We start from the raw sequence: 72,089 nt of genomic DNA on the forward strand, positions 1-72,089 counted from the left end.
AGACAAAAGTAAGAAAAAGACCAAAAATAAAATTACAATTTGAGTGAGTGCCAATAATTTAGAATCAGTCCCTACTTCTCAAGATATTTTTAGCCAAAAAAAAAAAATAATAAAGCTATCGTGGGCATTTAATTAATAAAGTTTATGAAACAAAGGAGCAGGTGATACGAATTTTTTCAAAGCATTTGCTTAGTAGGCCTCAGACGTGGGCATTTAATTAATAAAGTTTATGAAACAAAGGAGCAGGTGATACGAATATTTTCAAACCATTTGCTTAGTAGGCCTCAAACAATTACAACTAGTTTAATATTAGTCTGGTGGACGGGTTATGTTGACGTATTATAGTAACAATATGAATGATCTATGAACAATAAAGCTAATCTATATTAAGTGTACACAAAATTAAATTAAATACAGTCCATTCCCATATATCTGAGTTTGCGCAGAGACATACACTTGTTGGAGAAGCGAAAGACATGAGTCCCAAACTAGAGAGTTAAATAACACTATGTTTAAAAATATTTTAGTTTTTTAAAATTAGTATATGATAAAATGAAAACTGAATGAACAGTATCATTCAATGATTTTTTTAATTCTTTATTTATTATGTGATTTTTTTTAATGAAAACTGAACGAACAGTATCATTCAATGATTTTTTTTAATTCTTTATTTATTATGTGATTTTTTTATATTGAGCAATACCTTATATTCATTTATTAGTCTATGAGGTATGGGGCGAGGGTTGGGGCGTGGTCTGGGTACAAATGCCCAAGTCACCACCCCGGGTGGGTTTGGGTTTCTGCGTGGCCCCTTGGACGGGAGTTTCAGCCCGAGCGTTGGGCATGCCTAGCGGTCCTCCGTGGCCGGCTCTCATTAGCTGGGTTGGCTAGGCCATAGCGGCTAGGTTTAAATTTTAAAAAATAACTGTTTGGCCAAGCCAAACGGTTCACCCAAGTCACTATAAAACCCCCCAACCCCACCGCCTGTCCACATCGCTACCCCAACCCTTCACTCCACTTACCCGAACCCGCTACCCACACTTGATACCGGCACAACGCGATGAAGGGCCGCCAACCCGGTGAGACCCGTTACTGGCTGGAAGCTTTTGCTAGCTACCGGCACAACGTGGGGAACGACCGGCACAATTTAAATGTGTGCCAACACAAGTGGCGCGAGCTACGATCGAAGCTCGACCGTTTTAAAGCCTACTACGATAGCGTCCCGGGTGGTGATATAAGTCACGAAAACCGGGTGGCGGTGGCCAACAACGAGTTCCGGGGCAAGGAGCGGAAGCTGTTTGACAAGCTCGCCCTGTTCGAAATCTACCTAATGCTTTAGGCTTTTTTTTCTTAACCGACCCAACACGTCACTCACCAGCGGGGAGGCTCGAAGTCCACGTGTCAACCCATGCCCCAAACATAAATCCTGTAATTTTTACAGTGATTAAGTGGTGAAACAAGAGTTAGGGTCTACTTTCAGTCTTTGCAAGAAGTGAAACAGTTAAAAGAAGAGTTGCAGGATGATGTCGGTCGAAAACACCAATGCCTTTCGCGCAACGCGCGTCATTGAAAAACACTAGTTTATATAAAGGAACAAAATGTTTGGTCTAGTATACCAGTGTGTGTAACCCGACCGTTTCAACCCGCCATTCAACCCAACCATTGTCGCTCATTTCCATATAATAAACATAGTTGTAATTATTATTTAGTTGTTTGATAATTTTTTTAAACAACCCATTTCGACTGTCCAATTTGACAAACCCGTTCTTGCACAAACCAAAATGATCATTTTTTTAAACGACCCACCCTGACCAGTACCCATTTTGACCAACCATGACCCGTACCCATACTAATTTTGACCTGAACCTACAAAGGTACTACGAGTTGCTTTGAAAGAAATAAGAAACACCTGGCACATGTGCTCACAAGAGCATAATTGTATGCATAACTTAGTAGGGATGAGTACGGTACCCGTTCGGTACGGAACCGGTACCGAAAGTACCAGTACTGAAACTGAAATACGGTGAAAATTGGTACCGGTGTTCGGTACCGGTACCGGTACGTACCGGTATTTACCGGTGTTTTACCGGTAAATACCATACCGGTACCGAAAAACAGGAAAATGGGAACCGGTATCGTTCTGTGTTTTACACATGAAGGCTAAAGTTATGTTTTTAGGAGATTAGTGATGTCTTTGTAGGAATCCGTTCGTGTAATATAAATAAAATTCTTTATTAACTTGAAATTTCAACTGGAAAGGAAAGCAGAAATTACAATACAGATTACAACTACAACTGAAATAAAAGAAACAAGAACAAAAAATCTGAACAGAAACATTGTTCACAGTTGAGGATCGTGTTGAACACGGTCCCCTTAAAACAAATTTCGTGTCTCCCAGGAGAACACGCTTGTTTCCAGGATACAACAGCTTAAGCAGTTGCACTGCCGGTCTTGACTCCAACCCGAAGATGTACCTGAAGCAGGATAGAAGAAAGATTGCTTGTAGGGAGAGATTGAAGAGATGTGTATTTCGGTATATCGAATTTGGTGAAAGGAGCCTCCTATTTATACACCAGTTCTGAACTCGAAACTGAAAAATGAATTAAATTGGAGAATTAAACTGCATTAGACGTCTTTAATGCACTTTAATTCGTCACTTAATTTTCAGTCAAACGCATTAACTTTGTCAGTTTCGAATGCTGAAACGTAACTGCATAGCATTAACTGCTGTTGGAAGCTTCTGCGCGAGAAAGTCTGCACGCCTCTGCGCGCATGCGCCACGTCACCTGTGAGCCTCTACGAGCACGCCACACAGTCCCTCCGTTTTGGCTCACTTTGGTGCGTCGCGCACGTCACTTCAGCGCCCATTCTCCATGCGCGAGTGCGCGCCACCATGCCATGTGTACTCGCGCGCGTACGCACATGACTGCCACGTTATGCGCCCCTGCGCGCGGACCCACCAGGGTCATGCGCCTGCATGCTACATCACCAACCACCTGGTCCTTACAACCCTTGTGCTCACCACACGCACGCGGTCAAAAATACAAAGGCGGCTCTCAAGCGGCTCGCGGCGATGCGAGCGTACGAAGTGCAAAGTGTGCCATCAAAGCGCCATCAAAGCGCCACATTGCGCCTCATCGCCCACGCCACGCACGCGCGCGTGTGCGAGTGCGAGTTAGGGTGCTCCGCACCCTTGGCTAAACAATAAGGATGGAGAGTTCCCACTTTCCTAGGAATGGCAATGGGCCGGGCTTGGGCCGGGTATTGGTAATCCCAGGCCCGTACCCGGCTGTAATTCTTTGTCCCATACCCGGCCCGTTACCCGTCGGGTATTTTTCGGGTAATTACCCGTCGGGTATCGGGCATACCCGCGGGTATCGGGTATACCCGTTAATTTCTTAAAAATACCCGTTGGGACTAATGTGCAATTTTTAATTTATTGTTTATATAATTTACTATTTTAATGACTATAACAAATGAAAATATGATTAACAACTTACATATCATATTCAGACCACATACACTAAACTAAATTAAAACGATCACATAATTAAGTAATTGTATCAGGACCACCTAATTGCATAAAACATCCACATAATAAAGGGAGATAGCTTTTGATATCCAATATACATGCTCAAAAATAAGTTATATGTTCACTAAACACTTGTCATATACATATCCACATATGACTATAGAGAAGGTAATACGTACATGTACTAAGTTTTTATATATGAAAATCTATAATATGATACTTTCGGGTATTATTCGGGTAAACGGGTCGGGTATCGGGCGGGTATCACTAAATCCCATACCCGTACCCATACCCGAATTTTTTCTATTTTTAAGCCCGTACCCGGCCCATACCCATTGGGCTTCGGGTATACCCGGCCCGTATGTTTCGGGTTTCGGGTATACCCGTCGGGCTTGGGGTTTTTTGCCATCCCTACACTTTCCCATATTTTCAGCATTCAAGTTTCAAACACCAAACTTTGAGCATTGATATCTCATTCATCTTAGCTCCGTTTTGGACATGGTTTAGTTCGTTGCGAAGCTCTTCCAAATAGAACACCAACCTATAAATAAATGTATAAAACCCGCTCATTTTATTATATTTATTTCTAGTCCAAAATAGGAAAAAATCAATTTCCTATATTTGTGAAAAATGCTATTTCCACAAATTTCCAACAATCCCCCACATGAATAGAAATCGATCTATCAAGTTTCAACGATACACGTTTAACAGTTGTGTATTGCAAGATAGGTAGGTGTAACCTTTGAACCTTCTTTTGTGAAGCATACTTAGCCTCCTAGGGTCTTGTAGACGCGGTGTCTTAGAACAATCTCCCATTTATGTAGGCGACAATATACATTCATACAATACTCTCCCTAGTCGAGTCAAGTCCTCATGGTTGTGTCCGTTTATGGTCATGGAACACGTTCCTGGTTCTGCGAGAGCTCTAGGATTTACGCTTCCCCACAAATCCATTCGAAGCGACCCCACTTCTCTCTAAGATAGGTGATTCCTCTGAATCATTAAAAGCATCATGGTTAATTTTGGATTTCCTCAAAATCCTTAACCTCAACATGCTTAACCTTTCCTTCATGTCACTGATTGGAATGGACTAGGAAGTATACAACTCCCTTTATTAATTTTGGGGCACCCCCCACAGTGACTCCCTTTGGGTTTATGATTAAGTTTGCCTATTGAACCTAGATCTTGTGATCTCCAGTCAACTAGGTTAGGTTTCTCTCATATTCCCTTCATCTATGGGCTTTAGTCCCATTCCTCTTGACAACTTATACACCTTATCTTTGCTTAAGCCTTTCGTTAACGGGTCCGCAATGTTCACCTTTGACCTAACATAGTCAACTGAGATAACACCCGTTGAGATAAGTTGCCGTACCGTGTTGTGTCTACGTCGAATGTGCCTTGATCTGCCATTGTACATTGCGCTTTGTGCTCTAACAAGCGCTGATTGATTGTCACAATGTATGCAGATCGCCGTCAACGGCTTTGGCCATCTTGGAATATCTTCCAGAAATTGACGTAGCCACTCCGCCTCTTCCCCGCTTTTTTCTAAAGCGACGAATTCGGATTCCATCATGGATCTAGCTATAACAGTTTGCTTGGAAGACTTCCAAGCTATAGCTGCTCCTGCAAGTGTAAACACATATCCACTTGTCGATGTATGATCTTTTATATCCGATATCCAGTTCGCGTCAATGTATCCTTCGATCACTGCTGGATCACGGGTATAATTCAATCCATAGTCTCTTGTGTATCTAATGTATCTAAGCAACCTCGTGATAGCTTTCCAATGTTCCGCGCACGGATTACTGGTGTATCTACTTAACCTGCTCACAGCATATGCTAAGTCGGGTCTAGTACATGTCATTAGATACATGAGACTACCAATGATCCTTGAGTACTCTAACTGAGCAACACTCTCGCCTCTATTCTTCCTTAGGCGTTGGGTGTTATCAATTGGAGTTCGAGCTATACTCGTATCATCCGAATTGAATTTCCCAAGGATCTTGTCCACGTAGTGATATTGACTCAACACAAGACCATTTTGGGTTCTAGGGATTTTTACTCCAAGAATCACATCCGCGAGACCCATGTCTTTCATGTCAAACCTCGCTTTCGATATGTCTTTTGTTGAGTTGATCATGTTATCATCACTCCCAATGATAAGCATATCATCTACATAAAGACATAAGATTACATAACCTCTTGGTGTGTCTTTATAATAAACACACTTGTCGCACTCATTTATTTTGAAACCATTGTCAATCATGACATGATCAAACTTTTGGTGCCATTGTTTTGGAGCTTGCTTCAAGCCATACAAAGACTTGACCAATTTACATACTTTGCCCTCGTTTCCTGGGGCGGAAAACCCTCAGGTTGTTCCATGTAAATTTTTTCTTCTAAATCGCCATTTAGAAATGCGGTCTTTACATCCATTTGGTGAACTTCCAAATTTCTTAGAGCCGCAATTGCAAGAACCAACCGTATAGAGTTTATTCGCGTCACAGGCGAGTAAGTATCAAAGTAGTCTAGACCCTCCTTTTGTCTAAATCCTTTGATTACTAACCTTGCTTTGTATTTATCAATACTTCTATCGGCTTTCATCTTCTTTTTGAATATCCAACGATATCCAAGTGGTTTACAACCAGGTGGAAGATTCTACTAACTCCCAAGTATGATTTTGCAATATAGAATCAATTTCATTCTTAATTGCTTCTTGCCATTGAGGTCCTTCTGCGGAGGTAACCGCCTCGCGGTAGGTATTGGGCTCACCCTCAACCATGTAGCTCATGAAGTCTGGACCAAAGGATTTTTCAACCCTTTGTCGCTTACTTCGTCTAAGCTCACCCTCCTCGACCTCAGGTCATTCATGAGTTTCATCTAACCTCGTAGATAAACTTGACCTGCTTCATCTACCCATGTAGATGAACTTGGACCTGCTTCATCAGGCGTTGTTGATGAAGTCGCATGTGTTTGTCCTAACATAGGAAACACATTTTCAAAATATGAGACGACGTTAGGATTTGCCTCCATGATAGTGTGTTTGTGTATATCGGGATTCTTGGACTCATGTACAAGAAAACGATGCACACTACTTTGATGTGCATATCCTATGAAAATGCAATCAACAGTTTTGGGTCCTATCCTAAGAGCCTTAGGAGGTGGTACAATCACCTTAGTTAGGCACCCCCACACTTTCAAGTATTTGTATGAAGGATTCCTTGTTCTCCATAACTCATATGGAGTTCCGTCCCTATTTTTCAAAGGTATCTTGTTCAAAAGATAGTTTGCTGAGAGAATGGAGTCCCCCCACATTTCTCGGTTCACTCCCGAGCTTATCAACATGGCGTTCATCATCTCTTTTAATGTATGGTTCTTTCGTTCCGCCACGCCATTTGATTGTGGAGAATAAGGAGGTGTACACTCACGTACAATGCCACTTTTTGCGCATAAATCCGCAAAAGGTGCAACGTATTCACCTCCTCGATCGCTTCTCAAAGCTTTTATCTTCTTCTTAAGTTGATTCTCAACTTCGTTTTTGTACAAGATAAACTTCTCTATTGCTTCGTCTTTACTTTTAAGTAAATACACATAGCTAAATTTAGTACAATCATCAATAAATGTGATGAAGTACTTATTTCCTCCACGCGTGGGAACCGCTTTTAAATCACACACATCGGTATTAATTAAATCAAGGGGTTCGGTTATTCGTTCAACCGATTTAAACGATGATCTCGCAAGTTTGGATTCGACACATGTCTCGCATTAATTTGTGATCGGAGTCGATATGGAATGTTGGTATCAAATTTAATTTAATTAAATGGCGTAAAGAATTAAAATTTACATGTCCTAGTCTACCATGCCAAACATTTGAAGACTCAATCATGTAAGTAGAAATAGAATTTTCATTCATATTTTTGTTATCGTTTACAGCCGTAACACTCATTTTAAACATTCCATTAAGGGCATAGCCCTTTCCGATAAAAGTTCCACGTCTAGACAAGACAAAATTGTCCGATTCAAACAGTAGACGAAATCCAAACTTGTTGAGCATCCATCCCGATACGAGATTCTTCCGTATCTCTGGAATATAAAGCACTTTGGTCAAGGTAAGCTCCTTGCCAGAAGTCATCTTCAGGATGACAGTACCTTCCCCTTTGATGCTAGCGGTAGCCTTATTTCCCATATAAAGCTTTTCTTCACCCAACGCTTCCTTAAATGTAGAGAAAAGAACCATGTCTCCACAAACATGGTGGGTGGCACCCGTGTCAACGAACCATCCTTTTGGGTTTTCACTCATCGTGTTGACTTCTTCAATCGTAGCCGCTTCCTCAGTTATCATTGCAATCAGAGGCATACCATCCTCATCAACCATATGCGCCCGCTCACGCTTAGGTTTCTTGCATTGGTTAGCACGGTGCCCCGTCTCGTTACAGTTGTAACAAGTACCTTGGAAAGGCGCAGACTTCTTTTTCACAGCCCCCTTTTTTAAGTCCAAGGTTGTTAACCTTTGCTTTCCCTTTGTTGTCCTTTTACCCTTACCTTTCTTGCCCTTTGAGGACTCCCCAACTTCCATCATGTTTGCCTCTTCTATATGAAGACGGACGACAAGTTCCTCAATCGTCATTTCCTTTCACTTGTGTTTAAGATAAGTCTTAAAATCCAACCAAGCAAGAGGTAATTTCTCAATCATGGCTGCCACTTGAAATGTCTCGCTAAGTACCATTCCCTCAACATGGATGTCATGAAGTATAATTTTCAACTCTTGGACTTGGTTCATAAGAGTCTTGTTATCAACCATTTTGAAGTCCAAGAAACGGGCGACAACAAATTTCATTGTTCCCGCATCCTCCGTTTTGTACTTTTTATCCAAGGACTCCCATAATTCTTTGGAAGTCTTGATATTATAGTACACATTATACAAAGCATCCGAGAGACCGTTGAGTACATAGCCTCGACATATGAAATCCGAGTGCTTCCAAGCCTCTACCGCGCTTAGAGCCTGAGCGTTGGTCTCCCCTTCCGCAGGTTGAGGAGCGGTTTCAGTCAAGAACCTCGCAAGGTTCATGGTGGTCAAGTAGAAGAACATCTTCTGTTGCCACCTTTTGAAGTGGAGACCCGAGAACTTCTCGGGTCGTTCAGCATGATTTGCCACTGTGGACGCTCCCACAGTGTTGGCAGGGGTTCCAATGACAACATTAGTGTTGCTGGTATTCACGTTTTCAATCGACAATCTGAAAAGTTCCAAGAAAACAAGTTAATAAACTGTTTTCAAAATAATAAATACGCTAATTTATTATTTTTATGAGTGCGAAAAAAACCAGCCGTGTAGCTTCTAAGTCCAACTTTGAAGGCTACAACAGTAGGATTTTTAGAACTCAGCGACAGAAAGGAGTAGAAGCAGATTTCTGTTTTGACAAAATCGCTACTTTGAACCAAAACAGAGGAAAAAATAAACCTGTTTTTTTTTCAAAACACAACTGTATGAATTCAAAACTAGTTCGAATTCACAGCAGAATATGTTTGTGATTCAACACGAACGGTGTTTTAAAAAAAAATTGTTTTAAGATTGTAGGAATCCGTTCGTGTAATATAAATAAAATTCTTAATTAACTTGAAATTTCAATCGGAAAGGAAAGCAGAAATTACAATACAGATTACAACTGAAATAAAAAAAACAAGAACAAAAAATCTGAACAGAAACACTGTTCACAGCTGAGGATCGTGTTGAACACGGGTCCCTTAAAACAAATTTCGTGTCTCCCAGGAGAACACGTTTGTTTCCAGGATACAATAGCTAAAGTAGTTGTACTGCCGGTCTTGACTCCAACCCGAAGATGTACCTGAAGCAGGATAGAAGAAAGATTGCTTGTAGGGAGAGATTGAAGAGATGTGTATTTCGGTGTATCGAATTTGGTGAAAGGAGCCTCCTATTTATACACCAGGTCTGAACTCGAAACTGAAAAATGAATTAAATTGGAGAATTAAACTGCATTAGACATCTTTAATGCACTTTAATTCGTCACTTAATTCTCAGTCAAACGCATTAACTTTGTCAGTTTCGAATGCTGAAACGTAACTGCACAGCATTAACTGCTGCTGGAAGCTTTTGCGCTCACAAGTCTACACACCTCTGCGCATGCGCCACGTCACCTGTGAGCCTCTATGAGCGCGCCACACAGTCGCGCCGTTTTGGCTCACTTTGGTGCGCCATGCACGTCACTTCAGCGCCCATGCTCCATGCGCGAGTGCGCGCCACCATGCCTTGTGTACTCGCGCGCGTACGCACATGACTGCCACGTCATGCGCCCCTGCGCGTGGACCCACCAGGGTCATGCGCCTGCATGCTACATCACCAACCACCTGGTCCTTACAACCCCTATGCTCACCACGCGCACGCGGTCAAGAATACAAAGGCGGCTCTCAAGCGGCTCGTGGTGATGCGAGCGTGCGAAGTGCAAAGTGCGCCATCAAAGCGCCACATTGCGCCTCATCGCCCACGCCACGCGCGCGCGTGTGCGAGTGCGAGTGCGAGTTAGGGTGCTCTGCACCCTTCGCGAATACACTTAATGAGTGCTTCTATTAAAACAATAAGGATGGAGAGTTCCCACTTTCCCATATTTTCAGCATTCAAGTTTCAAACACCAAAATTTGAGCATCGATATCTCATTCATCTTAGCTCTGTTTTGGACGTGGTTTAGTTCGTTGCGAAGCTCTTCCAACATAGAACACAAACCCATAAATTAATATATAAAACCCGCTCATTTTATTATATTTATTTCTAGTCCAAAATAAGAAAAAAAAATTATGTAGGACCGATTTGACGATCTAGTGAGTCAATCAAAGTCAATATACCACTGTTTGAGTGGCGGAAAGAAACAAATAGTGTTGAATCAGAGAGAATTGAGTAGAAAACAGAAGAATATCACTTTTAACACTTGTTTCTCATTAAAATTCACTTGGAAATCCGGCAGCAGTTTGGTTACAACTTCGTGATTCCGTGCCAAAATGAGAAACAACAACAACTATATATAGGACTCTAATTCCGCTTGAAATGACACGTTGTCATTTCGAGCGGAATCACTATCTACTGGTTTCGCTTGAAATGACATGTCATTTCAAGCGGAATCACATGTCAAAACACATAATTTTACATTCTGAGCCCTGCACTATACATAATTGACATATTAGACCCCTAGACCTTATACAAGCATGACCTAGACTAAGACGTAGGCTTTAGACATCGTGCACTAACAAATCATTTTCCTATATTTGTGAAAAATGCTATTTCCACAAATTTCCAACAGTCTTCACAAAGTTGATTTGCAACCTTTAGTAGTGTTTTTGAGAATTTCTCCAAAATAATAATTCATAAGCTTCCCTATACTATATACTTCTAAACTTATAATTTCAAGACTGTTATCATCATAGCATTTAATACAAGGACATGTTCAAAAATCTGGCATACTTAATTATCGATTTCGATTAGACTGCTCTTAAAAATTCTAAATTGCCTGTTTCAACCTTTTTATCTAGGAATATGTGATTTAGTGGTTTGTTTTCGTATGTGTGATGTTGCAAATAGTTAATTTAAAGAATACACATTGTTATATATAAGTACCTTCATATATATTGAAAAAAACAAAACGTAGTCCATATATCACACGAGCCTTAACATGCCCTGACACTTGCATGATGTGACAAGAGTCAAAAGCCTAAACAAATGTTACATAAATTATTATGTAATACAATGTATAATACACTAGAACATAGTGTTAATGTTACATGTAGAGGGTTTTGTATGGTAACCTTTGTAAAGGGATAACTATAAGTGGTTCTTTTTTCTTTAGCATAAAGTTAAACATACCTGAGAGATCATGCTCTTTGCCAAATGGTAAACTCCAGTCAAACGAGTGCAACATCGAAGCCAACAAATATGCCGACATTCTCTCACCCATGGGGACTCCTGGACAAATTCTTCTCCCCGACCCAAATGGCATAAAGTTGGAATTGTATCCTCTATAATCGAATTTAGTTGTACCATCAAGACTCATGAACCTATTTGGATTAAATTCCAAAGGATTATCCCAATATCGAGGATCCATATGTATGGGCGAGATGTTTATAAAGACGTTCGCACCCTTCGGGACAATGTATCCACCAAGCTTGCATGATTCATTTGGAGATCGTGGTATCAAAAGAGGAATTGGAGGGTGTAACCGAAATGTTTCCTTAATCACCACATCTAGATATTGTAATTTTGGGAGATGGTATTCTTCAACAATGTTGTTTAGACCTACGACTTCTTGTAACTCATCTTGTACGATCTTCATGTCCTTCGGATTTTGCAAAAGCTCTGCCATTGTCCATTCCACTAGTGTTGATGTTGTATCTGTTCCTGCCGTAACAGTGTCCTAATTCATCAAAATAAAAGGATTAATGGGGGCCAATCTTTTCTTACATGGGTGCACTTAAATCAATTAAGGAGTCTGCATGTGCACTTGAATCTATGGAGGATGTCAAATTCTTATATGTTAGAAAAAGATCAATGGGGGCTAATCTTTTACAAGTTAGGATCGTTGGAGGAAATTTTTAAAGTTGAGATTATTATCGGCTAATAGGTGAAACTTAGGATTATTAAAATCCAATAACCCTTATTTAAAATAATCATTTTTGTGTTAGATTCCAATTATTATTATTAATATGTATGAAAATATTATTATTTTTTATGGTCGGTTGGAACCATTTTTATTTCTTAAAAACGTATTTGTTTTAGAATTAAATATAAAAATAAAAGATTTTGTTTTTTAGACTAAAAGAGTAAAATACACTTTCTGTCCTTTAGCTTTATACCAAACTCTAGAAATTGTCCTTAAACAAAGGAACTATCATCAGTTATCCTTTACGTTTTAAAATGTTTGCAACTTTCATCCTTTTCACTAACGGGAGTCACATTTGTTCGTTAATTCCAGTTATGTGACTTGTATGTGAGGGTATTTTGAACTTTAGTTCCTTTTCATGAAAATTCAAAATTATAATTACTCACCCAACCCTACTCTTTGTTCTCCATCTCCTCTCTCTCTTTCTCCCTCTCTCTTTCTCCCTTATATGTCTTTCTCTATACCCTATTGTACTCCCCCTCTCTTTCTGATGAAACCAAGAACACTGGCCACTCTCCCTAATAGCCGAGGACTCCCTCAAACATCAATGACCATCGACCAAATTCCACAACCACAACCACGACTCTCACCTAAAACTGCCATCACAACCACCAAACACAGTGTCACTACCCATTAGATCCCACCCCTAATGTTTAACCAGACTACATTTGCATGTGTAGATCCCAACTAACTTCTTCGCCGATTTAACATCGAGATGCTTGGAGTGGTTCTTTGCAGATCTGAGCCACCACATTCCCTTTTGCAAAAGACTATCCATATTCATGACGAAAAAACAAGGAGGGGGAGGGATTGTGGCGCATATGTATAACTTGTGTTTTGTATTTTAAATTAAAATAGGTAATAGTTGTTTGGTCATTTCACAAGAACATGATGTATTATGGAATTTGCACACAAACTTAATCCCCATTAGTGAAAAGAACAAAATGTGAAAAATTAAAACATAAAAGATAATTGCTGATATTTCTTTTAGTTTAAGCATAAATTAAGGAAATTTGGTTTAAACCTAAAAGACAAAAATGTATTTTACTAAAAAAAAGTATATCACAGTAGATATACTATATACTTCTAAACTTCTAATTTCAAGATTGTTATCATCATAACATTTAATAAAAGGACATGTTCCAAAATCTTGGCATACTTAATTATAAGCTTGCCTATACTATATACTTCTAAACTTCTAATTTCGAGATTGTTATCATCATAACATTTAATACAAGGACATGTTCCAAAATCTTGGCATACTTAATTATCGATTTCGATTAGACTGCTCTTAAGAAATCTAAATTGCATGTTTCAACCTTTTTATTTAGGAATATGTGATTTAGTGGTTTGTTTTCGTATGTGTAATGTTGCAAATAGTTAATTTAAAGAATACACATTGTTATATATAAGTACCTTCATATATATTAACAAAAACAAAACGTAGTCCATATATCACACGAGCCTTAACATGCCTTGACACTTGCACGATGCGACAAGAGTCAAAAGCCTAAACAAATGTTACACAAATTATTATGTAAGACAATTTATAATACACTAGAACATAGTGTTAATGTTACATGTAGAGGGTTTTGTATGGTAACCTTTGTAAAGGGATAGCTATAAGTGGTTCTCTTTTCTTTAGTAGCAAGCTAAACTTACCTGAGAGATCATGCTCTTTGCTAAATGGTAAACTCCAATCAAACGAGTGCAACATCGAAGCCAACAAATATACCAACATTCTCTCACCCATGGGGACTCCTGGACACATTCTTCTCCCCGACCCAAATGGCATAAAGTTCCAATTGTATCCTTTATAATCGAACTTAGTTGTACCATCAAGACTCATGAACCTCTTTGGATTAAATTCCAAAGGATTATCCCAATATCGAGGATCCCTATGTATGGACAAGATGTTTATAAAGACGTTTGCACCCTTCGGGACAATGTATCCACCAACCTTGCATGATTCATTTGGAGATCGTGGCATCAAAAGAGGAAGTGCAGGGTGTAACCGCAATGTTTCCTTAATCACTGCATCTAGATATTGTAATTTTGGGAGATGGTATTCTTCGACAATGTTGTTTAGACCAACAACTTCTTGTAACTCATCTTGTACGATCTTCATGTCCTTTGGATTTTGCAAAAGCTCTGCCATTATCCATTCCACTAGTGTTGATGTTGTATCTGTTCCTCCCGTAACAATGTCCTATTCATCAAAATAAAAGGGATTAATAGTATTTAAAATAATCATTTTTGTGTTAGATTCCAATTATTATTATTAATATGTATGAAAATATAATTATTTTTTATGGTAAGTTGGAACCATTTTTATTTATTAAAAATGTATTTTTTTAGAATTAAAATATAAAAACAAAAAATTTTGTTTCTTAGATTAAAAGAGTAAAGTACACTTTCCGTCCTTTAGCTTTATACCAAACTCTAGAAATTGTCCTTAAACAAAGGAACTATCAGCAATTATCCTTTACATTTTAAAATGTTTGCAACTTTCATCCTTTTCAATAACGGGAGTCATATTTGTCCATTAATTCCAGTCATATGACTTGCATGTGAGAGTATTTTGAACATTGGTTTCTTTTAATGAAAATTCAAAATTATAATTACTCACCCAACCCCACTCTTTGTTCTCCATCTCCTCTCTCTCTCTCTCTCCCTTATATGTCTTTCTCTATACCCTCATTGTACTCCCCCTCTCTTTCTAATGACACCAAGAACACTAGCCACTCTCACTTATAGCCGAGCACACCCTCAAACATCAATGACCATCGACCAAATTCCACAACCACGACTCTAGCCTAAAACTGCAATCACGACCACCAATTACAGTGTCGCTACCCATTAGATCCCACCCTTAATGTTTAACCAGACTATATTTGCATGTGTAGATCCCAACTAACTTCTTCGTCGATTTAACATCAAGATGTTTGGAGTGGTTCTTTGCAAATCTGAGCCACCACCTTCCCTTTTGCCAAAGACTGTCCACCGCTGGAAATCGTTCATTTATTAAATGGCCTGAATTCAGATAAGGAAACTACCGCTCAGATATTGAAACCACCACTCAGATCTGTATCCCGACACCCTGCAAATCGTTCCTTTATCATTGCTGATGGAAACCGTCGCCACCTGACCCCCCCTGTTATCTCCCTCAGGAAAACCTAGATTTGAAAATGGCCCCGCAACAGTGGGTTTATAATAGATTTGGCAAAAAAAACCCGATTCGGGAGCCGAAACTAGTAACCTAATCCAGTACCCAAACCGGTTTCACCTCAAACTGGTAGCCACCAAAACCGGTTTGAAAATCAATGAAAACCAGTTTTTGGCCAACTCTATTTCATAATCCCACCCAAATCGATAGCATAAATGGGCTACTAGAACAATGGGTTCATAAACCCACCCATCTCACTCGTTAGGCAACAACTATCCCATTTCCGAGACCAACGTCGCTTTTCCTAGCGATCTTCTCCATGTCTGGACAAATTCGAATGTGGTGGTGGTCGTGCACCGATCATAGGTGGAAGTGCACAAGTTGGAGGCAACGGCAAAACGTAACCAAATTCATGACAAAAAAACAAGGAGGGGAGAGGGATTGTAGTGCATATGTATAACTTGTGTTTTGTATTTTAAATTATAATAGGTAATTGTTGTTGGGTCATTTCACAAGAACATGATGTATATTAGCACACAAATTTAATCCCCGTTAGTGAAAAGAACGAAACGTGAAAAATTAAAACATAAAGACTAAACTGTCATTTTGGTCCCTGAGGTTTGGTCACTTTTGCCACTTTAGTCCAAAACTCAAACCTTTTGCATCTGGGTCCCTGTGGTTTCAGTTTTATTGCCATTTTGGTCCAAAAATGAAATCAGGTCATACTTGTCTTATAAAATCCTGTAATTTTGTCATTTTCCTCAGGGGCAAATAAGGTCATATTTGTCTTATAAAATATGGTATTTATTTATAAAAAAGAAATGATCATTTTGCCCCTGCGGAAAATGACAAAATAGCAGGATTTTATAAGACAAATATGACCTGATTTTATTTTTGTAACAAAATGGCAATAAAATTGAAACCACAGGGACTCAGATGCAAAAAGTTTGAGTTTTGGACTAAAGTGGCAAAAGTGACAAAACCACAGGGACTAAAATGACAGTTTTGGAATTTGGTTTAGACCTAAAAGACAAAAATGTGTTTTACTAAAAAAAAAAAAGTATATCACAGTAGATATAGAAGTATACTATACTGGAGTATATATAGTGCTACATATATATTGCATACATCTAATATGATATACTATAATTGTTGACATTTCTATACAAAAGTTAACAATATTTGTATAAATCATTAAGCTAAATTTGAAATATATTTATCAAAAAAACTTGCCACTATGAGAAAGCTAAAAAAACCTTATACTACATATATAATGTATATCATAGTAGATATAGTGGTATACTGGAGTATATATAATGTTACAATATAATCTAATATGATATACTTATATTTTATCAAAAATATGATATACTTATATATGTAGGGGAGAGAATCATGAGAAAACTACATATAAATAAGAAAACTAAAAAAGCCTACAAAACATGTCAATTTTTTTTACAACTTTTTTATAAAATTTCTCTACTTTTTATGTATAAAAAAACTTAAAAAAAAAAAACTTGTACTGCACATATGCATTATATGTTTAAAGTTAATTTTTGATTTTAATTTAGATTTTAGGGTTATGTTTTTTGTAGGATTAGGATTTGCTTTTTTTTGAGGGGGGGGGGGGGGATGTGGGTGGGAGGGTTTAGGTTTTTTGGGGTTAATGTTTAGGGTTTAATTTTAGTTTTTTTTTTTTGGAAAAGGGGGGGGGGGTTAGGCTTTTGGTGGGAGGGTGAATTTAGATTTTTGGGGGGTGTCAGTGGGGGTGGGTTAGGTGGTTTATGCTTTTCCGTATTATTGTACATGTACAGTACAATTTATTTATTTTAAAAAAAAAATTATACATAAAAAGTAGCAAAATTTTATAAAAAATTGTAAAAAGAAATTTGTATGTTTTTAGACTTTTTTTAGTTGATTTTTTAGTTTTCTCATTTAAATTAGTTTTTTTTCATGATCCATCATCTAGATATTTATAAGGTCTTTTTTATATAGTTTCCTCACAAATGCATATATTCTCATGATACTACATTTCAGTTTTTTGATTTCCTCACGAATAATAAGTTTTCCCATAAAGATCCCTATATGAGCATAAACATTATGTATTTTCTTTTTCATTTATACGCTTTGCATACTAGTGTAATAACTAATTTTAATTCATTTATTAATAGAATACATAATTTTCCCTACGATATACATATTTAAGAAAAAGTTAATCAACCTTTCTCGAAAACCTTTTTGCAAAACAAACCATTTTTATTTATCAAAAAAATAAAAACGTTAAAAAGAGCTTTCAATAAAATATAAAACGAAACTTTAAACAAAATAGAAAAAGACGCTTCATAGACAATTCTCTAAAATAACTTAAAAACATTTTAAACTTAATTAGAAAAATTATTCAATCTGTAAAGCAGATTTAAAAAATGCTTTATTATTTTAAAACTATAATTAATTTTTAAATAATTTAGTTAATAATAATAATAATAATAATAATAATAATAATAATAATAATAATAATAATAATAATTACAAGACAACAAAAAGATAAGATAAATAATAAAACAAAAAAGTATTATGATGTAACAATTTATGAGGTACAATTAGTAAATAAAATAAGGATAGGGACAACTTTATCACAACATTACATTAAATTAAAGAGACATACAAACTCTACAAGTTGGCAAGATCGACGATGGTTTTTTTTTGGTAATTACTCTTAGGGTGCACTGGGCGTACCGGGGAAGGCCAAGCGGTGACCTTTCACCGGGCGGGAATACCGTCGCCAACCCCGGTATCCACACGATAAACCCTATTGAGCGGGGAGTGTTCACCGGTAAAGGAAAAGAAGGGATAGATGATTAATGGTGAGCCTCACTCTCTTCCACCCTCACATCTTTTTATCTTTATTCTTTTTAACAAAAAATTATTTATGTTGTTTGAGTGTAAAATGAGGAGTGAAGATAGGAATTGACATGACAGATTAGGATTGGATAGGGTGGAGAGGGGACTAGTCCACCCGTGTAAAGCGTCCCTCACTCTTAGAGGATTCATATCCCTTCTACCAAATTTTGTTAGAGTGGGTTTTATGTTATAAAAAGTGGTTATAAGTGGATGGGAAAGAAACGGGTATATATTTAAGTGAATATTATTCGCCCTCTATAATTTTATAATATATTTTGAAAGTGGTTCTGAGTAAAGGTGAGAAAAAAGAAAAAAATAAAGATATAAAATATATTAAGTAGTTTCGAGTGGAGAACAGAGAAAAGATAAAAATAAAGGTATAAAAATATTAATTAATTGAAATGAGAGAGAAAATATAATTATTTTTAGTGTAATTATAGGATAGAAATGATGGAAGAAATATGAATGTTCTTGGCTTCGAGCATTCATAATCCGTCCCTCAAATTTTGTGAGAGGGCTTTTCGTATTATGAAAGTGTTTGTAAGCGGTTGGAAATGTTTTTAAGTAGAGGAGAAAGAAAAAGTTATTATTCATATGTAAATTTGAGGGTACATTGTTCATTTTTTATAATTTTTTAAATATATTTTGAAAGTGGTTGTAAGTAGTAAAAAAAAATAATGATAAAAGTATAAAAAATATTATTTAAGTTAGAGAAAAGATAAAATATAATTGTTTTTAATAAAATTATAGGGTAAAAATATAGAATGGACGTGAATGCTTTTATATATATTTTATTTATATATCAAAGAAAGGAGATTTCCATGGTTCACGTATGTGATTTGTTGTTTGTGGTGTTACTCAATAGTAGCTTGCCACGTGGTACGAGCTGCTTTAATTTTTTTTTCTTTGTATGTAGCTTCTTTTTTTTTTTTTTTTTTTGGAAAAATGGATTTTAATAATCCAAACTTTCAACCATTGGTCGGCAACAAACCCAACTTCAAAAATAACCGGTGGTGCTCCCAACTTTTCGTATATTGTAAACCAATGAACTTTTACTAATAAAAACCTTAATTTCTTTTTGTCTCCTTATCCTTTTCGGCAACTTTTTCGTATAATGTAAACCAATGTACCTTTACTAAACCGAAAAGGATATGGAGACAAAAAGAAATTAAGGTTTTTTTTAGTAAAAGTCCATTGGTTTACAATATACGAAAAGTTGGGACCACCACCGGTTATTTTTGAAGTTGGGTCTGTTGCCGGCCAATGGATGAAAGTTTGGATTATTAAAATCCATTATTCCTTTTTTTTTTCTTTGTATGTAGCCTTTTTTTTTTCTGAGTTATATATTTTTGAGTGAGGTAATAAACGCAAAAGTTGATCAATATATTTTTTGAATGTGGTAATAGACACAAAAGTTGATCAATTCGAGCGGTTAGCATACTATGCTTTAAAGGTGAGGTTTTGGGCTAGCTTATAGCCTTATATGGTGTATGATAAGACCATGTGTAATGGGGCGTTTTTTTTAAAAAATTTTCAAAAATAACGCCCGAAAACGCCCACCCCTCCATTACAGGGGGCGTTATTTTGTAAAATTTTTGAAAAAATTTTGTTCCAGCGTTTTCTTTAAAACGCCAAATGAAACTAACTTGCATGAGACCATGTGAGTGTTGACCAATGGGAAGAGACCATGTGGGATAGTTCAGCTTTTTTAAAAAGGTTTTTTTTTTTTTTTTTTTTAATAATTGTAAGGGGCATTATGGGGCATTATACCCACTACACCACTTTTGCTATAATGCCCCCTTGCTGACTAGGACGCCACATGGCGCAAAACGCCCCATGGTGGGGGCATTATAACCTTCTACCACTACGCATGGTCTAAAAGCCTTAAGAGTTTCATCATATCACACAACATTAGTGTTACATAGGTGATACATGAGCAATGGACTTTATCATTAACTGTCATAAGGTGGGATAAATCCTCATAAAGCCCCTTTCATCATTGTTCATTCATTATTTTTTTAATATTATTTATTTTAAATTTAGAAACATTATAAACTTAAAATAAAATACATAAATAAAAAATAATTAAAATAAAACTTAAGAAATTACCATTAAACTAGAATTAAAATAAAATTATAAAACTAGAATTATAAACTCATCCAATTTATAAGTCAAATATGGGAGAACACCTCTCGAAGGGATTCGAACTTGAGGTGAGGGGTTTAAACAGCATATACTGATCCTTTGGAGTAAACTGGAAAATCCAGTTGATCTACCGTTCAAAAAAAAACTTATGTAATCCAAGTTACTTATCCAATTTATAAACCGACAACCTATTTTAAGTGACTCATTTTATTAGCCCATCGTATAGTGTGACCTAGTTGATAAAAGTTTTAAACCTATCCACACACAACCACAACAACTTTCTCCTTTCTTCATCTTTTTCTCCGGCCATTTTTCTGTCTAACGAAGGTGGTGGTGATGACGGTGGTTGGAAAGGGGGTGATGATGGTGGATGAAGGTGATGTTGGTTATGGTTGTGGGTAAATGGATATATACTGGGTGGGTCCCCCCCGCCCCCTTCAGTTCTCGCGCCCATGAAAGGCTTGGCGGACTCAATCATGGCGCCCCTGTAACGGTGTTGGAGACGCTATGGGTCTTACTTGGCGGAGGGCACGGTTCCACACCGCTCAACCTTATAGCGACTGCATAGAAGTCGACGGAGTTTTTACCCCCTGGAACACCTGAGTCTAATCCTAATATTTATATTAACAAAATCAAAATTTTTAGAACGCTTAAATAGTTATATTGGTATTTACGAGGTATATTATATAGTTTATATTAGTTATAATTCGAGAGAGTGTATTAGTTTAGATTTATACACAGATAATATTTATTGTAATCATAATAATTATAACTGTAGTTAGGACTCTTAGTTTTTTTACTAAATTTGAATAACTAGGTTTAATGGAGTTTTGTACACGTAATATTCAAGTGCCAACAACATAACAAATTAATACCAATCGAACCGTTGAGCCCCCACAGAAACGTGTGACCTATCCTGACACTAAATGCTTAACTACGACCCTAGTTAAAATAATGAGTAAAAATAATTATGGGACACTTAAGTTATTCTTATAAAAATTGTGTTTAAATAAAAGACATATTTTATTTAATTCATTCGAAAACTAGAATGACAGTTTAGTCGTTCAAATTTCCTACATTTTTTCCGTTGTAAAATTCTTTATATTTTGTGGTTGCTGTCCTATTAAATATGGAAAATGTAACCATGTTTTATATTTTATAGTTACGATATTTATAATATATTTCTTGTCTGTAATAACATATGAGAACCCAACTGTAAAAAAAAAAAAAAAAATTCCAAGAGAATAGTATAAACTGATAAACATACCAAGAGAAGGCCTTTGATCTGGGTAATATCCAGTGACGTAGTAGCATTTTGTTCTTTGAGCTCTAGTAAAATCTCCAAGAAATCTTTTCTTCCATGTTGGTCTTCTGTTTTACTTGCAATTTTCTCCTCAATTTTTCTTTCTAAAATCTCATCGATCTTCTTCCATGCAACCGTCATCCTTTGCTCCACGCCTTGTAAATCCATTCGCGACAACACCGGGAAGAAGTCCGACATATTCGCTGCGCCTAGAAGCCCCACTGCCTCCGTAACCACTTCCCTAAACTCAATCCCAACATTTCTGCCTTTTTCATCTTCAACCAAACTGTTCCCCCATAAAACGTTCGTGACGACCCTCAGGGACGTCAAGAACGCCATCCCACCCACGTCAACCTCCGTCCCCACTTTTTCATACAGTTGCTTCACGGTTTTCCTCACTTCGGTTCGCCTGAAAGTGCTAGAAGCTTCCAGGTTTTTGTTGCTCATGATCTCGTGTATGAACAGTTTACGCAGGTTTCGTAGGTGTGAGTTATTGTCAGACCAGCCTGTTATAAGATAAAATATATTAGTTATGAGTTTATTCTATTTATCAGATGAAACATACTAGTTACAGTTTATTGTAATTAATTTTACTATAACTAATATATATAGTTACAGTTTTTTGTAATTATTTTTACTATAACTAATATATTCTATCTAATACCTATATTTCTGCGACCGTAGGATACGATTTTGGCGGCCACCGGAGGGTCTCGGTTAGCAAATATCTCGTCTTGCTCACGGACGACAGCTTTAGCGAGGTCTGGCGAGCTGATGACGATGTACGTTTTGGTTCCGAGCTTGAGCTTGAAAATGGGGCCATAACGTTGTGCCATTTTGGTGAATTCATGGAGCAGGTCAGGGCCTAGAAATGGAAGGTACCCCACCACTGGCAGCCCGCGAGGTCCAGGTGGCATGGGCGACGTGGGCTTACCAGATTGGTACCAGAAAATAGCGAGTGTGATGGCTAATATAGTGAGAAGTGCGATTGCGAGGTCGGGTCTGTTGATGGCAACTTCCGGCCATGATGACCACTGCCTATCTGGTATCATGTTGGGATTTTATGGAGCTATCTGACGAAGGAACTTGCAAAGATTTTAGGAAATATATATGGTATACATATATCCCTGGATGTCTAATTAACTATTTCCTAAACTTTTATTTCAAAGCGGACTTTTGACTTTTGTTTCCTCTATATGTCACTAATACTAGTAGCGTTACAAAGCGGACTTTTGACTTTTATTTCCTATATGTCAATGTCATTAATAGTACGAGTTAATAATATGCCGGCCCAAATAGTATATAATATATTTTGTTGATCTTTCAAAAAAAAAAAAAAGTACGAGTTAATAATTACACATTTGGTCTCAACGTTTATAACTTTTGTACTCGTGTGGTCCTTATTATTAACCTAGATTAAGCTATCCAGTTTAGTTTATATTAAATTACCAAAGTACCCTTACTTATTAAGAAAAACAATAAATAGAAAATAGTTTAATTAAAACAAATATTTATGTGTGTCTCACCCCCACTTCTTCCCCAAATCACCATCATCACTACCACCCCCTGTATCTCTCTCGATCGACCCAGATCTTTCTCTCTCTCTCTCTCTCTCTTCTCAAACAAACACCACCACTGAACACCTACCTCCACCACCTCACCTCCACCACTAAACACCCACTACCACCACTACAAGCACCACAGTCTCTCTCTCTCTCTCTCTCTCTCTCTCTCTCTCTCTCTCTCTCTCTCTCCAGCTTCTGAATCAACAGTGAAAGGCACTGGCGCCGGTGAAGGTTTCAGGTCGGAGGGAGAGGTTAGGTGTGATTTCGATTAAGCGAGAGAAGTTCGACGATTCTGTTATTCATGAACATGCAATCGTTGCCACTTTGCTTTTCCAGCAGCAGAATGGCGGTGTGTTGTCGTTTGATCGATCGAGTTCTCTATGTCATGTGCCGAACTCCAAACGTCATCAGCCACTGCCAAGGAGTTCGAGTACTTGGGCTCGGTCGCTTACAGATCCTCTACTTCCTCCTCAGCGCAATTGCTTAATCAGGTCTGGTTGATTTTGATTAGTAAATTGGACGAAATTGATCGCTATTTTGATTCATGTCTAAAAGTAGATGTTTCGATTGTTATTGTGGAGAATTAGGGAAGTTTCGGGGAAAAAATATGCAGATAGATCATTGATATCAATAGTTTGTTTAAATTTTTTATTCAGGTGATTTTAAAAGTATATTGATAGGTGATAAGAGATTTGAGATGATATCTGGTTGTTTCGGATCTCGATTAAGCGAATTTTGTAGTTTATAACATTTAGTTGTTCGTACTGATCCTCTGTTTCATCCAGAGTAACTCCTTAAGCAGGTCTGATTGTTATTTGATTAATATGTAAATTTTTTTTGTTGATGATAGGGGTTAGGGGTGTACGGTGGTTGGTTACAGGTCGGAGGGAGGTGGTTGCTAGTGGTTTAGGGGTGTATGGTGGACCGAAAAACAGATAGTGTACTAATTATGTTGGGCCAAGCCCTGCAACATAAGTTAATCTAAAGTCTTAAACATGCAGAACTGTTATCCTTAAACATTGCATCTTTACATGAATATTTATGATGCGTGTGTGGTGTGATATATTTTTAAGTATATTTTTAGCCCTTTTTAACACATTAGTCAATTTTTAAATTTATAAAACACGATTTACTAACACCAAACACACATATGGGCAAGTGCACCCATCGTAAGCGTAGTATAGTGTTGGTAAGATACCGAGGTCGTCCAAGGACACAAGAGCTTTTAATACCGGTTTATGCTCAACGTCTAATCAAATCAAAAATTTAGAAAAAGGTTTTAAACTAGAAAACGAAGACTAAAATGCTGAAAATAAAAATAAAAATAAAAACAGATAGACAACATGAATCATTTGGATCCGAGTAGCCTTTAGTGTAACCTTTGATTATTTCCACACTTTTGCACTTTCTAAAAGATTATCTTAGTTATAGTAGTAGGCCCCCTCTTTTGAAGGTGACGTTACCCTCAACCCAGTAGTTTGAGTCAGCAAGGATACAATCCTAAAGGGTTGGATTATTGAAAAATAATTAATTAAGTTATTAATACGTAATGTGGTAGGCCTCTCTTTTGAAGGTGACGTTACCCTCGGCTAAGTAGTTTGAGTCAGCAGGGATACAATCCTAAGTAGCTGGGTTAATGTTTTAATAGTAGCTTACATATGAGGGGATCAAGAATTTCGAACCCCCGCCATCCAATACCAGTGGGTATTGAAGGAGGTCCTACTAAGCTTGACCTAGGTCCTTGCAGGATCTATACACTGAACAAGGCAAGACTCTTACCAAACCATTCCCTTAACCCCCGACCAGGTAGCCAACATATCTCCATATAGACCGTGGAGATATGATTGGTGTAAATCTTTTATTTTATATAGACAGTAATATAACGCCAAGACATCACGGAGAAATGATAAGGAAGATTCACCTACAACATAAGAAACTAGTTATTAAAGTCATTAATATATAACCAAATAAAAAGTGCGAAAAGATTAAAAATAAAAAGTATTACGTTAAATGCTTGTCTTCACCAAGTGATGTAAGAGACTTAGGCAAACAAAGCCTTTGATTGTCAAGAACTCTTACTATCAATCTTGGATCCTGAGACTACTACACACACTCTATGATGGATGATGGATGATGGTGGTGGATGTGGGTTGTGATGGTGGTGGTGGGTGGTTTAAGTGTGAGAGAGATGGTTTGCCAAGGGATGATTTGCAAGTGAGCCAAGCACCCCTATTTATAGCCTGCACAGAAGCCCGGATCCGGCACCATGTCCACCCATCTTCTCTTTCTTCATTAAATGCAGTTTGTCTGCATTAGTTGACCACGCTCCCGTGTCCGCTGGGCACGACCCTGTGTGAAGAAGCGTATCTGTACTATCAAGATTTGCCTAGATTCTACGAATCTTAGAGTTGACCATGGCCCCGTGTCCGTTGGGCACGCCCCCGTGGGTGGGTGATAGAAGCTTCTACAACTTTATCTTTTCTGCAGACACTTGGGCACGCCCCCGTGCTTAGTGAGCACGGGGCGTGTTCAGCCTTCTGTTCTCTTGTTTTTGTTTGGGAGGATGCTGTCGAGGGGTCGGGCATGCCACGTTTATTCCTTTTCTTGTATTTATGTTAGATTTAGCTGCCTTAGTGATGGCAAAAATACCCGAGCCCGACGGGTATACCCGAAACCCGACCCAAATGGGACGGGTATACCCGATACCCGACGGGTATTGTGCCGGGCATGGGATTAGTTTTAAAAATTTTCGCGGGTATGGGTCGGGTATGGGATTAGGTGATACCCGACCCGATTACCCGAAACCACATACCCGTTTACCCGAACTATATACCCGATTTTTTTTTAATTTATAATTTTATTTTCCACTAACCCTTGTCTATTAGTGATTTATTTTAGTATGTTCATAATATGAAAAAAAAAAATTCTTTTATTATATGCATTTGATAATAGTATTTATATTTTGTATGTTGTGAAGTATATGCATCTGAGTGTATAAGTATTATAAAATTATTATTAATTTATGATAAAACTTATATGTATGTAATGTATATCTTTAATTTATAATAGTTGTTGTATAAATAAAATAATATAATAATTACAATAGTAAAAAAATGTATTTAGAAATCCCAATGTACATCTTTTAACAAACTAATGGGTAAACCCGATACCCGCGGGTATACCCGATACCCGATGGGTAATTACCCGATAAATACCCGACGGGTATTGGGTCGGGTATGGGACGCGATTTTATAACCGGGTACGGGTATGAGATTACCAATACCCGACCCGAACCCGACCTATTGCCATCCCTAAGCTGCCTTTTTGCTTCATTTGTTCATTTGAGCTCATTTAATCCTGAAAATACAAAAGCAAGACAAAAGCACATTTTTCCAACATTAGTACTAAAAAAAGGGTTAGTTTTATGCCACATTTGATGTAATTTATATGTTGCATTTTATACACATCAAATACCCCACACTTGAATCTTTGCTTGTCCTCAAGCAAAACTCTTTATAATGTGGCTTACACTCCCAAATGGAATGGGTAGAAGAGAAGGTTTTTGGGCTTGTCATAGAGTGTCGGGATTCCAAGATTTTTATTAGGTTTTATTTTTATGCTATTTACAATCCTATTCGTCATGCTTTATTTAGAACATTACATAAGATAAATTACTTATTTGGGCATAACATGCCTCTTTAAAATTCCATTTATATATAAGTTCACATACCTCACGGGAGATCACTCAACACTCGGCCAAAGATGTATTTTTGTGAAACACTCGAGAGCGGTATGGAACTTACTTCTACCATATGCTTGCCAAGCAATTAATCCTCCTTCTTTTTAACTATACACCTTTGTCAATATCAAGAGGACTTTGGGGAAGGGTTAGGCTTGGGTTAAAGGTAGGTGGTTGGGTTAGTGGTTAGTAGAATAGGGCGAAAGGCGTAAAAAGCGTCGGTTTTCGTAAGACTTTTATTTTTTTCCATAATTTTTTATTTTAATGAAGCAATTCTTCAAACAAAGTTCTTTTTGATGAACTTGTTTGTTTTATTTCTTGGCTTCATCATTTATTTATTTATTTATTTATTTTTTGATAAGGAATGTCATATGAACAACCGAGCTTTTTACTAAAATAAAGGGTTTAAAATGAAGAAGGGTTTTGGTGGGTAAAAGGGTGTTTGTTTTGTGGGTTAAGAAGTGAAAAGGTTTAGGCTCAAAGGGGTTAACTAGGGGGATTTTGGGTAGGTGGTAAAAAAAAATAATGGTGTAGAAATAAAAAGGGTTAGTCCTAATGACTCTATCATTTACTTACTAAGGTTTAAGTTGGTAAGGACCGGGAATGAATCGTCGTGGCAAGTTCTAGAGTTGTAAGAAACCAAGCGGCTATTCACACAAGAAACAAAAAATGAGCATTTAGTTTAAAGATGTGTATCTGTATGCTCAATAAAGGCTCAAAACTCACTTTTTGTGGGAATGGGTTTTTATGTGATCAAGTATATATAATCAAATTTTACTAGATTTGTCATGTCGTTTCATAATTTTCTTATGTTGGTTCTTTTTATCACGACACTATCGGTTGTAAATTTGTAAAAATATAACCTTTTTAAAACTTGTAATTCCCAAATTAAACCGAGTCAAGTAAAAAAATGAAAAATTTTTGAAAAAATTTTGGGGTGATTAGCGGTTCCAATAGAGTTTTGGGTAAGGCTTGTGATTAGGACTTGCAAAATTCAAGGTTTTAGCATCCCCCCCCCCACTTAAATTACACATTGTCCTCAATGTGTCCCAAAAATAAGTTTTTAGGTTGATTGAATGTGTAATAGGTGTGTTAAAAACAAATTTTAATGGTACTGGACGTCTGGACACGGGCCCGTGGTGTCCGGGCACGGCCCCGTGTTCAGGTTTCCAGTAACAGAAATCATTAAAAACAAACAGAAGCCTGGGCACGGGGGCATGTTCAGCAAACACGCCCCGTGTCCAATTACCTGAACTGGGTGATTTCCTGTAGATTGTTTAGCACGGGGCCGTGTTGGGTGGGCACGACCCGTGCTGAACTTGCTGTAACAAAGAAAAACTGTCGGGAGGCTCTGTTTTTGTGCATGGGGTGCTGGTTTAAGTTTCCCTTGGTATCCTTCACCATCCCGGGTGTGTTTTAAGCATTACAACATCATCCAAACACCAATTTAATTAAAACCGTCATTCCATTAAAATAACACATTACATAGGGTCCTAGAAAATTAAAAATAAAGCAGAAATTAAAAATAAAGCAGAAAAATAAAAGTTAAAAGTCCTAAATTAGATAGGTCAAGTGATACATAGAATCATCCTAAGGGGTTCTACTTTTACAATAGGAATCAAAATTTCGGAAATAGCTTTCCGGTATTTAAAGGTTTCGTAGAACCCCAAACCGGGAGGTGTCCTAGATGTTATTAAAGCCATTCTTCTATTTCTCTCGGGAGGAAGAAGGCGGCTTCATTTTCCTCAACATTTTGTGGAGGGGGAGTGACACCAACCGGAACCCCTTGTAGTATGTCTCGAGGGGGCTTCGGGTGTATGGTGTACCACTCGGCCGGTATGATGACTTCCGGTACTACATTCCATGCCCTTTGGGTGATGATTGGCACCAAAGGAGGAGAAGTGAGAATGTTCAACCTTTGCTGCAAAACGTTGACCTCTCGAAGACATCCTTCTAGTCCCACCGTTAAGTGATTGATACGGTCGACCAATGCTTCTTCTACCCCCGTCATCTCATCAATGGCCTCTCTTAAAGCGTAAACGTAGTTTACAAGAGAGTCTTCTACCGTTGATGACCTTCTCCCTTGTCGGTTGTTCCTGGAGTGCGATGAAGATGTTCCGCTAGTTCTACTCGCCATTCTGAGAAAACAGACCAAAAAGAGTTCAGTTTTATTGGAACAGTCCCTCGGACACGGCCCCGTGCTCATTGAGCACGGCCCCGTGTTCATATGTCTGCAGATTTTTGGAACAAGGAATCTTGGAGTTTCAAATTATTTTCATGATTTTTAAAGCGTTTTTGAGCAGAAATAACTTAAAACACTGTTGTAGAGCTTATTTTTAACAAGATTCCTTGAATAAAAACCTAACAAACATCACAATAAAGCTTGGAACCATGGTGATTTCAAGCTCTAATGGAGGTTTTGAGTGAAAAATTGAAGAAGAAGGCAATGAACAAAAGTGGAAAATACAAGATGGTTGTTGAGAACCTTCTTTAGAATATACCTAGGATGGTATGTGTGAAGATCTCACCAGATCTTTGTCTTTGGAGTGGTTCAAATGTGCAGGAATCTTGCTGCCTTTATAGAAAACGACAGCACGATGAACATGGCCCCGTGTTGGCTGGACACGGCCCCGTGTGCAGACAAGATCCTGACACATTTTGTCCGTATTCTGACCACAGGTCAGACGGGAATCTTTTGGTGGACACGGGGGCGTGCTGACCTGGACACGGCCCCGTGTCTAGAGGCTGTCTTATGGAGTTTTCTCTAGTTTTAAGGAATTTATCCGAATCGGGTGGTTTCTTACTGGACGAGACAACACCGAAGTGCCTGAGATACCTTAATTGCTCTAAATTTAGACGAGAATGCAAGAGGTTATCAGTAAGGGTGATTCATATGCTAAATGTTTCCCGGGCTCTCGTTAAAGAAGGTGTATGCCGAATCGCTCAGGTATATGTATTCATCGAACGAAGTCGATGGGGAGTCCTTCACGGCACAATCGACACAGGGACGACTATCGCTCAAGTCTTCTCCAGAGTTAGAGGTGATATCGGGAACAACAAAGTTGTTTTTATCCGAATGTGATCTCAATAATTCTTCTTGGGTATCGTCTTGAGATGAATTAATGATATCCATCTCAAGTTCTTTTACCCAATTAAGAATTAGATCTTCCATTTGAAATAGTTCATCAAGAAGCATTTCTCCTAGAAGAGTCGATTGAGAGCATTCGAGGGAGAGATATGGATTATTTTTACTTTCGCCCCTCTTAAGGCTACAGGAAAACAATGGGTCTATATAGTGGGGCTTGTAATTTAGAGAATAACATTCTAAATCTTTATAAGGGCCACCACATATTTGACACCACGTACCATATGAGGGCCGATAGTAAAAAAATCAGTGTCGCTCATGTTTGTGTCAGAAATTACCAACCGTCGGGATCTTACGGTTCTGTTTTTAGTAACTGCTACTTGGGCACGGGGCGTGTTGATTGGGCACGGCCCCGTGTTCAGCTACTCTCTGACTTAAAACGGGATTGCAAGTACCAAAGATTGGGCACGGGGCGTGTTCAGCGGGCACGGCCTATGCTGAATTCTGCAGAAGCTGAAAAATTAAGAAAAATTCTAAAAAAAAAACAGAAAAATAAGAAAAAACGATTAGGCCGTTGATTCCTAACTTTCTTAAAATCCTTGTGTGCCCGGCAGCGGCGTCAAAAATTTGATGCGTGTGTGGTGTGATAGATTTTTAAGTATATTTTTAGCCCTTTTTAACACATTAGTCAAGTTTTAAATTTATAAAACACGATATTTACTAACACCAAACACACATATGAGCAAGTGCACCCATCGTGAGCGTAGTATAGTGTTGGTAAGATACCGAGGTCGTCCAAGGACACAAGAGCTTTTAATACCGGTTTATGCTCAACGTCTAATCAAATCAAAAATTTAGAAAAAGGTTTTAAACTAGAAAATGAAAACTAAAAATGCTGAAAATAAAAATAAAAATAAAAACAGATAGACAGGATGAATCACTTGGATCCGACTCGCCTTTAGTGTAACCTTTGATTATTTCCGCACTTTTGCACTTTTTAAGAGATTATCTTAGTTATAGTAGTAGGCCCCTCTTTTGAAAGTGACGTTACCCTCAACCCAGTAGTTTGAGTCAGCAAGGATACAATCCTAAAGGGTTGGATTATTGAAAGATAATTAATTAAGTTATTAATGCGTAATGTGGTAGGCCCCTCTTTTGAAGGTGACGTTACACTCGGCTAAGTAGTTTGAGTCAGCAGGGATACAATCCTAAGTAGCCGGGTTAATGTTTTAATAGTAGCTTACATATGAGGGGATCAAGAAATTCGAACCCCCGCCATCCAATACCAGTGGGTATTGAAGGAGGTCCTACTAAGCTTGACCTAGGTCCTTGCAGGATCTATACACTGAATAAGCAAGACTCTTACCAAACCATTCCCTTAACCCCCGACCAGGTAGCCAACATATCTCCATATAGACCGTGGAGATATGAATGGTGTAAATCTTTTATTTTATATAGACAGTAAAACAACGCCTAGACACCACGGACAAATGATAAGGAAGATTCGCCTTCAACATAAGAAACTATTTATTAAAGTCATTAATACATAACCAAATAAAAAGTGCGAAAAGATTAAAAATAAAAAGTATTACGCTAAATGCTTGTCTTCACCAAGTGATGTAAGACACTTAGGCAAACATGGCCTTTGATTGTCAAGAACTCTTACTATCAATCTTGGATCCCGAGACTACTACACACACTCTATGATGGATGATGGATGATGGTGGTGGATGTGGGTTGTGATGGTGGTGGTGGGTGGGTGAAGTGTGAGAGAGGTGGTTTGCCAATGGATGATTTGCAAGTGAGCCAAGCACCCCTATTTATAGCCTGCACAGAGCCCGGACACGACCCCGTGTCCACCCATCTTCTTTTTCTTCATTAAATGCAGTTTGTCTGCATTAGTTGACCACGCCCCCATGTCTACTGGGCACGACCCCGTGTGCAGAAGCGTATCTGTACTATCAATATTTGCCTAGATTCTACGAATCTTAGAGTTGACCACGGCCTCGTGTCCACTGGGCACGCCCCCGTGGTGGGAGATAGAAGCTTCTACAACTTTGTCTTTTCTGCAGACACTTGGGCACGCCCCCGTGCTCAGTGAGCATGGGGCGTGTTCAGCCTTCTGTTCTCTTGTTTTTGTTTGGGAGGATGCTGTCGAGGGGTCGGGCATGCCACGTTTATTCCTTTTCTTGTATTTTTGTTAGATTTAGGTGCCTGTTTGCCTCTTTTGTTCATTTGAGCTCATTTAATCCAGAAAATACAAAAGGAAGACAAAAGCACACTTTTTCCAACATTAGTACTAAAAAAAGGGTTAGTTTTATGCCACATTTAATGTAATTTATATGATGCATTTTATACACATCAATTTCAATTACATTTAGGTTCAGGTAGTGACCTGATACGTAACCAAAAACGAGTGTAACAAGAACCGGAACCGACCCTTTATGTAGGGTATTATTTCGAGTAGTATATTATAAGATGTTCGGTTATTGGGTCGGTTCAGTTCCGCATCGGGTCAGGTCGGTTATTGACAAATGCTCACCCCTAAACTAGTCACCGGCCCCTGGAAAAGTGAAACGCTAAGAGAAAGTGATTATAAAATATTAAAGGGGTTGGTTAGGATTTTAACGCGTATGTTACATTAAAATGGTTTTCTTAACGCGGGTGCCCACCACCCCACCTATGAACATAGGTCCGCCCATGTATAAGGCTACCCTGTTCAACTAATAAGGATAAAGATAAACTCAAGCTTCTTTAGGGTTTTTAGTTGTTCGTCATTTTCTTTAAATTTGGGTTAACCGCTCAACCAAACTCAAGTTTGATTTTGTAACATCCGGCTCTTTTTATCACTAATATTGTTCGCTTTGTCTTGTCGGGTTCCCCATCCAGGAACTTGCAAATTTGTTTTTGGTAGCCCCAATGGAGACTTCAAGGAGGTCACCCATCCTGGTACTACTCCCACCTGAGGACGCTTAACGGTGGAGTTTTTAAGTACTCTATAGCCAACTAAGCCCAAAACTTGTTGGTGAATTAAGAGGCGGAGAATCTCTTATAAACTAAGAATCTCTCCTAGCCACGACTGATGTGGGATTTGCTTAGGTGTCACAATGGTCCACGGTAATCTTCTTAGTAGTCGGTATTAGTGCCGGTATAGGTATCATTACAGAATTTTTCATTAATATATGTTTTAGATATTTTATTGATCCTAAATGTCTTCATGAACCACTTCTATTTATATAAGAGTTAATTACACTGTTACTTCCTGTGGGTTGTGTAAAGTAACAAGGTTAGGTATTAATAGTTTAAAATCACATTATGAGGTTTTAATGTTTGATTTTGTAACAACTTGAGGTACTAAGACTAACAAATGTTAGTTTTCCTATTGGGTTAAAAGGGCATTTTAGTCATTCGCATCTAAAGAACTGTTTATGTAGCTTTACAGTTAACAAGGGACTGCGTTTGTAACTTACTAATATATGAGTTGGCTACAAAGCCTGCTTTTCCTACAAAGTGTAGGAAGCAATCTCCTTGTGACATGTGGCATCTAGTGTTAGTTTACTAAAGGGCATTAAGGTAATTGAATAACTACAACAATTTATGGAAGATTTTATATCATAACAATAAAATGCTATTTTTATGGAAACTTATGCCTATTAACTATTCAAAACTGGTAGTTACATCATTCGTATCCATGATTAATTCACCCGAAGTTCGAAACATAAAACAAATTCATCATTTCTTAACATTGTGTTTTATCAGGTTACGGTTTCTTTATACCGTGTTATATCAATTTTCACAATTAAACACACCCTCATATATTTCGAAACATAAAACACATTCATTATTTCTTGACGTTGTGTTTTATCAGTTTTTGATTTCTTCACATTGGGTTATACTAGATTTCACAATTAAACACACCTATCACTCATAAAACACAGTAGTGTCTGAAATGCACAATATAAAACACACCAGTGAAATACACAATATAAAATATGCAGACGCTATATAAAACACACTAGTGTCTGAATTACTTGAATCATAATTTTTTAGATATGTAGCAATATGGTACTCATATTAAAGATAAAAAAACGTTTATTATTATGGTATAATATTTAAAAACAAACTATGTATAAAAAGTTATTCACGTTTTAAAAAAGATGGGGGGAAGCTGCATGTGAGTTGCATTTGATTTCTAAATTTAAGGCATACGAAATTTACTTTTATACCCTTAATTCAATAAATCAATCAATTCAATTAAAACAAATATTACAATTTTATTACTCATTTAATCTCATTCATCAATTACCTAATCTAATGGTCATAATCATTTCTTACACTTTTTAGACAAAACACATTTCGTAGAGTAACCCCACCCTATATATGTATATATAGAAGGCCGCTAAAATGAAAACCACCCCCAGTTGCGAGAACCGCGAGAAACACTCTCCACCAATCAGATAATGACAACCAAAGGGGTAATATAGTCATTTAATCAAAACCATCAAATAATATCTCTCTCCTCATTAAAGTCACTTTTTTAAGTCTTTTCAATTTCTTTATTCTCTTTTTGTTATTTTGTAAAAAAAAATTGTAAAAAAGTATTTGTAAATAAAAAGTTTAAAACCGTAAAAAAAGTTTTCGTAAAAATTATAAAAAAGTTTAAAAACGTGTCTGTAAAAATGTTTTCGTATAAATTTTTGTCTTTTGTAAAAAAAGTTTTTCTGAAAAAAAAAATTTGTAAAACTTTTTTGGTAAAAAAGTTTTTGCAAAAAAAGTTTAAAACTGTAAAAAACGTTTTTGTAAAAAAACGAAAAAAAGATTAAAAACGTGTGTGTAAAAAAAAGGTTAAAACCATAAAAAAGATTTCGTATAAATTTTTGTTCTTTGTTAAAAAGTTTTTGTAAAAAAAATTGTAAAAGAGTTTTTTAGAAAAAAAGTTTTTTGTAAAAAGAAAGTTTAAAACAGTAAAAAAAGTTTAAAACCGTAAAAAAAGTTTAAAAACGTGTGTGTAAAAAAACGGTGCGTAAATACGGGGCGAGAAACGGCGCGTAAAAAAACAGCACGTAAAAAAGGCGCGTAAAAACGGGGCGTAAAAACGGCTCGTAAAAAAACCGGGTAATAAAACGACGCGTAAATACGGGACGTGAATATGGGGGCGTAAAACAACGCGTAAAAACGGGGCGTTAAAAAACGGCGCGTAAAACCGGGCGTAAAAAAACGGCGCGTAAAACTGGGTGTAAGTGCAGCACGTAAAACCGGGCGTAAAAACGGGGCTTAAAAACGGGGCGTAAAAAACGGGGCTTAAAAACCGGCTCGTAAAAACGTTTTTTGTAAAAGAGTCCTGACAAAAATTGTTTTTTGTAAAAAAAAATCAGATTTTAAAATGTTTTTTAATTAAAAAATCTGATTTTAATAAAAATAATTAATTTAATAGGACAAAAAAATTAGTAAAAACAATATATACAAAGACAAAACAAGCAAATTTACTAAACTGTCGTTTTGACATTAAAATATTAAATACTTAATAAGACAAAAAGAATTTAGTATTGTTTTTATAACTTTTAATCTCATCCATCCATCTTCAAAGATCAATGGTTGGAAAGTGGTTCTTGTGGTTCTCTTAACTGGGGGTTTTTCATTTTAGCGGCCTTATATATATATATATATGTATGTATGTATGTATGTATGTATGTATGTATGTATGTATGTATGTATGTATGTATGTATGTATGTATGTATGTATGTATGTATGTATGTATGTATGTATGTATGTATGTATGTATGTATGTATGTATGTATGTATGTATGTATGTATGTATGTATGTATGTATGTATGTATGTATGTATGTATGTATGTATGTATGTATGTATGTATGTATGTATGTATGTATGTATGTATGTATGTATGTATGTATGTATGTATGTATGTATGTATGTATGTATGTATGTATGTATGTATGTATGTATGTATGTATGTATGTATGTATGTATGTATGTATGTATGTATGTATGTATGTATGTATGTATGTATGTATGTATGTATGTATGTATGTATGTATGTATGTATGTATGTATGTATGTATGTATGTATGTATGTATGTATGTATGTATGTATGTATGTATGTATGTATGTATGTATGTATGTATGTATGGTAGGGATTCTCGGAGAAGTCCACCCTATTTGAGAAACTTGAGAAACATTTTGAACCACACATTTTCCCTAAGCTTTTCCACATATGTATATAGTCATTGTTAAACTATACATATGTGTAGGGTGAGGTTCCTCTACAAAGTGTGTTTTTTTCTACAAAGTGTAGGAAGTGATATTGACCATTGGGTGAGTGTGTTTGATGGTTGAGATCATCTTGGTGGCATTTTGGTAATATGTGTGTTTTAAAAATAGGATGATTTAATTAATTAGGTCTAAATGTGTCATTTAGCTTGTTTTAAATATGGAAATGTATAACAACTCTCCCGAAACCCTTATAACACCCCTACATGTCCAAAAATACACTCCGCATATGAAAAACGGCCATAAATACCTTTAATTTAATACAAATCAAATAAAAACAAAATTCGAGGGGCTCTGGCGGGGCGCAACACCTATACTCGTGACTGATCAACCTTAACCCTACTACACCTACCTCGCGGGGCGCGACACACCACTGTGTGTCTGTCGCGGGGCGCCAGGGACTCCCTGTACAGCCCTATATAGAAGAGATCGGCATTCAGTCGTCGTTCAAAATTCGATCTCTCTCTCTCTCTCTCTCTCTCTCAATTCTGAATAGTAAAAGTAATTCCCGAGTATTATACCCACTAAAATAGCGAAGCTCTACCTCGATGTAAGTATCATAACCCCCCCCCCCCCCCAGTTACGTATTAGATACGCTGCCCGATTGGTCTAGTTCTCCGTAACGCATGTCGAGGCTCTACCTGACTCAGTCGTTGGAGTTCTGTCTCGGGGAGGCTATAACTAATATACATTGGGTTATTATACTAACGCGTGTGCATTGTTTAATTAATAGATTATAACCAGGAAGTCACAAGGGAAATACCTAAAATAGCAAAGTGAGTAATTCCTCTTTTTGTAAACTGTTTTTACAAAACCTCAATTGTTTTAAATTACAATTCACAGTGATTGAGTATTTGTAATTCTACAATTATCGTCGGTATGTTGGGGTTTTGTATACAAAATTTGTTACTACACTATGAGTAGTAACATTACCACACGTCAGGATTGACAATACCGTGGGTGGTAATTAAAGTAGATGTAAACAAATGTAATTGCTGGATTTCCCTCAATGCTGTAAAAGGATAAAAATTTTCTTGATTAAACTGAGATTCACTCACAAGTATTTCTTGCTGATAAATGTTTTTAAACGCGTTTCTGATAACAAAATGTGAAAGCCAATTAGAAGTCAGCTGGACAGCACTGAGAGCTTGGAAAAGTGGCTATAAAAGTTACCTAAATAAAGAAGATGTTTTATTCCAATACATTAGGGTTTATCCCTAAAAACATGTTTGTAATAGAAACTTGGGAATTTCCCATGTGTTTATTATTATAAAAATGTGGTGTTTTACTCTGATAAAATTTTTCCTAACTACGGTCCTGATGTAAAGTCCGCTGCCAAATTGATAAACACCGATACCGCTGATACTGGTTCGCGGCCGCCCGTTCCCAAAAATAGGGGCCGGGGGTTGTGACAGAGAGTGGTATAAGAGCCACAGCCACTGATTTCATCCATAGAAGTGTTCTGCTGACACTAAAATTTTATCCATTATGTTAGGAAATAATCTATGGGATTACGTGCATATCTGTCTATTTTGTTGTTTTGTGTTATTTGACAATTTTTTAGTTTACAGTATGAGTGATCAAGGTCTGTCAGACACTTATCGTCAACTATCTAGTTCTCCTTGAGATGAAGGAACTTCTTCCCAGCCTACCCCCTCGGGGTATTCAGCTGACACAGAAGAGGGGATTTTCATATTCAAAGTGCATCCGAAGAGCCATTCCCTACCAAAAAGAGAGGATGGTTCAGTCGGGGAGCACACGAGCGTAGGAAAAGGATAAGGAAGTTACATCAACAGAGGGCTTTAGCAGCAGCAAATAGGGAGATGAATGCCCAGACCCAGGACATAATCAATAGACGATTGGCCAATTTTCATATATTAGCTACCACAGCCGCAGACATAAACTTAGAACAACTCATTGCACCCCAGCCACTACCCTTATTTCCAACTCAACCCATGGAAATAGAACCTAACCCAGGATACCAGATTCCGGTACCTGCCTTCGACCCAAACGAAATCCCTAGAGTCCCAGCACCCCATCCTCCAGATTATGACCCATGGAATAACGACCATAGGGATTATCGAGAACTCTACCCACAAGAGGAACCCATACAAAACCCGGTAGCACCCTACCCAAACCTTGACCCTCTAGATCCATATTGGGATAACGACCAATATATTCGAGAGATCCTAGAGAACCCATACCCATACGAAGAGCCGATGCCCTAGTACCCTGACCCGATACCAGCACCAGCACCACCCATGAGTACCGAAAACGTGCAGGAACTCCGCACTTTTGGTGAGGAGTTATTAGATGAAAGTGAAAGAATAAGGCAAATAAGGGAGAGACTCGTTTGAAAGTACGACGAGCGTAACATGCAATACTGGATGAACCCTATCAATAATATATATATATATATGTGTGTGTGTGTGTGTGTGTGTGTAGTTGAAAAAAAATCAACTAAAAAATAGATAATCCACTACCTACTGATGCATAGTTAGTATTGTATTGCAGTTTGTAATATATAAATATATGAAATAGAGTAAACGTCGCAATGCACGACGATTTTGATCAAAGTGTTTGTTTGTGTGATTGTTTGCATTAAATATTGGCCTGTGATATTAATATTGGGTAAATGTTTATAATCCAGATGGACAACGAAGTGAATCAAGAAAACCCGAATAACGATAATAACGGCAACCAATTAGATAACAGTGTCATCCAACACATAGTGGCACAAGTGATTATAGACGCTATGCCGTATATTATCAAAACGGTTAAGAAAGCGGAAAATAATAAAACTAATAGTGGAAGTAAACGACCACCTACTGAACCCAGTCACATCGTAAACAATGGACCATTACTTCAATTGCCTATTCCAAAAAGAAGAAGAACCATGTCTTATGGTTGTTCTTACAAAAAATTCTGGTCTTGTAAACCAATGGAATCTCGGGCAATGAAGGAGCCATTGCAGCTCTACGCTGGATAGAAAAGACTGAAGCAGTCTTAAAAATAAGCAATTGTGCAGAGGAAGATAAAATCATGTTTGCTTTCAATCTTTTTAAGAATGCCGCTCTAGAATGATGGAACACTATTCTCCAGTATAGGGGGAGTGACAGAGTCTATAATATGGAATGGATTGAGTTTAAGAACATGGTTGAAAGGAAATTCTGTCCTCCCAATGAAAAAGAACAAATAGCTAATAAGTTCTTAAACCATAGAATGACTGTAGTAGACTGTAAGGGTTACACTACCGTATTCTTTGAATTTGCTAGAATAGTGCCAACCCTAGCATCACTAGAACCAGTATTAATCTCCCGTTACATTTGGGTATTAATTAGTGAGATTAGACATGTAGTCAAGCCAGCTAGGTCACAAACTATAGAAGAAGCTGTAGAACTAGCAAATACATTGACTGATGAACTAGTACGTACACAAGAAGAAAACCAGAGGAAGAACCTAGTCCAGAAACTTACCCAGGAATTTCGCTACAGTAATTCCAACCATGGGAAGAATCTAGGTTCTACTTCTGCACCTTATTGTAAGGCCTGTAAGAAGAAGCATTCAGGAAGATGCTCCACATACTGCAATTTCTGCAAGATACCAGGACATAAGGAAGAAGACTGTAGGAAGAAACCTAGTAATGGAGTATGCTTCAGTTGTGGAGAAAAAGGGCATATTAAGCCGAACTGTCCGAAACTAGCTCTAGCCATGAACAACAAGACTACTAAGAATGCTAAAGCATTTGTTCTGACTATAGAAGAAGCTAAGATGATTCCGGAAGTGATTGCTGGTACGTTTTTACTTAATGATGCTTTTGCTAAAGTATTATTTGACTACGGTGTGAACCAAAGTTTTATTAATACTTCATTTTGCAAACTTCTCAATCAACCATTAACTAACTCCAATAAGAATGTCTAGTAGAGACAACAAATGGAGAATCCATTAAGATCACTGAAATCTTGCAGGGAGCAAGAATAGAAATTTTAAACCAAAATTTTATTGCTAATCTTTACCCAATGAATCTGGCTGGATTTGATATTGTATTAGGAATGGATTGGTTAATAGCCAATAAAGCCAGTATTCTATGTGATCAAAAGTCAATACAAGTAAATTTACCAAAGGGTGAAAAGATCACAATTAAAGGAGATAACCCAACTCGATCCAAAAAATTCATCTCTGTGATGAAAACAACAAGTTATGCAAGAAAAGGATCACTAGTGTATATGATTTTCATAATCATTAACACTAAAGGAAAAGAATTGAAAGATATTCCTGTAGTATCTGAATTCTCAGATGTTTTCCCAGAAGAATTACCAGGACTACCGCCAGATAGAGAAGTTGAATTCAGAATTCACCTGCTATCAGGGACAGCACCGATTGCCAAGGCACCTTACCGTTTGTCACCAACAGAGATGCAAGAATTAAAGAAACAATTAGATGAACTTTTGGAAAAAGGATTCATACAGCCTAGTTCATCACCCTGGGGAGCACCAATTTTGTTTGCCAAGAAAAAGGACGGGTCAATGCGTATGTGCATTGATTACCGAGAGTTAAACAAAGTCACGATTCAAAATCGGTACCCATTACCGAGAATCGATGATTTGTTTGATCAACTGCAAGGAGCTCGATTCTTTTCCAAGATCGATTTACGCTCAGGATATCATCAATTAAAGGTACAGGAAGAGGACATTCCTAAAACCGCCTTTAGAACAAGGTATGACCATTATGAATTTACCGTCATGCCATTTGGTCTAACCAATACCCCAGCCGCATTAATGGACATGATGAACAGAATATGTAAAACATATCTGGATAAATTCATAATTGTCTTTATAGTTGATATTCTCATTTACTCTAAGAGTAAAGAGGAACATGCAGCGCATTTGCATGCACTCCTTACATTATTAAGAAAAGAAAAGCTTTAAGCTAAATTTTCAAAATGTGAATTTTGGTTAGAAGAAGTGCAATTTCTTGGACATATAGTCAATCATGAAGGAATTCATGTGGATCCCACAAAGATCGAGGCGATTACTAAATGGAAAGTCCCTGAATCACCAACGGAGGTTAGAAGTTTTCTAGGACTGGCTGGTTATTATAGACGGTTTATCCGAGATTTTTCTAGAATAGCCATTCCCTTAACAAAACTGACTTGTAAGTATGTTAAGTTTGAATGGGGACCAAAACAGGAAGAAGCCTTTAGAATCCTTAAGCAAAGATTAACCAACGCACCCATATTAGCGTTACCGGAAGGAACAGAAGACTTTGTAGTCTATTGTGATGCGTCTAAGTTAGGTTATGGATGTGTGTTGATGCAACGTCAAAATGTTATAGCCTATGCCTCTAGATAACTTAAGAATCATGAAGAGAACTATACCACTCATGATTTAGAATTAGGAGCCATAATTTCTGCTCTGAAAATTTGGAGACATTACCTTTAGGGTAGTAAGTTTACCATTTTCACCGATCATAAGAGTTTAAGATATGTTTTTGGGCAAAAAGAGTTAAATATGAGACAAAGACGTTGGATGGAAATTCTTAGTGACTATGATTGTAATATCCAGTACCATGCAGGAGGCGAATGTAGTAGATGATGCTTTAAGTCGAAAGTATCATGAAAAGCCAAGAAAAGTACGCTCTCTTAAATTAAATCTGCAGATAGATTTAAATAATCAGATTAGAGAAGTACATGAATCAGTAATGAAGGACGATACTGAAAAATTGAAAGGAATGATTAATGAATTAAAACAAGGAACAGATGGAATTTGGAGATTCCATATGAAAAGGATTTGGATACCCAAACGAGGAAACCTACGCCATCGAATTTTAGAAGAAGCCCACAAGTCTAAGTATACGATACATCCAGGTAGTGATAAAATGTATCAAGACTTAAGAAAGAATTTCTGGTGCATAGGAATGAAAAAGGATATAGCAGCTTATGTTGCCAAGTGTCTAACATGTTCACAAGTTAAAGCTGAACATCAGAAACCCTCAGGTTTATTGCAACAATTAGAAATGCCAATATGGAAATGGGAATTGATAACAATGGAATTTGTTACTAAATTACCCAAGACACGAAAAGGTAATGATACAATCTGGGTGATTGTAGACAGGCTAACCAAGTCTGCTCATTTCTTACCGATGAAGGAAACATTCATTATGGAACAATTAGCCAAGTTGTATGTAAATGAGATAGTTTCATTACATGGAATTCTTTTATCTATTGTTTCTGATAGAGATAGCCGTTTCACTTCTCATTTTTGGACAAATTTCCAAAAGGCCATGGGAACCAAGTTAAATCTAAGCACAACTTATCATCCTCAAACGGATGGCCAAAGCAAAAGGATAATTCAGACAATGGAAGACATGCTTAGAGCTTGTGTAATTGATTTCGGAGGAAATTGGGACGATCATCTACCGTTAATAGAATTTTCCTACAATAACAGTTATCATACCAGTATTAATGCTGCACCATTTGAAGCACTTTATGAACGAAAGTGCCAAACTCCAGTCTGTTGGGCAGAAATTGGAGAAAAGCAACTATCTGGACCTGAGATAGTACAAGAAACACCAGACAAGATTATTCAAGTCAAGGATAGACTAAAAGCAGCACGTGATCGAAAAAAGAGTTATGCTGATGACAGGTGAAAGCCATTGGAGTTTCACGTAGGAGATAAAGTATTATTAAAAGTTTCTCCATGGAAAGAAATAGTCAGATTCATCAAAAGGGGAAAGCTAAGCCCCAGGTATGTTGGACCTTTTGAGATTATCAGAAGAATAAGACATGTAGCCTACCAGCTACAACTGCCAGAGGAAATGGCAGGAATACATGATGTGTTTCATGTATGTAATCTCAAAAAGTGCTTAGCAGATGAATCATTAGTGGTACCTCTTAAGAATATAGAGGTAAATGAAAAGCTTAAGTTCATAGAGAAGCCTCTACAGATTGAAGATAGAAAGATCAAGAACCTAAAACACAAGAGATTGGTTCTAGTCAAAGTGAAATGGGATTCCAAGAGAGGACCAGAATACACTTGGGAGGTGAATCAAAGATGCAGAGGAAATATCCACACCTGTTCCAGTAGACCTCGAGGACGAGTTCTAAAACAAGGTGGGGATGATATAACAACTCTCCCGAAACCCTTATAACACCCCTACACGTCCTAACAAACACCCGTATATGAAAACGGCCCTAAATACCTTTAATTTAATAAAAAATCAAATAAAAACAAAATTTGAGGGGCTCTGGCGGGGCGCGACAGACCCCCCTTGGTCCGTCGCGGGGCGCGAGCGAGTAATGGATAGCGGAACCCTAGGCCGCCACGTGTCCTGCTACTCGTCGAGCCTATACTCGTGACTGATCAACCCTAAACCCTACTACACCTACCTCGCGGGGGCGCGACACACCCCTGTGTGTCTGTCGCGGGGCGCCAGGGACTCCCTGTACAACCCTATATATAGAGGTGATCGGCATTCAGTTTTCGTCGTTCAAAATTCGATCTCTTTCTCTCAATTCTAAATAGTAAAAGTAATTCTCGGGTATTATACCCACTAAAATAGCAAAGCTTTACCTCGATGTAAGTATCATAACCCCCGGTTACGTATTAGATACGCTACCCGATTGATCTAGTGCTCCGTAACGCATGTCGAGGCTCTGCCCGACTCAGTCGTTGGAGTTCTGTCTCGGGGAGGGTATAACTAATGTAAATTAGGTTATTATACTAACACGTGTGCATTGTTTAATTAATAAATTATAACCAGGAAGTCACAAGGGAAATACCTAAAATAGCAAAGTGAGTAATTCCTCTTTTTGTAAACTATTTTTACAAAACCTCAATTGTTTTAAATTACAATTCACAGTGATTGAGTATTGTAATTCTACAATTATCGTCGGTATGTTGGGGTTTTGTATACAAAATTTGTTACTACACTATGAGTAGTAACATTACCACAAGTCAGGATTGACAATGCCGTGGGTGGTAATTAAAGTAGATGTAAACAAATGTAATTGCTGGATTACCCTCATTGCTGTAAAAGAATAAAATTTTCTTTATTAAACTGGGATTCACTCGCCCGTATTTCTTGCTGATAAATTTTTTTTTAAACACGTTTCAGGTAACAAAATGTGAAAGCCAATTAGAAGCCAGTTGGACAGCACTGAAGGCTTTGAAAAGTGGCTATAAAAGTTACCTAAATAAAGAAGATGTTTTATTCCAATAAATTAGGGTTTATCCCTAAAAACATGTTTGTAATAGAAACTTGGGAATTTCCCATTTGTTTATTATTATAAAAATGTGGTGTTTTACTCTGATAAAATATTTCCTAACTACGATCCTGATGTAAAATCCGCTGCCAAATTGATACTGGTTCGCGGCTGCCCGTTCCCAAGAATAGGGGCCGGGGGTTGCGACAAAATGATTGTCATACCATAAACCACCCCACATTTCTCGTGGGTTTCTCTCTCTCTATCTTCCTTCTCTCATTCGCGACGTCAAGAAAACACATCATGAATCATACAATATAACATATCGTGAAGAAAACACCAAGAAAACATATCATGAATCATACAATATAACACAACGTCATTTAACTTGTATGGTGTGTTATACATTATAACACATCGTGAAGAAACCCAAAAATTATAAAACACAACGTCAAGAAACCACAAAAAACATGTCATTTGTGAATCATAATTGGTATAACACATTGTGAATTAATCTGTAACTTGTAAAACACATCGTCAAGAAATTACAAGTACATTCCTAAAAACACAACGTCAATAATTACAAATACATCTCCTTCCTAAAACATAAACTGCTATAACACATATCATCAAGAATCTGTGCATGAAGGATTGCAGCTGGTAAAACACATTGTTAAGAAATTATTCATGATGAATTGTAGCAGGTAAAACACATCTTCTTCCTAAAACATAAACTGCTATAACACATTGTGAATTAACCTGTAACTGGTAAAACATATCGTCAAGAAATTGTTCATGATGGATTGCAGCTGGTAAAACACATCGTCAAGAAATTGTTCATCAAGGATTGTAGCAGGTAAAACACATCTTCTTCCTAAAACATAAACCGCAATCAACCACGGCATTTGAAATCGTGATTTTTTATTAGAAATATGAATTGATCGAAAGAGATAAAATCTAATCACTATGTTTGTGAATTGGCGATGATCTTAATATAAAACTATAACTTCCGAATTTGAATTCAAAGAAGAAATTCAGTTACCATAAATATCTCAAATTAGTTTAGGAGATAAAATCTTCCTTTGCATAAAAATATTAAATGTCACATGTCAAATGGAGAATGCTTCTTACACTTTGTAGGAAAAGTTGGCTTTGTAGCCAACTCCTACCCCATATGTGTATATTACGAATAGATTAGTGAAAATGTGTGGTACGGAATAATTCTCAAGTTTCTCAATTAGCCTAGTGTTTCTCACACGATCCTAACCCCATATATATAAGAATAAATTACAAATACTTTAACAAATAAAATAAAACAAAATTTAAAAGATTAATATATGTAACGAATGGCGTGTTGGTAGGTCAATGAAATGGAATTACCAATTACATAAGTCATTCTATTCCTAGAAAAAAATCAATCCATCCGGCCCCTATGTTTTATTTTCATTCCATCCTCTCTTGCACACTTCATTAACAACACCACAACCCACCAACGTCGCTACTACCACCCACCACCGACACCCACCGTTGCCGGCAACCACCGCTATTATCACACACTAGTCATCACCACCCCGACAATCACCGCCGCGACCACTGACTGCGGCAACCAGCCACCACCGATGCCTACCACCACCAACACCATACACCGGTCGCCACCACCTGCAACCCGCCACCAACCGCCACTGCTGCCATCAACTGTCACCACCAATATGATGATGTGTTTATTATCTTTGTTTATTTTATTGTTTGTTAATTACAAACTGATTTATCAAAAACACACGATTCACTAACTCCCAGATCCTTCCTCGTTACCACACCCTTCGGCCTAAGCAACTTGAATTCACAACTGATTTTTTTGACTTCCATTACCAGGCTCACTAAAGGCAGGCGTTAGAAATCATCAATGGAAAACCAATTTATGACTTTCATTTCCCAATTTCGCAGCAATTAAAGTAGTTTTTTTTAATGGCTAAACTTGTATAACATGGGAATTGAACCCATGACCTCTCCTACTATCTTAAACCTTATGTAACTCACCAACATCACTAAGCTAGACGGATTAGCAGTTAAAGTAGTGCCTATATCATTCAAACAAACACTCAAATATAATATAATCACTTTTCATCAACGGCAAACAAATAATATAATCACTTAATAAAAAAATGTCAAAGAAACATGATTAAGGGGTGAGGGGGTGGTCACTAGTGATAGAATTCTATCACTCACAAGCACCAATCAAGTTCCGCCATGTCATTAACCATTTTTCTATCACTCACAACCTTTTTTAGTGGGGGTGATCATCACTCACCACCACACCCAACAATTTCCCCCCAACCAACAACTACCCTCACAAAACAAAACAATAACGTGTGAAGAAAATAACGAAAATCGATTCCCGTGATGCGATAACGCGTTATAGCAAGAGGTGGGGGTGGGAATTTGGATTGCTCCACACGTTATAAAACCCATCACGCGTTATAACGTGTTCTGCCCCGTGTGCCCTTAGAGCAGGCCGGGTGGTCCGTTATGGCCACCCCATAACGAGTGATAGCACATAGAACACCGCCGCCTCCACTTCCATAACGAGTGATAAGGTATAACTCATTATATATATATATATAACGTGTTGAACTTGAGGAGTGATATGGTATGACTTGTACATTGTGTATTAATACTTGTACATTGGAATCCCATCACTAGTGATACCACCCCCACTACAATTCTATCACTAGTGATAGAATATTGGGTGATGACATGGCATGATTTGATTGGATATTGGGAGTGATAGAAATCTATCACTAGTGACCACCCCCTCCCCCTTATTATGATTTGATTGAGGTATCCTTTATGTTGAAAATAGAATAATGTGAAATTAAGCGGTGTACAACCGTTTCCTTTTATTTTTCGGAACATATGTTAGGTCATCGCACTTGTAAAATTGAAGTTCTTTGTTACCTCATTTCGGCCAGACTATGTTATTTTAATCAGATTCACGTTGGCTTTAGAATTTGGTTTGGGTGTTACCCTGGAAAATCATACCGCGCCGACTGCCACTTGACAAACATTATGTCACCACAAAAGCTGAACACTCTCTGGCATAACACACAGTGGGACGAAAACCCGGGTGGTCTCAAGATAGAACCTGGTACCTCTGCCAGGAGGCTAGGTTCTATCCATGATTGCCTAATCCACCAAAGTGACACAAGTGGGGATTGAACTTGGGTCTCCATTTGAGAGCCCAAGCCTCCTTACCACTAAGTCACAAGTGGTGGATTTCTATTAACCAATATCAATTCAAAACCATTTGAACAAATTTCTTTTAATCATTGTCTTCTGTAAGAGTTGAACTCAATTTCTCTCTCTCTTTTAGATGTTTTAAAGGTTTTACCTTTATCAATGAACCACCAGTCCACCACCCAAAACCTTTCTTAATTATTGTGAAAAAGAAAGCATTGATTCACAATCCAGTTTTTTTGACTTTCACTTCCAAATAAACGGCAGCAAGACACTTACCCCTATAACAACAGCCTAACGTTCTGACTTCTATCTAATAATTAGTGGCTGCAATTCACATGACGTTTTTGTTATTCAAAGACATTTTCAAATATCTAGAAGATCCTGTGGCCTAGTATACGAGCCTTGGGTTTTCAATATAGACTCAAGTTTAATTCCAATTTGTGTTATATTAGGATGGATATAGGCAATGAAGGATTTGGACTAGAGTTTGTGTGAGGTTGTCAGTTCGATTCCCGAGCCCAGTCGGGTTTTCGTCCCGCCGTGTGTTACGCCAGAGAGTTCTACTCTTGTGGTGGCACAACGACTGTTAAGTGCCAGCCGACAATATGGTTTCCTAGGGGAACGCCCAAAAAAGCCAAACTTTGAAGTTAGCGTGGGCCCGATTAAGACAACATAATCTATCCGAAGTGGGGTAATACGGGGCTCTCCGATTTGGATAGTATGATAACCTTATACATTCATGATTCATCATCACGTTGGCATGTGGGTGGCTGGCATACAAGGTTGTGGAATCTATCATTATTGTGAAGAGGAATCACATTATTCTAAGGAGGAGATATTGTGGATTTTTATTTTACATCATCAGCATCATCAAGTAACATTGAGAGGAGGAGACAAAAGCATGTGGGGTTTTGGATTTGTTATGATTAGGGCTGAAAACGAGCTGAGCCGAGTCGAGTTTGAGTTTGATCAGGCTTGAGCTCGAGCTCGATTAACTTATGAGAGCTCGGGCTTGAGCTCGGCTCGATTCGAGCTTTGTTTTCAAGGCTCAAGCTCGGCTCGTTTGTATTTTCTCAATCTCGAGCTCGGCTCGTTTATTATCTATTAATTAATATATTAAATAAAAATAATATAAATAATAGACTTTTTTAGGCTCGCGAGCTCGATAAGTGAAGTTCGGGCTCAGGCTCTTTTACTAAATAAGCTTATTTTTAGGTTCGAGGTCGGCTTGTAAACAAGTTTGATATTACTAAATAAGGCTCGACGAGCCTAACGAGCTTCACATGCAAGGCTCGAGCTCGGGCTCGATAAACAAACAAGCTTTATTTTAAGCTCAAGCTCGGCTCGAGCTCGATAAGGCTCGGCTTGTTTCGAGCTTTTTCTCGAGCCGATCTCGAGTAGCTTGCGAGCCGCTCGGCTCGTTTGCGCCCCTAGTTAGATTAATAATATCATTCATCAAACAGGAAGTTGGACATGCAGCTCAAGGTTAGGAGATAGGGCCTACGGTTGGATAGCATGCATGACAAAAGAAACAGAAACAGAAACAGAAACATATGGCTTACGGTTCTAGTTGGGCCTTACGGTTTGCACATCAAAACCACATAGCTGCACGTGGTCAAAGGTTTGGTGGTGTAAATGGTTTTTAAAAAAAAAAAAAAAAAAAACTCTACTTCGTGGGCTTGGGGATCCACGAAAGTTTGGCAGCAACTATATTTTTTTGGGCTCTCAAAATTACTCAACATTACACCACCACCGATTTTTGGCAGCGGATAAACCAATTTTGGGACTTCCAACCATCAAGTTGAGCAGCCATATATAACAATAATTGGGCTCTAGAACTCACGGCCCAAGATAATCCAATTAGTGGCAGGAACATGGATTGACTTTTGGGCTCTTATACTAAAAAAAAATCATCATAGGATAATCATCATCATCGAGTGGAGGGAAGCAGCCATAAATACTTTTTGAGGATCGATGATGGCAGCCATAATCCATAAATAGTGGCAGCAAGATCCACGAAAGATTGGAGCCCATTATCATCGATTAGTGGGCTCTTATCACAACTTCGGGGCCTTTAGTTAGTCGTTAACATCATTCCATTAGGAATTAATTAGTGGAGCATATCATCGAAAGGGAGGGACATAACATAATTAGCGGCAGCCTTAATTCCACACCAGAACATCATCATTCCTCATCGATATTCCGCAAATACCGACTCGATCATGCTTTCAACATTCTACCAAGCTATTGAAGATTGCACGAGCGTCATGAGCGGCTAGTCGTCCTGTGACCATTTCCGGGAATAGGGTTTATGTTTGAATATCGGGTTTGCGTATGTTACGACTTTTTGGATTAGGATTCGGTTAAACATTTGGTTAGTCGTTCATATTGTTTTTGTTTCGATTAAACAATATTTGATTATCGTACTCATTCTCATTCATCAATTATTTGGTTTGTTCATCAACAACCGGAATTAAATTCTAGAATGTCATTGTTTTAAACCTTTAATCATTGAACTTGATTATGTTTATGAAATCTAAAATTGGTGATTAACTGGATTACTATTCATTTGCATCGATCTTTCAGTTTCGATCGTGGATCATTGCAATCAAATATATTGTCCGTTAATTATTTATCAAAACAAGTTTTGAAATCATGTCTATGTGATTTCCAATAGTGGTAACTAAGTAACCTAATTTTCTGCATAACCTGAAAACCCGGAGATTGGTCATTTCTCTCATTATTGTTTACAAACACAATTTCACATTCGTTTTCATAACTACTCTCACAAAACTGCAAAAAGCAATTAGTTTAGAAATTAGATGGTAATTAAAGCAACGAACTTTCACACTTTCCACTGATTCCTCGTAGATTCGACACCCTACTTGCCCTTTACTAGTAAAAGGTGAATAGGACATTTTCACTTATATTTTTGATCGACCTTACGACATCGATCAAGGACTGAGGACGAGACCATAGGACGGTTCGGTTCGGTTCGGTCCAGTCTTGCAAGGTTGGCAGTCAGGTTTGGGATTCTGTAACCAGTTTGGGCTGTGTATTCATGTTGGGCCATAAATGCATTAGACTTTCGAGTTTCGAATAGTAATGTGGGCTGAAATAATTAAAGACATCTCTCTCAGGCCACTAATGTGGGCTGAATTTGAGTGGAACAAACGGATTATGTCATCCATACTGTTGATGTGGAGGTGAAACTAGAGGTGCATAAATAATCCGAGCTTGTATCCGACCCTACTTACAGGGTATTCATCGGATAAGACCTTCGATTACAAAAACCGAACTCGTAATTGATTTTTTCTTAACCTAAAAAATACCATAAACCCGGTTGTAGTGAATACATGTACCTAGCTTTTCTAAATACCCGGAAAATACCTGAAATCCACATATATGTGCAGCCCAACCCGTTAAAAACTCATCCATATCTGAATATACCTGGTTTTCGGGTTTTTTTCCCAATACCCAAAGATGGGTATTATAGTACCTGGGTACCTGGTTCCATACCCTACCCAGAAACAATGACAGGTATGGCTTTTCAAGCCAATACCCAAATATGTACCTGGCCTGATTATTGTTAATACTCGAAATACCATACCTGGTCATACCCGTATCCGAGTCCATACCCGAACCCAAGTATTAAAAAAAGTCAATTTTGTAAACCTCTACGTGAAACTAAAGTGTTGCCACCCTTTACAATTCACATATATTATTAACTAGGTTTACAACTTGCGTGCGTTGCGGCACGCTAAACTGTGTTATATAATAACGACAATCAATGTGTTAAACTGTGTTATATGATAACGACAATCAACCGACACCGTAAACTGTGTAATATGATAACGACAATCAACCGACACCGGCATTCATATTAAAATCGTGATTTAGTATCGACACTCACATTAAAGACGTGAGATAAAAATGTATATCTAATCAAATAGCAAGATTTGTACGTTTGTTTTTGCTCGATGGATTGTTGTCTTGAGTAAAGTTGTTTCCCCTGCTTCGCATAAATAAATGATTTGGTTAACAATGAAATATTACCAACAGTCTTTACATCAAGTATGGCTCTTCAGGACAAACTTTGTTATCAAGTAACACTACTGATGTAGTAGGAATATATCCAGCCATCTTAATCAGTTTATTGATTTATTCAATCTTTGTATATATCATGTGTTGAAGATCTGCAGAAAATCATCTCTTTTATATTCATTTCATCAAAACCAATATGTTGACTTCTATGATTTTTTCCACCCGTGCTCCACAGCGGGTTTAATCGGCCTTTAATACAAAGGCAACAACCACCACGGACGTCATCTAACAATGACAATGCCGGATATCATGCTTTGAAGCGTCAAACTCAATCCAAGAAGATGTACATTAAGTGAAAAAAAGGAAAACTACAAACCCATTTGGCTCATATTAAAAGTTATTATCATTGTTGTCACAAAGTGAAAAAGGCTCAGAATGATACATCATCATCGTCGGTAACAACAAATACGGCTCAGTGCTGATACGACTGTAACCGGAGTTACCACACCAAGTAGCAAGCTAACATCATTTCCGGAAAACACTTCAAATCCACAATAAATCGACATACACAGTCTATGGTTTTCACCACCAACATAAAAAAGCATGGCATTTCATAATTACTGTAAATACCACAATCACTAAGATAAAAGCTACCTTTTCATCAAAACCTTCACAAAAGCCAATACACCATTGGAACTTCAAAGAAGCAAAAGCCAGTAAAAAACTAACCACAAATTGACCAAATATCCTCTTCAAGTGTAACAACTAACAACCATATCATTCAAAATTGCAGAAGCCAAAACTACAAATAGATTGATTTAAAAAAACACATCGAACTATATAAATCGACTCAGATCCGAAAAGATCATCATCGTCCTTGAACCCGCTCAGTGCCGCTACGGCAAGCCAACATCATTGTCGGGTTTGAAAATCGTCGCAGCTAAACAGGTCTCAAGAAGCAATAATCACCCAAATAGGTCACTCGGAAAAACCAAGAACAAAAACATTGTTCATGTCCCAATCATCGAGAGAGATAAGAGATCTATAGAGAAAGAAAGAGTGGTGGTTTCAGGAACTGCGATCATCGTCTAAGTTTTGGACCTGGATGTAAATTATGTTGAGGGGCGTATAAAAGAGCTTTATCTGGTGTGAGAAGAATCATTCACCCTCACTTTACACGCACACTTCTCTGGTCTCCTTGTATTCTGTTAGGGTTTGTTAGTGTGATTTTATCAGTTGTTGTTGAAGATCATCTTGTATAATCTCTCAGTTGTATTTGTGAGAGATTGATCTTCTGGTATTGATAATCATCTGAATATTGTTTGTATTATGTATTGTTTACTGATTTTACAATTTGTAAGATTTGTTGGGTATTTGGGGGGTAAACTATTTGGGTTGGATAAATAAGATTTTGTCGCTGTTTTTATCGCTATTTCTTTGTTTTCATTTGATTGATCTTCATACCATTGTTTATAACCACACTGGCCCCTCTTACACATAAACATAGTTAGGCACACCCTAGTGTGGAGTGAAAAACCCCCCACAAACAGAAAACATGATGGTTATTGAGGTGGTGGCGAGACGGTGGTGACCCTCCGGTTACCGCCCATCACCCTCCTCTCTCCCTTTTTTCCTTTCTCTCTCTCCTGAGGCAAAACCCCAAAAAAGAGAGACACCACAGTGACGTCGTTACCGTGGTGGTAGTTTAATGGTGGTGACAGGTAACCTTCCGGCCACCACCCCTCTATTCTCTCTCCCTTTTCCCTTTCTCTCTCTTCAAGTTCTCTCTCTCTCTCTCTCTTGTTGGGCATAAAAAACTCCATTAACAGAAACACCACTGCGACGTGGCCACAATGATGGTGTCACGGTGGTGGAGACACGGTGGCGTCATGGTGGTGGAGAAACGGTGGTGACCCTCCGGTCACCGCCACATCCTCTTCTTTCCCCTGTCTTCTCGCTCTGTCTCCTTAGATGGTTATAAAGGGTAATGGCCAGATGGTACACGTGTCTAAAGGGTGGGATGACCGCTCGAACACAACAATCAAAGCAAGCCAGATTTAAAACACTATTTATTCTCATTGCTTTATTAATAGATATTAATATTAATATTAATTCATTAATTAATTAATCATTGTGAGTGTGAGTCATTTTTTAAATTATAAATCAACCATTGTTACGTAAAAATTTATACATATATTTATTTTTAAGCACTTATTTATTAAAAATTGAAATGCTAATATTAGTTTATTTTTTTAACAATACAAAGTAAAAAAAGGAAACAATACTTCGACTTGAAAAGATAAACAAATGCTACTAATTATTCATTTTGTAAACAACGCCTCCGAAGATATTCAACTAAATCTGTGCGAAAGACAATAATGCATATCTCTGTTGTGTCTTGTTTCACGATTTGTGTTTTTCTCTACGGTGTTAATTACAACACTAACAGGTTGGATCTAAGCTTCATAGTTTTGGCACTGGCGTGGCACTTGTCCTCTGAGATTATATTATGTAAAATCATGCAAGTGTAAATTACATTTCTTATTGTTTCTCTTTTGTCCAGATTCGTACCAGATTGTGCAAAATTGCCAACGCTGCATCAAAACACTAAATGTTCATTCGATATCATTTCTCACCATTTGTTAGGGTAATTTTATTTCTTTCGTCTGTCATCAAGTGCCCATGTAAATGATTTGAAAAATGTGGCGAACTCGGGATAAATACGAGCTGCAATGTAACATTTCAAAAATTTTTATTTATAAAATTTAAAATAATGTATGTAAAAACTTATATTATTAAACAGCTAGATCATGAGTAAGTTGACCGATAGAAATATGAGGTATTTGGCGAACGTATGAACCGTTTAATAATTATAATAATAAAAATACGTTATAATTAACCTTACTCCGTTTTTAATGAAACTTAGGCCAAAATGTAGATAAAAATATTCTCGTTCTAATGGCATATTTATCATTTTATAAAACGCCATATTTTAGAAGTTATAAGCACCAAATAAGTGAAGCGGTTAAATTAATTATAATATATAAAATAAAATAATGAAACTTAAACATTCAAATATGAATGTTACGTGGAGTTCACAAACAAACCTCACATTTAATATAACTATACGTATGGATGTAGATTACAACAAGTCACAAATTGAATTAAATGATGGAAGACACGTGGTCAAAGCCTTGAGTCCTAAGAATTCGAATTTTAGTATAAATAGCTTTGTCCATTCAACATTTCATCTGCATTCTTCTTTTTCTTTCTCCTTCTTGCCATATCCCTATTTCATCCATTTTATTTAATAATTCACCTCTAAATACTCTAAAGCCCTGCCCCGTTTTAAGTGTTGTAACCCCTGACCACTGAGTCAGTCGATACCCTGTCCGATTGATTTAGGACCCACCAACGCATGTCAAGGCTCTCCCCGACTAAGTACGTTGAGGTTCAGTCTCGTGACATGTTGATAAAGTTAAACTGGGTTACTATACTTAACGCGAGTGGATTATATATTTTATTAAATAGTATAACAACCCTCATAAAACACCCTAAACGCTCCTAAATACACCCGTATACGCGTAAACAAACCCAAATAACCTTTATATTAATAAAATCAAATAAAAACAATAAAACATGGGTCTCGCGGGCCGCGACCCGGTCACCCCATGTCTGTCGTGGGGCGCGACGCAGTTGGATTGACGGACACTCTATTGCGCCATGTGTCCTTGAACGTGTGAAGGTTACCGAGTGAGTCAACCAAGCTAGATCCTACCCTACTTCCCTCGCAGACCGCAAAAGAAGAAGAAGAGGGCGTCGCGGGCCGCAAGCCACCTTCGGTCGGCCTATAAATAGAGGCCTTCGGCCTCATTTGCAAACTGTTCAATTTCTTTTCTTCTCTCTGAGATATAGTGGGCTACTATGCTCGGGAATTATACCCCTAAAAAGTGAAGCTCTTCCTCGTTGTAAGTATTATAACCCCCGATCACGTATTCGTTACCCTACCCGATTGATCTAGGACTCCGTAACGCATGTCAAGGCTCTGCCTGACTCAGTCGTTGGAGTTCTGTCTCGAGTTGTACGATTAAATGTGATTTGAGTTATCTTACTAACACGTGTGCATTGTTTAACTTTAATAGATAATAACCAGGAGATTCACCAGGAAGCTTTAATTTTACCTAAATAAACAAAGTGAGTACATCTTACTTTTTGTAAACCTTTTTGTGAGTACATTCTGTTTTTTGTCACATTTTTGTAAATCTTTTTATGAATCATTGTCCAAATATTTTACAAAACCCTAAATGTTTATCAAGATACTTACAGTAATTAAGTATTTGTAATTCTACAATTATCATCAGTATGTGGGGTTTTGTATACATTACTTGAAACTCGTTACTATTGAGAATAGTAGCATGACCGCAAGCACGGGGGACAATGGTTGCCCAGTAGCAATACTGTGTTGATTAATTGGATAGATGTGAGCATTGTAAATCTTAATACTGTAAAGTTTATAAAACTGTTTTGATTAAACTGGGATGCAATCGCCAGTATTTCTTGCTGATAAAATCTTTTTAAAACGCGTTTCAGCTTAACTTAATATGAAGCTAATAGTAACCAGCTGGAGAACACTGAAGGCTTAGAAAAGTGGCTATAAAAGTTACCTAAATAAAAAGGAGATTTTGTTTTCAATAATTATGGTTTATCCCTATAAATGCATTGTAAAGGAAACTTAGATTTTACCCCATGTATTTAATATATATAAAAAGTTTGGTGTTTTAAACTTTGAGAAATATTTTCTAACTACGGTCCTGATATTTAAATTCTGCTGCGTAATTAATAAACACCGATACCATCTGACTGGTTCGCAGCTCCCGCTCCCAGGGTGGGGTCGGGGGTTGTGACAGAAGGTGGTATCAGAGCCACTGGTTTAAGCCATTTAGGTGTTCTTTTAATACCTAAAACTTAAACATTATGTTAGGAAATTAATGTAATAATTTGTGTGTTACTGTGTATATAAATCTTAATATTTAAATTATAATTTTTATGTTTTGAGTTCACAGTATAAGTGACCAATATAATTAAATGTACCCATAGGCTACGTAGGCAGATGTATTATATTATACTCTTATACAATTAATAACTTAGGGTACCACCTTGAGTTACATCCCTTCATAAATAAGCAAATGAATGTAACATTTACAAAAGATAGTTATGAATTGAGATAAATTAATTATATATAATAATAGTTTACAACAATAAATAAACATATATATTCTTACGTATGTAAATATGATGTGTATAGTTATGAGCTTAATGCTATGTTTATAAGTATAGCTCTAATTATGTGTATATATTTATATTTATACTAGTCTTAAGCTACCCGTGTTGCGGGCCAATGGGCATAAAAACGTGATACCGACGTTGAGGAGATGAGGACGTAAAACCATGCTAAGTAGCATCGAACGAAGACAAAAACCGGGTAAAGCGTAAAAAACACGAATTTCCAACACAAAGTGACTTACAACGTAGAAGGAGTCGAATTTATAACGATGGGTATTAGAAAGTGTAGGGGGTAAAACAAACTTAAATGACCAAATGTGACCACCAAATACGAATGAAAAAAAAACCTGAGGGGCCAAATGTGACTATCAAACACTGTGCTATATAGCAACGAACAACGAACAAATCCGAGAAAAACGTAAAACAAAAACTAATAAAAAAACTAAAATTATTTAACGTTTGTGACACAAATTATAAAAACTAAATTTTTGTTACAAAATGTAAAATCATAATGTCAAAAAAAAAAGAAAAAAAGAAGAAAAAAACAAAAAAAATATAATATTCCTCTGTATTTTATTAAAATTAAAATTGAGAGATTTAATAATAATAATAATAATAACAATAATAATAATAATAATAATAATAATAATAATAAGGATAAGGATAAGAATAACAAAATATTTTTTATATATAATACTAAATTGAAATTAAGAGATTTATATATAATAATAATAATAATAATAATAATAATAATAATAATAATAAGGATAAGGATAATAAAATATTTTTAAATAAAAATAAAAATATAATTGTGAAGTTGAAGGAGAAATTGCCACATGGCATTAATTGTAGTCTTTTATTAATATTTAGATTTAATCCACAACTAAACATATACATTTGCAGTTATTAAGTTATCCGACTAAAGTGAGATGGGCAAATTATCAATAAATTGAGTATAGAAAATTGATGTATTATATATGTAAGTTGAAGTTAGCTACCATTAAGGTGAAATAGTATATATGCTACATATATACATTAATTTAGGGAATACATACATGTATATTTATCACAATATATATGAAGTGCAAAATGGTTTTAAAAACTCTAAGTAAACATTCGGAAAAGGGTGTTGCTAAATGTACCTCCATTGTTTCTATTTTTATTGTTTGTACTCCCCCCTCAAAAGTTTAAAAAATATTAATAGCCAATTGTTTAAGTTTGAAAAAAAAAAACATCCTTTGGATATTTCATCGTTTATTATAATTACAGAGCTTTCACAATCCTATAAAATTACAATTATGAGTGATATATAATGAAGTTTCATAAACTCTAAAATGCCTGTCAAGCATTTTTATCAATACATCATTTGGGTAGAAAATATATTAGTTTTATACCTGCTACACAGTATATAACTTAATATGTATTTTTATTTTAATATTTATAAATATATTAGTAATATAAAATATATAATTTTATAAATACAAAACTTATAAAATATTTATAAAATGCTTTTATATTGAAATATAGATGCCCTGAACCTTAACTTTATAAATATTGTGTCAACTGTTTCATAAATATAACATGTATGTTTACTTTTCAAAAAAAAAAAGAAAAACTGTTATAACATGTATTAAATACGAGCAGTTTAAATATAACATGTATTAAATACGAGTAGTTTAAATATATGTGTATTATCAAGTATTTATAAATGTTAAGATGTTTTGTTCCTATTTATAAGAACTCGCCACTTAATGCACATTGAAATATATATTTTAAATATATAAAAACTAGGTTATCGCCCGTGAATACTCACGGGTTGGATATTTAAATTTTATTAGTCACAATTGTTTATATAACATGTCAAATTGGTAAAACAAAATATTAGCTAAAAAAGAAATAGGTTGAATGGAACAAATGTTGTTCGCAGTGTATTTAAATTGTATGAAACTTCCTAAATGATTTGTTAAATTTATTTTTAAAGTTCAATAAGGAACGAACAAAAAGTATTTTTGATGATTTTGCCACCTCTAAATCACAGTTTCCTCCATAGTGCAAAGTTTGTGAAAGGGAGAAATCAAATATTTCTGTGGAGAGTCCTCTTATTTCTTCTATTTAGAGAATGGTTTGACGCCCTTCAAGTGGAAGAAACATGTTAATAAATGGTAGAATAACATGGCATGGCCCATAAATTTTATTTTTTAAGGCAAGGTAAATATATTAAAACCAATAAAACATGAAGATGCATAGAAGAACCCATTACGACAAAGGGGGAAACAAAAAACCCCACACTAATGTTACATGAAGAAAGCACGACTCAACTAACAAAATTACACATCTCCATAAGAAAAGCAACTCTTTGACCTTGTCTACCGGCTGGTGTAATGAAGTCGCCCTGCCATTAAACAATTTTTTTGTTCTTGGCCAACCAAGCTCTCCACATAGCCGCAAACATCACTATTGTCAACACCTCTGATTGTACTCCGGTTGACCAGTTATTTACCCCGTGAAGCCAATCAACTACGCCTTCCTTAACTAACAAAACCAGGAGCCACACCTAATTGAAAATCTGCATACATATATCTTTCACCAAGTAACTTACATCTTTACTGATTAAACCATGTAGAGGTCGAAAAATGGGTAGGTGTCGTAGATTGAATAATGGGTCAAAATGGGTTGGTGGGGCCAACCCACATCACTTTGCATATCATTCCTTTTTTAATTATCCAAATAATTAATGTGCTAATTGTGATTGCAAATCTATATTATTATAAACCATAATCTGTAATTTTTTTAATGAATTGGTTGTTAAGGCTTTTATGCATTTGAAAATTTTTTAATACACTTTGGATGATATTTATTACCCCATTTGACCGGTTCTACCCCTTTTTCTTGTGCCATTTCGAATATGCTCTGGATCAAATGAATACTGTTACTGAACATGCCAAATGGGTCATAAGCCCTTGAACCTACATCATACAAAAGATAATATATATATCAAAATAAAAATTGCATATGAACTATCCTTAATAAAAATCTATATAAATAAGGAAGATAACATGTATTATGATAGAAATTGTAACTTACATTTTCATTTGCCACCCTCACTACGCTTTTGTTTACTTTGCTGAAGCTCCTTAGGTTAAGCATCGACACATTCCATCAGTAAACTTCATTTTGCCCTTGAATACTGGTAGCAGCCAAACTCAACCACAATTAGACCAGTAAATGTAAAAGTAATTGCTAAACCAATGAATCAACACATCAGTTGGCCCTTGTTTTAGAAATAAATCGTACTTACAAAATACACTACGAAAAACTAAAAAATTAAGAAAATGCCAAGAATCGAACCGGGTACCAAGGGTATAAAAGCCCTCAAGAAAAACGGGCCTCGGTCGGGGGTGCGGGTCGCCCACCCTCAGGGCCGGCCGTGAATAGCCTATACATTTGTCGTAAAACAATAAGTGACCAACGAATTTGGCAAGTCATTAGAAGCATTAAGGTTTGATTGTGACCAGCCTGATTTTTTAGCAAGAAATACATCAAAGTTAACTCTAATAAGTGGTGTTATAACTTGTAGCAATAAAATAAAATGGAATAACCACATCAATTATTCCCATGATCCTTGTTATGTAGCTTATATTATCAGAATCAACAATGAGTAATCAAAAGAAGGATTTGTTGGAGTTCTTGGATACTTCAAAGCAACCGCGAATGAATAAAAAAGCCAAACGGGTCAACAGGAAAATGGCATAGACAATTATTTAGATTACCTGAAATAGACGAACTACCGAGACCAATTGCACTACCAAAAACCATTAGATGATATATAGTTAGCGGATTATATATCCAACCAGCAAGCGGAGTTAGCTACTGCTGGCAGTGCAAGTTGAAACAGTTGGATATATAGAGCATCCCATCATTGTTTATCATAGCGTCCTTTGAAGTATGAAGATTAAGACATGTTCTTCGTGTTATTTATCTGAAGTACAATACATAAAATTAAGACCCGAATTAGCTATCACTCTAATTTTTTTTATAAAATAATAAGTCGCTCCATAATATCTAATCGAAGAACTTGATTTCCAACTCATGATCAAAGCTAAACTTAATTCTAAGTCAAAATGGCTTACCAAATCCAAAGATTTCTGTCTCTGTTCTTCTACTTTAACATCAATAAAGTTGATAAATATTTCGGAATATCCAATGCCAGCCCCTACCATTAAAATGTAGCTACATCAGCTAAGAATCATTTAACTATGTTAATCAAAATTTTCAAAAACCATGGTGAACAATGGAAGATTAGAAGATATCTATTAGTTTCCATGGTGACCAGGTAATATAGCAAACATTTTGGGGTCAAGAAAATGTTTCCATATTAATATGATCGCTGTGTAAAGTTGAGAAACAACTATTTGAACTATTTTTGTAATTTAGACAAAATTACCAACGACCGTAAGACCAAGGGTGATGAGGTGACATTTGTGCAATGTAATGAAGCTAAAAGATAAGTATTAAAACTTACTTTAGCAACCGTAAGAGCAATAGGGCAAGGGCCATGAGGTGATCTTGTAGCAAAAATTATGCATGAACACACTCCAAACCACCACCACTGTTGGCTCTTCTGCCATGTGATGTGTCTTTTTTTATTTATAGGCATTCTCGAATAATCAAGATGCAACTTTAATCTTTGTCCATATTCAACAGACCTGTTGCATAGAAAAGTGACCATTTAGAAAACATATTTAAACGAAGAACATATCATGTCAAACCAAAAACCTCTCCTTCACTACTCAAGAAGGTACTATCCCAAGATAATTGATATATCAAAGGTAAATAGTTTATTCTTCATGTGAGTAAATTGATTATTTCTTTTGCAATTTAAAACAATTCTTCAAGTGTTCGGTAATTAAACCCTCGGTTTTCCCAAATAAATAGGGTATATGTTTAAGTTCTTTTTATTTTCCACTGGAAGACTTATTTTCTAAACGACTAAACATAATATAATATTATTAGTTAGGTGAAAAATATAAGCTGTATTGCAGCCTCATGTTAAAGACATGTATTATTAACATATCTCTCATGATACAAATATAACCGAATAGTAAAACTGAATATGTTAATAGCAAGATTGTTACAATTTCATTTGCTAACCTGCATTAGATAAGCTCATTTAAAAACCTTTGCTTCGGCCCCTTTACAAACAATCAACTTCACTATCTGTTAGCGGTTGATACATGTAAGCGTAAACAGTTAGTCCAATTGAGCCACCTTGTGTAGGCTGCACATACCACCCAATAAGTCAACTTACCAAATTTAAAATGTTCAACTAAAACTTAAAAATTGACTTTGAGTTGGTTAATTGCTTGGAAATAATGATGATATAGTTTGGCTGCCATGCTATGGGCCAATAATATGTGCATAACAAAGGCTCCACATCTAAATTTCCATCAAGAGAGTTTCTAAAAGGCATATGACCGCCATCAGACGTCATTCCAAGAACCAGCTGTTGTTGGTAACCAAATTGAACCAAGAAATAAAACAATTAATATAAATAAAACTTCAACATACTGCCAATTGACCTCGAATCTGTACTAAGCAATCGAAGCAAATATAATAAACTTATTATGGTTATTCTATTTCGAATGAGCAATAACTACAGACAAAAATAAAAAAAGTTAGCAGTATGAAAATGACGAAATCAAAGATAAAAATTTAGAATTTTACAATATATCTCATGGAACTTTGCATTATCTCTTAACGGGCCAAATGGGTCAACAGTCATCCCAAGAGTATTCCAATGTATAGAATCTTTAGAGCTCCTAAAGGTTTTTGTAAATGCCCTTTCTAAAGCTCTACAGACATGGGTGAAATTAGCATCAAAACTGCATTTAAAAGGCACCGTATTAGCAATGCAATTGTTAACTAAGGTAACTTAGGCATGTGGCCTAGTGGTCAAGATGGTTTTCCTCTTGTGGAGTGACCCAATTTCAATTCTTGGGGTGAGGAGTAATATAGTATAATCTTTGTTGTTAAAAAAATGTTAACTAAGACCCTAATTCATGTATTTGTTGCTGCAATCATTACACATTACAAATTCTACAATGTGGGAAGAGGTTGCTAAGAAGATTACCACAACCAGCCATGTAGCTGTTATAATGGTCCTCAAAATTGTGATTGTAGTACCTAATCACAACACTTGTTCATGCTTTGAAACAATCAGTTGGGTATAACAAAATGAGAAAGCAAATTTAATTAATATACTGCCATCTACGTTAAACCCGATCATAAGATCTAAACAACCACCCGTGAACAACTAACTTTTGAAAGCATATAACTAAAATTAGAGGAAATCAATGACAGATGATCATAATTTTGATATTAAAAGTCACTACATCTTCAGTCTGATTCCTAAATACTTCATTAAACCTAAGAACAAAATAAAGAATCCAAAATTACCTAAAAGGTTGGCCGGTGGTTGCAATTACAAACACAGTGGAATTAGTCTTCAACTCCATATGCAATTCGAAACCCTAAATAAGAAAATGAAAAAATCAAAGACATCACACACCTTAAATCCGTAAGTTAACTGATTGTATATTTTAAATTAACTGATTGTTTAACCTCCAAAAGCTATTGAAATCAGAAAAGCATCATATCATATGAATCCCCAGATGAAACAGCATACAACCACTTCCATGAAACAACATACAACCACTATCATCTTTCACCAGCTTATTCACCTTGATGTGTTGTCACAAAAGATTACAAATTATCTTAATTCTTATATGAATAAATTTGTTTATAGCCAACATACCTCTTGCTAAAGCGGATAAAAGGAGATCAAGTTCGCTAAAGCAAAAGTCATCATAAGCATCATACTTGTAGTTTCTTTTCTAAACACCTGCTGCAGATTGCCCAAGATTGGTCAGTCTAGCATAATGCTCGAATGTTCATTTGAATTTTAGCAAGTATGATGGTTATTGTGCAGTGACTTACATATACTACCCAACATCCGCAGGAAGCTAATTGTATAACAAAAACATATCATAATGTCAATTTTCCATGTATTATGTTCATCTACTACCCTATATTGTACACTGAAAAAATGATCCAGACTCAATTTAATTTAAGCCTTGGTGATGATGAGTCTGTTAAAAGCATACGAAACTTTGTAACGTACGATACTTTTGTCTTCAATTCCCGATCATCAGTACCATACCATGATGAGCTGGGTAGATAAACTGACAACGAACAACACTGGTGCATGCCTACATCCATCGTAAACATACAATTAAGTCGAATTGCATATACACACTCAATGAAATCCATCTAGAAAACCTAACCTGAAATCGGAAGAATCTGATGATTCTTGTAAACAGCCTTCATAGCTTTTAGCCAACGTTTTCAACCTATATAGTCATTTTCTCTTAAATTCTGTTTTACATTTAATTTAATTTACACTTTTAGTCAACCTTTTCAACCTATATAGTCATTTTCTCTTAAATTCTCTTTTACATTTAATTTAATTTATAGAAATGGCCGTAAAGACTCTAACTTTATACAATGTACAAATCCATGTAAACCAAAAACACCACTAAAGAAGGAAAAAAAAAAGGCATTTCACTTAAATATGTCATATTTTAAATTCAGTAGTAAAATCCTAATTATTACAATGTTATAGATCTTATTCATTCCCAGCTTATAAAAATCTCAATTTATATTCAGTAACATCCTAATTATTACAATGTTACAGATCTTATTCATTCACAGCTTATAAAAACCTCAATAAATTATCAAAATCCAATATACTCTAGTTATCCACTAATACCTACGCCTTGCAGGATTTAAACCGTCACAACTAAAACAAATATTTTGCATAAAGTTTACCTCTGTTACAGGACTACCGGTCGTAGACGTGGAGAACTAACCGCTACCGCTGCATCCTTATCTTTCGAAGATGATTGTTTCGAATCCTGAAACCGAAAACAAATTTCAAACTCACACAATCACAAACAATAACCACCCGTAAATCATCGAAAAACCAGACGCAAATCTACGATTAAATCAAACAAACTGAAATAAAAGCTTCGAATTCATCATTCAAATTGTTATAAGTCTACAATAATTTACAAAAACCTAATCAAAAACCCTAGCCGCTCTTCAAAAAACATCAATTTGTAACAGATTAACGATCTACCAAATCATACGTACGTCATTCAATCTGCAATACTATAAACAGAGCGGTAAAGAGAATAATAACTGATTCTGCAAAGAAAAAACTGTGATATTGACAGACGAATTGATGTAAACAGATAGTATGTTACCATTTGTTGTTGTTTGAATCGAGATTGCTGGTTGATTTGAAGGTGAAATTGCTGAAATTGGAAGTCTAGAGAGAGAGAGAGACAGGTAGAGAGAAACGGCTGAAAGAATGAATTAGGGTTAGGAATTATGAAGGAGAAAGATGCTTTTATATGGATCCTTGAATCGGGTAATGGATGACCCGAAATAATTCGGATCCCGTGTGGTTTGAATTTGTGTGTATTTAAAATGAATTCCCTCTCAAAATCAACCTCCACTAAATCAATGGATGCCACATAAGCAAAATGGCTCCACCATTCAAAGACAAATAGCCCAAATCATCTCATTTATTAATATATATAGATTATATTACATATATATGTCACAAATATTTATGTCTAAATGATAAGACTATGTTTAGTTTACTTAGTTATATATTTTTTTACTTTAAATTGTTTAATATGTTACTAGATAAATTACATATATATTTAAGTTGAACCCTAAATATTATATATTATATATAATATTTAACCTATGTATATAATTATTAATAGTCATTATTATTATAATATTAAAACCATCAAAATATTAAAAGAACTATATATATAATATTATAATAATTACTATTTATTGGCTTTCATTATTAATATAGGATAATATATAAGTACTTTAAATACATTACAATTATATTTTATTTGAAATATATATATATATATATATATTCTAATACATGTATATTACTTAAATACCTAATATATTTTCCATTTTAGAAACGTCAAACTTTGTATTACTTACTATAATACTTCTTTGAAATATAATATACAATAAATTAAGAGTTAAGTTTTAATATTTTAAACCAATATCGTTCACCCCACTAGTTAAAAATGAAATTGTTCCCATAAATCAAGAAAGTTTATATTATTTCTTTAAATTTTTATTTGTCCATCCAAAATATTATTTAACAAAAGTTTATTTCAATGTACTATTACTATTTTTATTATTATAAAAAGGATAAATAAAAATATGGGAATAAGCTTGATAATTGGTACTATCGGATATATATAGTTGTATTTTTATAAATTACAAAATAATTTAGTATTATATATATATATATATATATATATATATATATATATATATATATATATATAGGATTAGGTTCAAACGTGAACAATTTCTCCAGCGTGAACTGATCTGGACCATTGATTATTAGGATCTTAATATTTTAAATGGATGGCATGATTGTAATTATTAGGTTTTTTGATACCATTTAATTAAGCTAATAAGGGTAAATATGTAATCTACATATCATATTGAACAACATCCCATGTATATCTACTTTTACGTTTCAAAATCCCACAAATATCTCTCTCTCACATATCAAAGCCAACATCAAAGAAAATCCCTTATTAGCTCACAGATCCGTCGCCCAGATCCACGTCTCACCTTCATCGCCCATCCATCCATCCATCAACCCTTCTTTCCGATCAAACATCTAGGGTTTCTGTTACTAATTTCACAAAAAAAACTTGCTTTCCACTGCCTATAGATTCCTTGTTTCGGCGTCTTCAACTGGTCCGATGGGGGTCGACTTCCATGCCGCCGGAAGCAGAGGAGACCATCTCCGACAATCATCTCTCTCTTTGCTCTGTTATCAGCCTTCAAGATCGTTGATGAAGTAGACGGTGGTCCGATGGGGGTCGACGGTGGTCCGATGGGGGTCGACGGTGGTCCGATGGGATCTGATAGGTAACGCGTACTGCCTCCTAGGGTTGTGGTTAACTTTGAAAAGTTAAAACTGATTTAACAACTGATTTTACTCGTTTTATTCACGATTCTTAGTTGTTGGTTGTTGTGTTTAGACGATTCTTAGGGCTGTGGAAGTGAGAATGTAGGTAATCTTGTGTTTAAACTCAGTTACGACGAGCTTGAAAGAGATTTAATCAATCAAGGGATTTTGTGTAAATGAGCTGTGAATTTGTCATCTGTGAATTTCTGAAAGATCTATGCATGGAAGATTAGGCAGCTTCTAATATGGGTTAAGCATATGATTCTTCTTTTAATATCGTAAACAGTGGATTGATTTCTTGAAGTTCTAAATTATTCAATATTTAACCAAATTACCAAATAGTTTGCAATTTTTCATTGTTTTGATGTTGAAAATTATTATTGTTTGGTTGAGAATTTTTGAAGATTTGTTATGAGGTTCTGAAGGTTGTTGTTAATGCAATGTACACACGTGTTTCTTTTATTTTGCTCTGTTCTTAAGGCGCTGTACACATGTGTATTCTGATTTTGCTTGTTTTTAAGGCGCTGTACACATGTGTATTATGATTTTGCTCTGGTTTTAAGGCGCTGTACACATGTGTATTCTGATTTTGCTATGTTTTTAAGGCGATGTACACATGTGTATTCTAATTTTGCTCTGTTTTTAATGCGATGTACCCATGTGTATAGCGTCTGTTTTTGTGATATCTCATATTTTTTGTGAATTATGCAAAGTATTAATTGCTGAGTTTTTTGTGTTATTATAGGAGACGTCGTAAACGAGAAAAATGGAGATGGAAGGTCGATAAGGATGATTCACGTATGAGGTCAATAAGGATGATTCACGTATGAGGTCAATAAGGATGATTCACGTATGTTTGTTTGCTTGGTCGATAAGGATGATTCAGCATACAACGCGGCGAATAGTTGTAAAAGACTATGTCTTTTTTATTTTTCCGATTATGTTGCGTTTATTGTTTTCACGAAACTGGAACTTGTAATTGTATGTTTTTTTTTGGTTTGGCAAACATTATGTAACTTGTTATTTGCTTAATATAAACTAGTTTTACAGGTTTTGTTTGTTTATATGTATGTATTATGTAGCTAATTACACATATGTACCATGCTGAGTACACATGTGTACTGTTAAAAATCCCAAGTACACATGTGTACACCGTTGAAATATGAAGGTTACGTGGATCTTAAAAATCATAATTCGAATTCTGGTGGTGAAATGTGAAAAATAAAAATGAAATAAAAGATTTGTGGATAATGAATTTAAAATAGGAAAGATGTAACTTAATTCAATTATTAAAATAATGATTTAAATCTAATTTTTGATATAATTACAATCATACCCTTAACAACTAAAAAGGAAATCAATGGTCCAGATCAGTTCACGCAGTTCACGCTTGGGAGGTTGTTCACGCTGGAACCCTACCCTATATATATATATATATGTGCGTATGCATATATAATATGTAAGTTTAAGATTAACTAGAAATTTGAAATTTTATTCTAAATAATAAATATATACTTATATATGTATACATAATAGAATTTCTTGATGGTATATATAATACAATAAATCAAATATCTTCTGTAAATAAACATAAGAGAAAATGTCACTGGTGATTCATATGAAAACATGAAGTCATTATAAGAATAAATCATGAAACGTATTATATTTTAAAATGCCATCTGTCTCAATAAAATATTCTTTGTGACGGAATCAAATAATATATAAGCATGAATAGAGTTAGCTGTAAGCATACTTATCACATTGAACCTAGCCATAGTATCAATGGAGACAATGATATTTTTGTCAAAACTCCATTTTTCAAACAAAAGAAAGTCAAAACCATAATACTACCTATGCTTAAGCAAAAGAGTTATGATATAAATATTTATTGGTAACACTTAGGATAATATTTAGACTTGAACCTAAGAACAATGCCTTAGTATAAGCTTCGAGATAAGCTAATTACTTGCATAGATAAAGTGTGATAGTTATTCGTATGCCGTGAGGATAATGACTAGAACAGTGTAAGTATGATAAATAAGCGATAACACCTGGCCACTGTTATTTCTTGTTTATTAATACTACTCGGTTCTAGAATATGATCCAACATGAGAATACTAATTTCCTTGATTCTTGATGCAAGCTATAATAAATGATGAATTTTTAAAATTTTGATTTGAGAAAATCTATTTAAGGGAAATACAATGATAATTACCCCTCTGGCAAGACTGGGTATGGTGTAGTAGACTCTCCAGCTTGTTCGGGTAAGATGGGGGTACTTCTCCGGCGAGACCGGGTAAGATGGGGTATATGTTATGTTAATAGAATTCCCTAAATAGTACCATGACCCGATGTTTGGCCTGTTTTTGGAAATATGAATCTGTTAAATACATTGACCTTATGAATAGTGTGTATATTACAGTATGTAAAATATATGATTATATAAATATGTATATCTATAAGGAAATCCAAAGACCATAATGATTGACAATTAGGGATAAATCACGAACAGGTGTGTCAATGATAATTTTAGATTTATTTATCAGGAATCTCTCATATACATCTATAATTCCGATATCAAACGTTATTTCGTTTGATCATCCGTCTCGTAATTCGTGCGACAAGATGAACGGCAGGAACTCTTTAAGTTGGTCGCCATTGAAAGTATAAGAATTCCCCTTTGCGATTATTAATGCATTAGGAAGCCTGTAACTAAAAGTCGTGCTAAAAACATCTAAAAACTTATGCTAATGAGAGTCGTTTTACCTTCATTAAGAGTTCTTGAGAAGATAAGAGTAACCACGATTAGATATACTTACAAGGACTCTCTTCCCCTATAATTCTATTAAGATTTACCATTCGGAATCAATATATTAATTTCGAATGACAGGAATACAATATATATAATTTAAGGAAATACCTAGCTGATGAATCCTTAGTTGTACCTCTTCAAAGATATAGAGGTAAATGAAGAATTTAAGTCCATTAAAAGATCAGAATATACTTAAGAACTAGGATCAATGACGAACTAAAAGTATTCATCCATATTTCAGTGAATCTCGAGGATGAGATTTAAAACAAGGTGGGGAGGATGTAACATTTCCAAAATTTTTATTTATAAAATTTAAAATAAAGTATGTAAAAACTTATGTTATTAAACGGATAGATCATGGGTAAGTTGACCGATAGAAATATGAGGTATTTTGGCGAACGTAGGAACCGTTTAATAATTATAATAATAAAAATACGTTATAATTAACCTTACTCCATTTTTAATGAAACTTAGGCCAAAATGTGGATAAAAATATTCTCGTTCTAATTGCATACTCATCATTTTATAAAACGTCATATTTTATAAGTTATAAGCACCAAATAAGTGAAGCGGTTAAATTAATTATAATATATATAAATAAAATAATGAAACTTAAACATTCAAATATGAATGTTACGTGGACTTCACAAACAAACCTCACATTTAATATAACTATACGTATGCATGTAGATTACAACAAGTCACAAATTGAATGAAATGATGGAAGACACGTGGTCAAAGCCCTGAGTCCTAAGGATTCGAATTTTAGTATAAATAGCTTTGTCCATTCAACATTTCATTTGCATTCTTCTTTTTCTTTCTCCTTCTTGCCATCTCCCTATTTCATCCATTTTATTTAATAATTCACCCATAAATACTCCAAAGCCCTGCCCCGTTTTAAGTGTTGTAACCCCTGATTACTGAGTCGATACCCTGTTCGATTGATTTAGGACCCACCAACGCATGTCAAGGCTCTGCCCGACTAAGTACGTTGGGGTTCTATCTCGTGACATGTTGATAAAGTTAAATTGGGTTACTATACTAGTGCATTATATATTTTATTAAATAGTATAACAACCATCATAAAACACCCTAAACGCTCCTAAATACACTCGTATACGCGTAAACAAACCCAAATAACCTTTATAATAATTAAAATAATATAAAAACAATAAAACATGGGTCTCGCGGGCCGCGACCCGGTCACCCCATGTCTGTCCTTGAACGTGTGAAGGTTACCGAGTGAGTCGACCAAGCTTGATCCTACCCTACTCCCCTCGCGGGCCGCAAAAGAAGAAGAAGAAGGCGTCGCGGGCCGCGGGCCGCCTTCGGTCAGACTATAAACAGAGGCTTTCGGCCTCATTTGCAAACCGTTTAATTTCTTTTCTTCTCTCTGAGATATAGTGGGCTATTATGCTCGGGAATTATACCCCTAAAAAGCGAAGCTCTGTCTTGTTGTAAGTATTGTAACCCCCGATCACGTATTCGTTACCCTACCCGATTGATCTAGGACTCTGTAACGCATGTCAAGGCCCTGCCTGACTCAGTCGTTGGAGTTCTGTCTAGAGTTGGACGATTAAATGTGATTTGGATTATCTTACTAAGACGTGTGTATTGTTTAACTTTAATAGATAATAACCAGGAGATTCACCAGGAAGCTTTAGTTTTACCTAAATAAACAAAGTGAGTACGTCTTACTTTTTGTAAACCTTTTTGTGAGCACATTTGCTTTTTGTCACCTTTTTGTAAATCTTTTTATGAATCATTGTCCAAATATTTTAGAAAACCCTAAATGTTTATCAAGATACTTAAAGTGACTAAGTATTTATAATTCTACAATTATCACCAGTATGTGGGGTTTTGTATATATTACTTGAAACTCGTTACTATTGCGAATAGTAGCATGACCGCAAGCACGGGGGACAATGGTTGCCCAATAGCAATACTGTGTTGATTAATTGGATAGATGCGAGCATTGTAAATCTTAATACTGTAAACTTTATAAAACTGTTTTAATTAAACTGGGATGCAC

General features: G+C 36.2%; 2 protein-coding genes and 1 long non-coding RNA gene across 41 annotated transcripts; all 3 read right to left on the reverse strand.

The window, feature by feature from the left end:
- Positions 1-11,239: 11,239 nt before the first annotated feature.
- On the reverse strand, positions 11,240-11,895 carry LOC110924184 (cytochrome P450 76C1). The gene is made up of 2 exons (XM_022168221.1): positions 11,400-11,895; positions 11,240-11,247 (listed from the first exon to the last, which is right to left on the reverse strand). The coding sequence occupies exons 1-2, from the start codon at positions 11,893-11,895 to the stop codon at positions 11,240-11,242; spliced, it is 504 nt and encodes a 167-aa protein (XP_022023913.1).
- Positions 11,896-13,594: 1,699 nt separating this feature from the next.
- Positions 13,595-22,926, reverse strand: LOC110920812 (geraniol 8-hydroxylase). The gene is made up of 3 exons (XM_022165011.2): positions 22,372-22,926; positions 21,672-22,213; positions 13,595-14,401 (listed from the first exon to the last, which is right to left on the reverse strand). The coding sequence occupies exons 1-3, from the start codon at positions 22,757-22,759 to the stop codon at positions 13,769-13,771; spliced, it is 1,563 nt and encodes a 520-aa protein (XP_022020703.1). The 5' UTR covers positions 22,760-22,926; the 3' UTR covers positions 13,595-13,768.
- Positions 22,927-59,322: 36,396 nt separating this feature from the next.
- LOC110922784 lies at positions 59,323-65,593 on the reverse strand. 39 transcript variants are annotated; one of them, XR_004887088.1, is made up of 11 exons: positions 65,480-65,593; positions 65,043-65,128; positions 64,499-64,564; positions 64,336-64,423; positions 64,152-64,252; positions 63,777-64,056; positions 62,307-63,685; positions 61,678-61,861; positions 61,286-61,368; positions 60,240-61,134; positions 59,323-60,121 (listed from the first exon to the last, which is right to left on the reverse strand). It is a non-coding gene; the product is annotated as an uncharacterized LOC110922784 (long non-coding RNA). The 39 variants fall into 39 exon arrangements; XR_004887087.1 differs by having other exon boundaries at positions 63,777-64,059; XR_004887101.1 differs by lacking the exon at positions 64,152-64,252 and having other exon boundaries at positions 63,970-64,059.
- Positions 65,594-72,089: the final 6,496 nt, after the last annotated feature.

Source organism: Helianthus annuus, chromosome 17 (genome assembly GCF_002127325.2).
Source record: "Helianthus annuus cultivar XRQ/B chromosome 17, HanXRQr2.0-SUNRISE, whole genome shotgun sequence".
Classification (NCBI taxonomy): Eukaryota; Viridiplantae; Streptophyta; class Magnoliopsida; order Asterales; family Asteraceae; genus Helianthus; species Helianthus annuus.

What these genes read in the sequence shown, in the direction of transcription:
- LOC110920812 (XM_022165011.2), bottom strand. Translation starts at nt 22,759, where the DNA reads ATGATACCAGATAGGCAGTGGTCATCATGGCCGGAAGTTGCCATCAAC. An exon ending in CTACGGTCGCAGAAATATAG is followed by an intron (nt 22,214 to 22,371) that starts GTATTAGATAGA and finishes ATCTTATAACAG; the next exon opens with GCTGGTCTGACAATAACTCA. An exon ending in AGATCAAAGGCCTTCTCTTG is followed by an intron (nt 14,402 to 21,671) that starts GTATGTTTATCA and finishes TTTGATGAATAG; the next exon opens with GACATTGTTACGGGAGGAAC.
- LOC110924184 (XM_022168221.1), bottom strand. Translation starts at nt 11,895, where the DNA reads ATGGCAGAGCTTTTGCAAAATCCGAAGGACATGAAGATCGTACAAGAT.